We start from the raw sequence: 71,442 nt of genomic DNA, 5'->3' as shown, positions 1-71,442 counted from the left end.
TGTCCCTCTCTCCTTTTTTCCCTCTCTTTCCTCTCCTCTCTCTCTTCTTCCCTCTCCTCTCTCCGGGCAAACCTCTCCCAGCCCTTAAGTAGGCATGGGCTGCCAACCCCGAACTGCCAGGTGGACACTGCCCATAGGTTCTCGCATATGCAGGCAGCTGATAATCATTGCGTGATCATAGCATAGGTCAGGCCTTAGCCATCTCAGGAGTTGATTATACATCTCCATCAGGTGTGACACCACGCAGCTCGCTACAGTCTTTGACTCCCTGGTCCTGAGCCCTTCAAGTCAACACCTAGGAGTAGTACAGCTGGGTCACATGGTAGATTTTTTTTCAGGGGGGGGTCCTCTACATTGATTTCCACAGTGGAAGGGCTAATTTACATCTATGAAGGGGATCTAAGGGTTCCCTTTTCTTTGCATGCTGGTCAGTTTAGTGATTGCTATTTAAGCCCCCTTTTCAGACTTAATCTGCAGTGGGTCTTCTAGGACAGCGTCAGGGCTCTATGGGAATTTCTGTTCTCCTGATACAGAGATGGTGTCTGTGCTACTGTTAAGGTTAGAAAAGGCAAATTGAGAGGAATATTAGTCATGGTTTGTAGGAAGCCTGTCTGAGCCAAAAATGGACCCTGTAGCAAGAAAGTTTGTGTGCATCTACCAGTCTGTGTTGGGTCCAGCACTGGACCCCTGGGTGGAAATTTCAAAGATAACTGCTCTGCTGAACAGAATCAAGCACTCGCTCGTTAATCGCAAGCTAATTCTGAGTAGAGCAATTAGGGGAAGGAGCCAGGCTTTAGCGGCAGAGTGAGAGAGAAGTTCTGAGGGATGTGAAAGAAACATACAGTGCCTGCCACGAATATTTAACGCTTATGGAAGTAAGTGTTAATAGGGATTGAAGATGGGCCCCTGTGAACTTTAATTACCATTGCCAGAGGGCACCAAAGGAAGCTATTCCTCTGTGCTGACTTTTCAGGTCATTTTACCCAGGTGTAAAGCTATCAAGAAAAATTTAAAAGTGGCATCTTTAGCTTCCTGCAGAGAAGAGAAATCCGAAGAAAATCTCCTTGGCCTTTATGGAAGAAGCCTTTTCCTAAGGCACCGAGGCTGGGGTGCGGGGGGGGGGGGGGGGGGGCGGGGGGAAGGGAAGGATACTGCAGAGACGGCAGCTGGCTGCTGCACAGGAAGACCACGAATGAAAGGAAGGGAACCACGAGAAAGTGACCCCAGTCACGCCCAGCTCTCCCCTAGGTCAGAGCTCGCTAATGAGTGCTGCCAGTATCGCACCAGCTGTAGCGCACACACATCTCTGGCTCCGGTTCTAAAGGCAGAGCAGATATGGCTTCTCAGTTGCTCTGGCAGGTGGGGCAGCAGCTGGCCTGTTCCCTCATGACACACACACACACACACACACCTCTCTCTCTTTGTTCCATTTAATTTTCAACTTAGCGTTCATTAGTAAAACGTTTACCTGGTTGATTATTTATTATTTTTAATTTCTTTATGATGATGGACCCCAGGGTATTGCATACTTTAGGCAAATACTGTACCACTAAGTTACCCCCCTCCCCCCAGCTCTGGCTGGGTCTTCTACACAGAAGTCATGGAATAGCGTGTGACTGATGACCGCGAGCAGTGCAATGAAGTCTTTCATTCAGCACGCAGAAGAACGCTGCCACTCTGTTTCCCATGTTGGTCCTGGAGGCTTTTTGAATCTGCTTTACCTGATAGGGATGATGGGAAGTTTCAGGGGACCAACAGCATCATGTTTTCCTGTATCTTTCTCATTCTGACAAAACAAACAACCCAATGTGGACTGTCATGCTTGACAAGGTGACTGGACCGCACGCTGGTGGTCTGGTGGTGTGAATACCGTCTCAGTGTCACCGGCATGGAGTCCTTGTCAGTCTCACGTCCCGGGGTGGATGTACTGACAGATGGATTCGGGAAGAGGGGACCAAGGCACTTGGTTGCTGCTTGACTGGGGTGACAGTTTCCACTACCAGGCTCCTCTGGGGAGGACCAGGTCAGTTTCTGTTTCTGAAGGATTTGCATATGTAAGCCTGGCGTTACCGCTGTGGCTACTGAGTACTAAAACGAGAAGTCGGAATCATGGATCATTCCCTGTGAAGAGCTCTGTAGCTTCAAGACAACAAAAGACTACAAGATGCCCAACTTCAGTAGCTCAGACTCCCAGCGTCCCTGGCTTGTGAGCTTACACCAGGCTTCATCCCTCTGCCCATCACTTTGAGATGTCAAGGGCTTTTGGATGCTGTGCTCCTCTGTCTGCCTTCCTTCTTCCCCATGTACCGTTCCTCCCTTGGCTGTTGGGATCAGACTCACCCAATCTGCTATTCATTATTTACTTTTGTTGTAGGTTTAAAATCAGGATATTAGCACAGAGATTCAGAGCCTGGGAACTAATTTGTCAATTCAAAGTTATTTCCTATCTGTATAGAGCAGGCTACCACTCCTCCTTATGCAGCAGGTGATTTTAGCCTCACTAGCGGGAGCACCTCACTGTCGGCGTCTCCTGATGTGGTATGGTATAAAGCTTAATATATTTTCTGGTGTATTCTAGCAGATAAATATGATAATTTAATACTTTGGTGCAGTTTCCAGTTTGCAGGTAATATGATAATGGGAGACTAAGCTTGATGAAAGAGCCCAGGGAAGCAAAGAGGCAAAGAAATGCCAAGGGTAGATCTTCAGCTAAACTACTGACATATTCTTCTAAGGTCTGCTGATGTGTGACAAAGCACAAATATCACAAATACATATAAATGTACATACACAGCAATAACAATTGGGGGAAGGATACGCTATCGATTTGAGAGTGGGGGATATGGAATGAGCTGGAGAGAGGAGGCTTGGAAGGGGCTGCAGGGAAGGAATGGAAGCGGTATAATTATATGTTAATTAATATGCATAACAATAAAGTAATGACAATAGAGTAATGTTCTAGACGAAGGGTAATTAAGGAACTAACAATTTTATTTAATGCATTGTCCTGGATTTAATGCTGGATTAGCTAAATTTGAAATAGGGGCAATGAGGGATGTTTGATAAAAGATATTTGAAGAAAGCGAGCTGACATGGAAATATAATTTCTCCTCCATACAGTTATGCGACTGTGTGTAATCGATCTATATGTATAGACTGTACGAGGAAAGCTGTGGAACATTCTCTGCACAGGCATAATAGGGGTCAAAGCATCCTAATTTTTCTGTCTTCTTTATTTTATTTTTTTTCCAAGACAGGGTTTCTCTGTGTAGCTCTGGCTGTCCTGGAACTCACTCTGTAGACCAGGCTGACCTTCAACTCACAGAGCTCCGCCTGTCTCTGCCTCCAGAGTGCAGGGATTAAAGATGGCGTGCCATTACTGCTAGGATTCTAACTTTTTAATATTGAAAAGGTCCTCGTTTTTTCATTACAAAAGGTCAGTTTTTCAGAAAGCACTAAAACCATCACAGGGCACTGATAACAAAAGAAACCTTGAAGCCAGATCAGCCCTGTGCTTCCTCACACAGGATTTGTGAAGACTCAGCACGCATCTCAGGAGGACCCCAGCGGAGACTGTAGTTCTTCGGCTGGGTAGCCTCACTTTTCCAGTCTGAGTCCAGAGGAGTAGTTTCGTATTTTTTCAGCAGAAATGAATGAGCACAGTGACTTCCTACTGGTGACACAGAGGCTGAAAAGGAATGAGGAAGGGGGTGGGGCCTGCTGGAGGGAGGCCTGGATTTTCTGTTCAGGACAAGCTGAGTTCTCTGGGGGAAACACTGAACAGAGTGAGCCACCTCTCCAATACAGGGCTTTGGTAGTGCTGCTGTTATCTGTTAAGTTCTTTGGGCTATGATTATGGAATAAGGGTAAACAGCACACCTTTTTCCTGGACACACCTAAACATTAAATGGTCTTTGTACCTTGAAATAATTGCTGGAAAGTTTTGTGCTGTAATGACTCAAGTATGGAACGTGCACACCTGTACACACGCACTCATGTGCATACGTGCACACAAGCACACATGCGCGCACACACAGGCACACGTGTGCACACACAGACACGCACGCACACGCACTCATACACAATTCTGAAGAGAGACACGTTTGTCTCTTGTAAGGCTGGCTGGCATCACGTGCTCTGGTATTTGACATTGCTCGTCTTGGTTGGTGACGTCACCATCCACCAAGATGTTAAATGTGGGAGACAAAACCATAGCGTTTTTGTTTCTCTAATAAGGTGGAATGCCATCAATTTCATAGGATTTGGTCTGAGAAGTGCTTTTCTTTAGATAAACTTAGACAAGAGCTGGGAAACCAAAGAGTCTTTTGTCTGGATGTGTAAAGTGATTAAAAACAACAGCTAGAGAGGTTTGAAGTCGTCAACAATGAAACATTGTTTCTGTCAACAATGAAAACATTGTTTAAAGAAAACATTTCTTCCGGCTGACTCCATAAGAGCGGATCTTTTCCACCAGATGGTGGGGTTGGATGTTTAAGCCACATGGGAATCAATCCACCAATTCACTTTTATGCCCGTTAAAATAACAGCCATAATAACAGGGACACGTTCAGGAAACGCACTGCACAGAGAACTCACACAGATCTCAGTGTTTCCTCTTGACACAGTCCGATACAGTCAACCCGACACAGAGGGTCTGGTTGCTGTCAACTATGGCGTGACACCTTTATATTGATCTGATTTTTAATCGTGTGTACGTGACATAAGTATAGATAGCCACAATTGTGAGCCTCCTACTGTGGGTACTGGGGCTTGAACTCAGGTTCCCTGGAAAAGCAACATGTGCTCTTAACCGCTGAGCCATCTCTCCAGCCCCTACTGCCCCCCTTTTTACAATGAGGTATTATTCTCTTTTGATAGCAGAGAGCGTACTCCAAACCCGCCGCTGTTTGCCGTCACTATGAAGTGCTGTCCATTGGGCATCGTTATGCTGCTATATTTTATGTGACTTTGGCAGTGCCTCAAGTGTGGGGTGATGTCAGGATGGCCGTAGTGTCTGGGCGAGGGGAGCTTTGCTGCTGCGTTCTCGTCTAAGGGTTCACAGCTTCCCGCCGTGACAGCACACGAGTCTCACCAAAGCTTGGCTCTGGGGTTTCCAGAAATCATTCTACCCTCGTACAGCGAAACTCATGCCTGTGGCAGGGCACAAACTGAGGCAGTGAAGACAATCCCCGAAGAACCACGCCTCTCTGGCGGCTGCAGCGTCTCTCTATACAAGTGACAGCTTCCCAAGGCTCTTACCCAGGAGGCCATGGGCTCACTCAGACGTGTTGGGGCTGGTGTGTTTCTTCGGAACCAGCGGCCTCACTTGTTTCTTAGAGTCACCCCCTGGAGGGAGGATCTCAGGGTGCCCAGGGTCTCTCATTTTCCAGTTGCAGCTTACTGCTGGATCACTGGGGCTTTATTCTACGGTTCCACTTTTCCTTCTGCTCTGGCCATGATGCTCCTTGCACAGTGGTGTCCCCAACACCGCGTTTCGCGGAGGCAGCTGCTTGCCACATAGCACAAGCTGGCCCTGACTTTTTCCTCTCTCTGTTCCTCGTTTTCTGGTGGCTCTGGTAGAGAATTGTGACTTTCTGGACACAGTTAAGCAAAAGACTGAAATTAGTAACACTTCCAACGAGATGACAAAGTCTGAGATTCAGTCCTGAACTAATTTGCTGTGTCATTTTAGGCAAGTTTCTCAGCCCTCTTGGGACAGTTTATTCTAAAAAAAAAAAAAAAAAAAAAAAAAAAAAAAGGACATTGAAATAGACAAGGTTGCAATGTGACTGTACAATAGCACACACCTCTATAAGACCTTGTAGAAAAAGCTAGGGTGTTGTTTAAATCCTTTTGTATTTAAATATTACTGTTGCAGAGAAGGAACAGGAGGAGGCAACTTCGAAACGAGGGGCTGGAAGAAGTGGGATGTATTTAAGACATTTCCTTCTTCCTAAGGATACCAGAGGGCGGCTTTCGCCTTTCGAAGTTTCTTGATCCCTTTACACATTTGAAAACTGGAGATCATGCAGTTAGTCTCAGGTGTTGGAATGAGACCATAGCTGTATGTGACGGTCGATAGTGTGTGTTCCACTGTCTTGAATACAAGCCATCAATTAGACAAAGGAATAGCATTTACAGGATTTTGGCATTAACTTTGTTTTGGGCTGATGTTGGTTGAAGTATTAGTTTGTCATTTGTGTATCAGATGTCAATCAGGATCAAGATAGAAATAAAGGGATGCTCTGCAGTGATGTTAGATAAGACCGCCCTCGCTGGGGACAGTCTGCCACCTTGTGGCCAGCTGTGGGCCTCAGCACTGCACGCTGTTGTCATTATGCAGGCTGCCTGTGGCTGAGCCCACTACCCACAAGCAGCGTGTGCCGGGCATTTCCAGGTTTGAGGACGGCAGCATTTGTGACGGACTCTGCTTTGATCAGAGTATCATACTGACTGGCCAGGGCTGGCACTGCGCCTGATCCAAGGAGCTCACTGGGTTTGGGGATGGCGGGAGCTGAAGCTAAATATGGGAAGTGTTTGTGTTCCTTGGCTTAGTCTTGTTTCAGGTAGATCCGGAGCTGGGGACACTGCTCTTTCCTGGCTCTTCAGCTTAACTTGACCTTTGGGAAGACCACCAAACCTCTGTCAGTCACAAATCATGTCTTACCATGGTTCTTGGCATCTGCCTATGGCAGATGATTAAGACTTGGTGCATTAAGTAGTTTGTACAAGGCCACTTCGGTGACAGACAGTGGAGCTCGGGTATGAACCTTGGCAAGCGGACTCCTAGTAAACTCCTCGTGAGTGAGATGATGCAAGGACACTTACTCCCAGCTCATAGGAGGCAGCAGCCGACTCAGGATGATGACATAAAAGCAACAATTAAAAAAATCAGTCTTCCAAAAATTGTAGACACCGTGTCTCTCCCCTCCCTGCAAAGCTCCTGACTCGGGGATAGCTTGGGGACATTTTGACAATCACTGAACTAGCAGATGCTAATTGCCCAAAGTGTCATATTTCAAAACGGAGTAAGCTTGGGGATGGTGCAGAAGCAGGCATTTAAAAAGAGAGAGTTTTCTCTAAATACTTTATTTCCTAGGTTGCAGTGGAGTTCAGCACCCTTTTTTCTTCCTCACCAAGTCCTGATGTAGTGATTTGATGAGGTGCTTTGAGCATTGCAGCAGATCTGGCCTCCTGACATCCCAAGAACAATGGGCATGGAGAAAACATCCCTTCTCACCATGGCAACTGGTGAAAACTAGTCCTTATCTATATGTTTCCAGGCTAGGGACTCTGTACAGAGCCTACCTGTATCCTAGCAACGGGAGGATGCTACAGTTGACTTTGGTTTTTCAAATGCCCTGGAATGCTTTTCCCTCCCACCCACCCCAGCAAACTCCTTTCTTTCTGATGCTTCTCAGGTGCAAAGCTGTTGAAGTCGGGGTCTGAAAGAAGCAAGGTGGGAAGAGAGAACACAGGATGTTAGGAATGTTGGGGATAGGTGTGTGCAAGTTGGGCCAGCAGGAAGTGTGAAGAGTGAATCTTAGGGAAGGGAGCGAATCATATTCATATTCACAGAGGCAGCTTGGGAAATAGGTCGGGGTGAATTACAAGTTCTTCACTCTATAGAATAACAAGATGTAAGGAAATTAAGCATGCCTTGTCTTTGAATATAGAAGATAAGAGTTGGTGTTGCAACTCTGTACCATGGAGCTGATCCCCTGAAGTTCAATGAATGCGTCTGGGAGCCCAACATTCTGAATTCATTTAGTCCCTAAGATCAATTCTGTAAGAGAGAGAGATGAAAGACAGACAGACAGATGGTAGATAAATGATAGACAGACAGATAGTAGATAGAGAGATGACAGATAGTTATATGGTAGATAAATGTCAGACAAGTAGATAGATTAATGATGGATAAAATGCATCCAATTCTAATTAGAATGGATTAGAACAGTGGAATAGAACACAAGAGCCCACAAAACTTCAACATGCGAAGCTTTGTCATATGCTAAATGGCATGTCTATCTAATAGAGGTATTGGTGAGGGATAGAGGGAATGTTCTAGAAGGTGAGCTACCGATGGCTCGCACACACACACAAGAAGACTTATAACCTCACTTAACTAAAGGAAAGTAAATTTAAGCTGCAATACCCTTCTTTGGCATTTGGTAAAAATCTTTAACGCTCACTACAAGACAGCACTGTTGATGGCTGGCGGGGATGCTACTTGATTACATCTCCATGGAGGGCAGCATCTTTGGAAACCATGAGCTATTGTGCTCTACGTTTCAAGAGCTCCATTTGCCACAGCATCTCCAGGAGGTGTACTCTGGAGACGGGAGGATGCTTACAGTTCTCTAGACATCAGTAGAGAGGAATATGTGTGTGTATCCAAGGGGAAACTTTGGGGACAGACATAAAGTTCTTCCTTTGCCATTTGCTGGTGAAATTACTAGCTTTCCTTGGACTAGATAAGTAGACACCCGATAACCAAGGACTTAGCTGCACACTGCCCACCGCTGGGATCTCTGAGAACTAGGACTCCTTCATACGGCACCGACTCTAAAGACTATAGCCCTTGAAGGTCTTTGTTTTATCATTGCATTCATGTTGGCATTATAAGCACTGACTGAAGGCGCAAAGAAACCCTGTTGGGTTCCAGTTCTAAAAAACGCTTCAGTCAGGTGCTTGATACTCTAACAATGCATCCTGGTCTTTTTCCAAATGAAAGATAATTTTCAATATCTCTCAATAATGAAAAATGGCCTTTTTTGTCATCTCCCCAGTGGGTTCTTACAAGTGGGTGAGTGGAGGAGATCCCTCATGATGGGCTGGTGAGATGGCTCAGTTGGTCGCAGAGCTTGTTCTGAGAGACCAGTGATCTAAGATCGGTTTCTGGAACCCATAGTGGAGAATTCCGCAAAGTTGCAGTCCCCCCTCTGCATACAGGCAGTGGCCACACACCAATCCATACATGCCATACACATCCACACACCCTCTCCCCCAACACAGATGCGTGCGCGCGCGCACACACACACACACACACACACACACACACACACACATTAGATAAAGTTGATTGGAGGAGCGGGTAGAGACTGGGTTTCTCTACACAGCCCTCGCTGTCTGGAACTCACTTTGTAGACCAGGCTGGCCTTTGAACTCACTGAGATCCTCCTGCCTCTCCCTCCCGAGCTCAGATAAAAGGCATGCACCAACTCTGCCTGACTTGTTAATGTTTTTTTTTAAATATTTATTTTTGTGTGTATGAATGTTTGCCCGCATTTATGCATGTGTACCAGTCAGTGCCTGAGGAGGCCAGAAGAGGGTGTTGGACCCCTTGGTTGTGAGCCTTGATGTGGATGCTGGAAATCGAACCTGGGTTCTTTGCAAGAGCAGCCAATGCTCTTGACTGCTGAGCCGCCATCTCTCCAGCCCCAGGGTTATTAATATTTTCCAGTAACAAAGCTGAGTACTTCATAGGAGCATCTTATGGAGATGTTATGAACACAGTGAAGTGTCTCTGCCAGTGTGGCTGTAGTGGCAGAACACAGGGTGGGAAGTCTCCTCGGAGAAGCTCTGCCGGCCTCTCACAGACCCACTCCCAGGTTTCTGTGAAGTAGCCCTTACTGCTGATGTCTGGGTGGTGTCTGCCCTACACACTGAACAGAAGCATTTGCATAAACCTGAAACCTAATGAAAATGGCCTTCTGGTTTATTCCTTGTGTTATTGGTAAGAAGGTATTTAAGAAATTCTTTTCCTGCTGGGTGGTGGTGGCACATACCTTTAGTCTCAGTACTTGGGAGGCAGAGGCAGGTGGATCTCTATGAATTCAAGGCCAGACTGGTCTGATAGAAAGTTCCAGGACAGCTGGAACTCCATAGTGAGACCCTGTCTTGAAAAAGAAAAAAAAAAAAGAAAGAAAAGCAGGAAGGAAGAAGGAAGGAAGGAAGGAAGGAAGCTCACAACTATTTCCAGCTGGGTATGGGGGCACATGCCTTGGATCACAGCATTCGGGAAGCAGAAGCAAGTGGATCACTGTGAGTTCCAGGCCAGCCAGGGCTATGTGGAGAGAGAGAGAGAGAGAGAGAGAGAGAGAGAGAGAGAGAGAGAGAGAGAGACTCTTTATAAAAATGAATTTAGGGGCTGGGGAGATGACTCAGTACTTAAGAGTATTGGCTCCTCTTCCAAAGAAATAGGATTCACTTCCTAGCAACCCTTTGTAACTCTAGTCCCAGGGGATCTGACGTCTTCTTCTACCTCTGTGCGTACCATATGCACATGGTGTCCAGACACACAGATTCAGGAAGAACACATAACAATTTAGGAACATAAGAAAAAAATAAATTTCATTTTCATGTTATCTAGAGGCTCAGAAAAGAGCCGAGCATCCTCCATTCACTGCCCGCTTTAAATAGAATTCTGATTGGATTCTTTCTGAATACTTGAGTAGCATCTGAGCAAACAAAAACCCTGAGTATCCAGCTGCAGCCTCCCTGAGCACATCGCATTCTGCACTTGTCTCTAGCGGGAGGAGGACTCCTTGGTCTGTTACTATGGAAACAGTAGTCAAGTCACTCTGCAACAAAAGGACCTCTCCTGGGTCCCAGCATATTGTTTCCTTCTGTTTGGTTAGGTAGCCATGGAAACACGCACCTTCTGGACAATTTGCTCTCCAAGGCTGACTCTGATGAAGGGATGGAAGGAGATCAAGAGGTTCTCTACTCTTAGCGGCTCCTGCCAGGTGGGCCACAGGCTCTTATCTTCCCCCTCCTTCCTCTTTCCATCTCTCTCTTCCTTTCTTTCTCATTCTTTCTGTTTCTGTCTCCCTTCTCTTTTCGTGGAGTCTCACTGTGTAGCCCAGGCTGGCTTCCACCTCTTGATCCTCCTGCCGCAGGCTCTCAGTGTTGGGGTCCCTGGATTGTAGGTTGTGTTTGGCCATATAATTCGCACGAGACAGACACGCGTGTGATAGAACTGGCCCATCTTCTAGATAGGCAGGGGTAATTTTTTAAATAACAACCGAATAGCACGATTTTCAGCTGGCGGTGCTCTGTGTCACAGGCTGCTGGGGGTGTGCTCTGTTGTGCAAGGTTCAGGATGTGTGCACAGCGGCTTTTCTCTAGCACTTCCGAACACCCCCTTTTCACATTTCCTCTCCACCTCCACTACTGTTCTTACACTATATCCACATGAAGTGAAAAGCCAAATGATTTTTCTCAAACTTGTGGGAGACAGGTCCCACATCCCCTTCAGCATGAAGGGACTCTGTGGCATTCTGCCTTGCTCCTTTGGGAAGCTAGGCAATGCTGGTTGTCTCAGATAAAACACAGCCAGGAGGAAGGGTTTAATTTCACCTTACAGAGAGACCACAATCCATCACAGAAGGAAGCAAGGGCCAGGAGCCCAAGGCAGGAGCATGGAAGCAGGAGCTGATGCAGAGGCCATGGAGGAATGCTGCTTGCTGGCTCATTCTCCATGGCTCGTGGAGTTTGCTTTCTTCTGCAGCCCAGAGCCACCAACGTAAGGGTGGCACTGCCCTCAGGGGACAGTCACATTCACACCAATCATTAGTCAAGACAATGCCCTGCAACATTGACTTACAGGTCAAGCTGATGGGAGCATTTTCTCAATAGAGGCTCCCTCTTTCCAGGTGGTTCTGGTTTGTGTCAAGTGGATGAAAATGAATCAGCACACTGGCCTTCTTGATCGCCCCCTGAATCCAGGAATCTTTGAAATCTCTCAAAGAAACCAGTAGGTTCCGAGGGTCTTCAAGTTTCTAACACCGGTTTTTGCCTACTTGCTGTCACTCTGCTGACTGTGAAGGTCATGGACTCCCCTCCCCTCCCCCCTCTCCACCTGAGCTTATTTCCCTATCACAGTTCATCATCAAATGCCCTTAGGGCAGGAACTCAAATAGAACAGGAACCTGGAGGCAGGAACTGGTGCAGAGATCACAGAGAGGTGCTGCTTACCAGCTTTTTCCCCCTGACTAGCTCAGTCTGCTTTCTTATAGAACCCAGGACCACCAGCCTAGGGGTGGCCCCTCCCACAATGGGCGGGGCCCTTCCACATCAATCACTAATTACAAAAGTGCTACATAGGCTTGACCACAGCCTGAGCTAATATTGCTGTTGCTTTTTTGAGACAGGGTTTCACTGTGTAGCCCTGGCTATGCTGGAACTCACTCTGTAGACCAGGCTGGCCTCAAACTCAAAGAGATCTGCCTGCCTTTGCCTCCTGAGGGCTGGGATTAAAAGTATGCGCCACCATGCACGGCTCACAGCTTTCTCGTGTGGAGGCGTTTTCTCAGTTGAGGCCCCTCCTCTCAGACTATTGTAGTTTGTGTCAGGTTGACATAAACCAGCCAGCACAAGAGCTGCCCTTCCATTTTTGCAAAATGCATGGTAGTTTGGAAGGGCTGACTTGATGGGAATTGATTTACTTCTCAGCGCTTCCTGAAACACAGCATTGTCTACGACCAGGGTCAGAAGGACTCACGGCAGATGGCCTGTAGTGATGTGGCCAGTGGGATGTTCAGGATAATATCCTTTCATCAGAGGCTCGCATGGTCTTTAGAGCAGGGAATAGAATGAATGAATGTATTCATTTGCTTGGGGTTAAACAAAATTAGTAGCAGCCTATGAAAAATAGCCTCTCGGAGGCCGAGAGGCAGACGATTCAATGGTTAAAAGCGCTTGCTGTTCTTCCCGAGACCTGGGTTCAGTTCCTGGCACCCACAGTGACTTACAGCTTCCTCTAAGACAGTTCCAGGAGACTCAGTGCTCTCCTCTATGGGCATCGAATATGCTTGTGGTACCCATACATACATGTAGGCAGATGCTCGTACAACACGAAAAAATAATCCAAATAAATCTTTAAGAAACACAGAAAATGACCTCTCTCGGGACCCACTGGCTCATTAGAACACAAGGCTGAGGAGAACCAGATTACCCCTCCTTAGTCCCCAGGCCCTGCCTAGTAGGCAGTAGTCTTTCCTGGTGGCCTGGGTCTTTGTTGGCTTCCAATCCCTTCTTCATACTCATGCCCGACAGAATCATTTGGGAATTGGGGCTCAGCCCCCTGGGCAGGGCACGTCACTGCTGTTTAGAGTTCCCTGGCAGCCTAATTAAACTACAGAAATCTGATAGCAGTTAGGTGGGGATATTTGCAAAATGAATGCAGATTAGAGCTCTGCCTAGCTCCAGGGACCCTGTCACTCAGGTGTGCGGATATGCTGATTTTACCAATGGGGGAGGGGAGAACAAAGAAAATGATGTGTATCTCACGACTCTAGTCTACTCTTGGCTGAGATGCTAAGGTCTCCCCAGGGACAGAGGGCTCATTTATAAAATTGGGAATCTCACATTTGGGACCATAATGCCAAGTATGAAAAGGCACTTTCATACAATGTAAAGAGAAGGTTGGGGATTTAAAAAAAACACATTTTTGTTAATTCTCTGAAAAATATGGTCTAGAGAATTGGCTCAGTGGTTAAGAGCATTGCCTGCTCTTCCAAACGTCCTGAGTTCAATTCCTGGCAACCACATGGTGGCTCACAACCATCTGTAATGAGGTCTGGTGCCCTCTTCTGGCCTGCAGACATACACAAAGACAGAATATTGTATACTAAATAAATAAATATTTTTTAAAAAAATCATGCATGTGCCCAACGTATTTTCATTTTACCTCCTTTTTATGATCCCCTCTATTCTGGGTTCTTCGCTATTGAGACTGCACCTTCGCCACTGGCCTCTCTCTGTGGTGCTCCCTGAGCAGTGGGAAAGGGTAGATATAAATTCCTCATCTAAGGCTGAGCGCTCTACAGACATTGATTTTCTGCACCCTGATTAGTTGAGTTTCTGCATTAGCCACTGTCCAATGCCAGAGGAAGTTCTCTGATGAGGTCTGAGGGCTACACTAATCTGTGGGCAGAGAAATATGTACTTAGAAAATAGTAGGAGTAGATTCGCTCTTGGGGTCTAGGAATCCCAAGCCATGGACAATAGGTAGGTGGGATTTTGGGGGCAGAGAAAACACTGGGAAGAAGATAGTGGAGTCCCCAGCTGGACATGGGCAGTGTACAATAAAGGTAATAAAGCCACAAGGCAGAAAGCAAATTAATAGACATTAAATTATAAGAGCTAGTTAGAGACAAGCTTAAGCTATCGGCTGAGCTCTCGTAATTAATAAGTCTCCGTGTCATTATCGGGGTGCCAGTGGTCCGACTACAGGCAGGTATCCCACACCCGATGTTGGAATCTTTATTTGATATCCTGTGGCTTTTGGCAACTTTTAGGTTGCAGAATTCTCCAAAGTGAATGTCCCGTTGTGGGCCAGCTGAGGCCTGGAACACCTGGGGGCACAGAACGGTGAGCAGCTGGGGAGAGAATGAGCTGTGAGAACGGTAGCCACTGCTTCTGTGCCTATGGAAGCCAGAGAAAATCAAATGGCCCCAAACACCTCCCTTAGCAGTCTCTCGAGGAGGCAGCAGTGAGCTGATATTTAAAAGCCATTAATTTCTATTATCTGGAGACTCAGCATGCTTAGGAGAACCTGGGTATGTGAATTTACTTTTTAATTTTAAATTTTATGCAATCTAAATACAGATAAAGCATTTCTGGTAAAATTTCAATACCTCGTTTGAGGTAGGCACACTGGATTCTAAAGTCTTCATTTGATAAGGGAATATAAAACATCTCCTTGAAATGATACTTTAAAATTGATCTTATGCTTTACTGTTTTTTTTTTTTTAAAAACATGATGGCTATGTGGTAATCTTAACTTACACATTGTTTGATTGTATCCCACTCTCTTTTAGGGAGCATCTTACTGGTCTACATAGTGACTTCCAGGCCATGAAGGGTTGCATAGTGACAGTGGCCACTTTACCAGGTGATCTAACTTGGTTCTATTTACACGGCCTGGGGACAGCGAATAGAGCGTCCACCACCTTCAGCAGTGTCACAGGCTGCGAACCAAGCCTTCAACCCACAGACCTTTGGGAAATACTCAAAATCTGAACTCTGGGGAATGTCTAACTCCATCCCCTCCTTGGCATTATGTTACCTCACTTAAAAAAGGCGAGAAGGAAGAGCTAAAGCCAGAACTCTAAACAGAAAGGTGTAGGAGTATTCCAGGTATTTCACCAGCTGTAAAGAGGAAGTGGGATGTAGCCTGCAAATGCTTGGTCTTCATAGTCACACACTCCCTTCATGCTCCTGTATGTTGTATTAACGAGAAGCAAGGTGCGTATACCAGTCCATTACCAGTGACCTCTTTGACTCTGCTGGCCAGAGTGGAGAGAAAGAAGCTTAGTTACGTTTATATAAAACTATTACATATGTTAGGTTTTTCTCTTCCAGTTTTCAACACAATCATTGCTTTCATCACAAATGTCCATTTTTACAAACTCAGGAGGAAAACCTGTTGACAAACACAGTGGCAACTGATTTCCCTGAAGCAAGCCAGTAAACTCAGAGAAGAGTTAAACATTCAAGGAAACATAATGACAAAAACCAAAAAAAACCCAAAAAAACAAAAACAAAAACAAAACTAGCTTGACAGACAGGCACACTAAAAGCAGCCAAGAGGTTCTCTTGGTGGTTCTCAGGAAGAAAAACATACTAGAGAAAAAAAAAATCAGTGCGTTAGCAAGCATCAGAAAGAAGACAATAGCTACAGCAGACAAAAAACAGGCAACGCGGGAATAATTGCCACTCGTGATGTCGTACCGTCGGCTGCAATGAAACCTTAAGGCTTACAAAGACATGCGAATGGATTTTCCTAAAGTCTAAAGATTGGGACTGATGTAAATAATAAAAAAACTAGACTATCTTGACCTTTTCACTTCAGGTATAAAACATCCTTTGGATAAGCAACTCCTCCTTCCATTCCACCAAACCTAGAGCAAAAACCACAAATAATTCCGACTATTTACATGTAGATTATTTTAAAAATTGCTCCTGTGTATGCTCAGAAGGGAGACAGAATAAACCATTCAAGGCGCTGCATCACCCTTTCCCCGGCGAGGCTCTCCCTTTGGAGTCCCCGTGAGACTCAGAGGTGTTGAGGTTTTCCTCGGCCTGGTGTCTGCACTGCTCCGCTGACATCTTCCAAACCCAGAGTTCAGTAAGCACGTGTGATGTCTTGCTGGTTGATGGGAGAATCGATGAAAGGCATTCCCGTCTCGGTCAGCATTGATTTCCCTTCGTGGTTGGTCCTTACAGGTCTTTCTGACTGAGGAGTAATGTTTTACAATCTTGTCATCAAGAACATAACAAAATTGCACATTAATAATAATTCACAGGCCTGTAAATACAGTCTACCCAAGGACAGAGACATGGATATCAGGCACCTTGGTAGCCTACTGTATTATTTCTTTAAAGTGGTCACTGTTCTCTTCTTGTGACAGGACAATTCATTTGTGGCCACAGATACCATGAGTGCCACAGGTCTTTCTTTGGCTCATAGCATATTGTGGAAAGGAAGGGTGTTATGACCTTGCAGAAGTCTGTTGTTGTTGCTTGGAGACACCGTCTTGCTAGGTGCCCTATGCTGGTTTGGAACTCATAATCTTCCTGTCTCCGTTCCCAAGTGCTGGGATTACAGGAGTGGGCCAAATCTGGCTCCCAGAAGAAGTTTTAGGAGGTGTCATGTTGTTTCTACATGTTTCCCTAAGGTCTGCGAGCCCCCTATAGGGGCTGCTTCTTTGGCCTAGATACTAGAAATGGACACATAGATTAAGTCCAAATTCAGCAATGCAGAGACTCCTAATTGATAAATGTGCTGAGAATTAGTGACTACTGAGTGCTCATCCAAAAGCCAGGCATTTCTACAAACTCCCTCAAGACACAGGGGTAACACACAGGGGTGGGGAGTCTGTGAGAGCCAGGCAATAGGAAGATCACAGTGAAATACTGTCTTCTGGACATGCCTCGGGCCTGCCTTCCCGAGCTTAATATAGATATGGTTACTTGCAGAAGATCAAGTCCCCCAGCAGGCAGTGAGAGACTCAGTGAGTTACAAAGCAAAGAGATGGGGCATGGTGAGCCATGTCTGAGAGGAGAGGGAAGGGAGACTGGGAGCTGGGGCTAGGCATGATCAAGATACATTATATGCACGTGTAAAACTGTCAAAGAACAGGTAAAAGATATTCTTAAGAAAATATATTAATTTAAAGAAGATGTGGCCTGAATGCTTACAAATTCCTGAAGTTCACGAGACTTCAGTCCTGAAACTGAGCATTTTACATATAGGAGAAAAAGATTTGTGAGACGTTAAAGTTTCGGGGAGGAACTGCAGCCAAAGTTTCTGTAAACTGATTGCTTAGAATTCTCTGAAGTTTGCGGACTTAGATTGGGTTCCACATGGCCTCTGTGATTTGCTGAAGGACTCTTGATTTAAGGAGAGGGTAACCTATGAGTAGGTCATTGCAGATTAGCCCTTCTTCCCATGAGAGTCAAACTGAAGGTATTTCAGACAGCCTTGAGAGAAGGTAGGATGGCCTTCCTTGAGATGTGTTTAAATCCCATCTCTCTGAAATACTTAGAGCACTGAAAGAGGGTATGGCCGAGTCATAGTCCAGTTGTTGATAGCTACCACATAGATGCTCACACACACATATTTTCTCATGAAATCCTTGAAAATAGAACATTATTTGGACTGGAGATCACACACCATGGTTTGGGACGTCATCATAGGAGCTCTCCATGGGAAGAGGTGGGCTGAGAAGGGAGGAAGCAGGACACACTGTCGCAGGAAGGATGCACTCCAGACTTTCTTCCTTCTTTGCCATTAAAGCTGAGTCCATGCTGGAGTCATCAACCTGGAGCAATGCTTGCTATCCCTTCCAGAGCAGAAAGCCTAGCATCTGCATTCAGAATCCCGTCGGATGCAGGGCTGAGCTCATGGTGTAGCAGGAGGGACCCAGCTGCAGTTCAGAGTCGATGGCTTCAGCAGCTCGCAGCAGCTCTTCACAGCGTAGAGGCTGAAGTTTCCTCCTGGGATGACTTCATCTGGTCCCTTGATGATGGTGCTGGGGAAGCAGAATGAAACCGTTAGCTGGGTCTCAGGACACTGGAGGGGAGTAGACAGTGATGCATTGAAAATGGTAAGGGCAGGAAGCCGATTTCCTCGTTCCCACGCTGGATAGGATGCGTTAAGGCAGAGATTCCTGAGGGTTGGTTACTTTTGGTTCTCAAACTCTGGGTGGCCTTGAGGACTCCCCGTATTTATCTCAGAATAGCAATGACAGGATAGCATCAATTCGTATTAAAACAAACAAACAAACAAACACTTGCAGAGGCCTGGAGAGATGAGTAAGAAGTTAACACTGGCTGTTCCTCTGAAAGACTCTGGTTCAGTTCCCACACATCAGCTCACAGCTAACTCCAGCCCTGGGGGAATCTAATGCCCTCTTCTGGCCTCCATGGGCACTGCATACGCACAGTGAAAAGACACACATGCAGCTGCTTATATACATCAAACCAAAACCTCAAAAAAATTTAAGACTGCTGTACATTAATAAGAACATGCGCAAACACCGGTTTTGCAAATCAAAACTGCAGAGGGTGGAGGTGGATGGCGTGGGTCTCTGGGAGCCTAGCCTCTCATTCACCAGTGCGCGTTAGCAAGCTGTCAGGACCACCTGGATGCATTTGAAAATGAGGCAATAAAAGGAAAAAAAAAAACCCAGTAGGTAGATAGTTAGAAAATAGCAATCTTGAGGTCACCTAGACCTGATTCCATCCCAAAGAATCAGCTCTGCCCTAAGTCCCATGCCCCTGGTAATTGTGCTAGTGAGAATTAGTGACAGGCAAAGGAATGGTGACGGATCACAGCTGCACCGCCTTGAACTTTAAAATGCTGTGTGAGAGGAGAGACACAGAAGGTCTGCAGGCTGAGGCAGCGGACTCTGTGGCGCAGGCTGAGGAAGCAGGGCTCTATGGCGCAGGCTGAGGCAGCGGGCTCTGTTGCATAGGCTGAGGCAGCAGGCTCTGTGGCGCAGGCTGAGGCAGCAGGCTCTGTTGCATAGGCTGAGGCAGCAGGCTCTGTTGCATAGGCTGAGGCAGCAGGCTCTGTGGCGCAGGCTGAGGCAGCGGGCTCTGTTGCTATCTGCCCAAGAAAGGCAATTCCTGGCGAAGCATGGCTGAGTTTACAGATTTCTTTCTCTAGTTCTTCTCATCTGCTCCGCCACACATTCTCTGTGGTCCTGAGAGTGAGGTCTGGTGCGATCTCTGCCCCCGGGTGGAGACAGGACCTTTATAAACTGCCTAGAAGATCCTGACATCTCTATCTAGTTAGAAGGTTTCTGTAGAGAAGAAATTATGTCCCTCCCCTTTAAGAACTAACCTAAACAGGGCTGCCAATCACCCAGACAAGAAAACACTCCTCAGGAAAGGACTTTAAACAGTAACATAAATACAAAACTTATCAAAAAATGTGGGTTGGCCATTGTCCACTCTTACCCCTTGAGGCTGCTCCACGTCACTCTGGAATAAATATTACACTCTTGGTATCTCATCCAAGTTCAACTGAGATCTCTAGGACTGGGGACCTGAGGTGAGGCCAGAGTGAGATCCTAGCAGCAGGAATCAAGGACATTGGCTTTGGGGACAGGCCGGAAGTTCCTGTCTTGATAATGCTGGGACTAATATTGCTTGACTAGACACAGCCTCCCTGAAGCTTCAAATGCAAAGGAAAAGTGTGGTTGTGCCGAACTTACATGGTGATTGCAGGGTTCAAGTGAGTTTGTTCACACAAAGAGCACCGTGCACAGGGGTACACACTACACACTTGTGTGCAGCCTAGAAGTGTTTTACTTTCTAGCTTTCTAGTTTTCTCTGAAAAAACAAGATCCAAGGTTGTCCGAAATACCGTGAGTTTTCTCACGCGACAGTTGAAATGTATGGATATGGTCTTTATGCTGGGACTACAGTAGGGCTGTTTGCTCCAAAAACAACGTGATCACACTATCTGCCTCTCTGCCCATTGTCATGGAGCTTGGCCCAGTAGTCATGGCAACCAAATAAGTGCAGTAATACCATGATAGCTAAGTCTATGGTACTAGTCAGAGAGCGGTTAGCATTCCCTCTAAGAAGATGGGTAAGGAAGGCCAAGAGGTCACCTGGAATTCATCTACGACTTCCCACCTCTCAACTGCATGCGACCTTGGGGGGTGCTGGACTCTGCAGCTCATGGAAGGTCAATGAAGGCGGGGACTCCGGGGACTCCACGACAGCTTCAGTAAGTCATCACCAATAATGGTGTGAGAGTTCGCATTGATACTACCATTTTGGGTCCACCCACACTTCTATAAGGAAACCTAATAGACTCACTGGTTCACTAAGCAGGGCCTCGAGGAACTGTCTACTTTTGTCTGTTGTCGAGCCCTATCTGGGGTGAACAGATATTTGTCCACACCTCCCTCAGGAAAGGGCACACGAAAGATGGATTTGATTATTACTTAGAGATTGTAGGAATAATAAAAAAGTACCTGCTCAACAGACTTTGGCAACAAGATAGCACTTGGGTTGTGTTGCTGAGTAAGTTGGTGTTCCCCAGAATGTGATGGCAGTCGATATCTGAGGGGGTGCTAGAGAGTATGCCTGGAAAGGAACAGAGTGCCATTTATTGTCGCAATTTAGCAAAATCCCAGAACCCTCCTTCTGTTCTCGGCTTCTTCACTCCACCCCACGCATTTCACTTTACAGTGTGCGTAGCCCAGCTCCAATTCTCAGCTTCCTGGGGCAGCATATGCTGTGTGTGCAGCCTGGAAGCCTGCCTCCCTATGGGCATCCAGGACACGAAGGATCAGTGCCATACCTGCGATGCAGGCTGTCATAAAGCAGGCAGTGGTCCCTGCGATCAAGGCTCTCACTGCTCCAGAGGCAATGTCGCGCTTTCTGCTCGGAGCTATGGATGCTGGAAGAGAAAGAGACTTAATTGGAGATTAAGTCAATTTAGAAACCCAAGTTTTTAGTCCATTCTTTAGAGACTGGACTCAGGTCAACCAAAAAGAAACAAGTCATGAAATTATCCAGAGGGCCCACAGAACACTGAGAACAAGGCAATGCCAATGTTACCAGGAAGAAACTGTCAACAAGATGATGTCTAGTTGCTGTCACCGTCTATGTCAATGCCCATGGCAGACATCAAATGCCGTGGGCCCCCAAGAACCCTTCAGATGGCTGTTATAACTCTATGAGCCCTGATAAACAAGTGACTGATTGTATTGGCTTGAGAGAAGCATCTGTATGCCTGAACATATTTATCTTGAATACTAGAGTGTGCATAGGAAAACTAGTCCAGAGCAGAGATAAACACAGGCCCCAGGGGACTTCACAGCTGAAGAGCCATTTTTCTGACAGAACACTAGAGGACAGACTTGTGAAGTCCACAGCTGTGGTGGAAGAATATTCTTTTCACTTACTAAGTCCGCCGATCACTATTCCCAGGGAACCAAAATTGGCAAAACCACAGAGGGCGTAAGTCGCAATGGTCTCAGAACGAATCTGTAAACAAGCATAAACACTGATGTGTACGTGATCTGACCACCCCTTCAGAAATCTGACACCCCAACTGGGCCTCATTGGCTATAGGATTAATGCTGATAACCACACACACTGCTGACTGTCAGATAACCATTGATGGTTTCCTTGTGCTCCTCACCTTTGAGGGAGAGTGGAAAGAATGGTGTAGGCTCAAGGACCACTGCCAACAGGCTGGGGATTAGAGAGGCCTTGAGGTCTAGAAAAGCTACTTCCTGCTCATTAAATAACTTCTAATGTTCCATCTGACTTGGCTACCTGCCCCATTGTAGAAGGCACAGTACTAGCTGGTGGAGATGAGAAGCTGGTCTCAGAAAATATTTATACTATATATGTGCAGACAAAGGACTTGCTTGGAATATATGAAGAGCTGCTATAGTTCAACAAGAAGACTACTGTCCAAGCTTTGGAAGCATTGCTACAGGATATGCAAATTGGCAATAAGCATATGGAGCGATGGGGAGGTGCCAACCACTGCACGGAGAGCCAAAATAAATCCTCTTTAAGTGGATTTATTTTAGGTATTTTGTCAGTTACTGAAAGAACTAAATTTAAAAAGCAGCGACTGCCTATCCTAAGTTTGTCAGGATGTAAAGCGTCTGGGCTGCTTATGCATTGCATTAGGAGAGTCACACAATGAGTTTGCTCTCGTGGTGAACCAGTGGCGTCTCACCGAGGTGACACATGCTGCCTGAATAGCCCTGGAGAAGAACACAGCCACAGCAGTGGCTACAAGGAAGAGCCCATCAACGAGACAGTGCCACACTCAACCATCACCGTCTGTTTCTACTCCCGTGGGAGAAAAAAAAATGCAGGCCACAGGAAGACTGCTTAGGAATGTGAGTGTGAATACAGGATGACTATACTCAGTGCACACTCAAAACAACACTCTTTGTCTACCTGGCACCATCAATGAGACCAGACTGATAAGTCACTTACCCTAAAAGTAAAAACGGTGTCACCTATACACTTGTCAGAGCAAGTATGGAAAATGGACGCATCAGCTTCACACTAGGATCCAGGCCTGAGAGGCCCCTGGACAGCAGATTGAGAAAAGGTGTAGCACCCTGCCCCAGACCCCATAGGAGACATTTCACACTTCAGCAGCCGGAGCCCACTAGCCTCTTTCTGGCAGGAACCTGGCAGAGGTGTGTGCAGACGAGGCCGTGTAGGGTTTTACCAGTAGAAACGGAGGCTGGGCCGATGCCACTTTCTTTTGCCCCCAAACGTAAATGATTATACAATGGAACGAGATGGGCCATACTAAGAAGGTAATGGTCTCCTGTGTGTGAGCCAAGATGCTCAGAAATTTGGGGTAACTGCTTTTCCCACTGCAACCCGACAATAGCAGAGACCGCCGAGCTGTTTTCACATGTACCCCATATGCCTGCCTTTGGCTGGGCTCACTCCAAATGGAATCATTTCTACAGTTGGGGCTCCGCCTTTCCAACAAGCTTTTCAGAGACGCCATTAGTACTGCCAGAACTGGCAGCTTGCTTTGCTCATTAACAAAAGCGCTTTCTCCTGACAACAGGGAAGTAGCAAACATGTCGGTTAATTTAGCCCATTGTTTACTCTGGGCAGGGAAACAAACTGCTTCAGATGGCAGCCAAACAATGAAGATGGCTGTCCACATCCCGCTCTTGGCTTACCACAAAAATGAACTGTGAGGACAGAAGACCCAGGAACCCCACTCCTATCTCATTTGGGGGCACAGAGCCCCTGACCACAAAGTCATTCTCATGAGGATGCCTTTGGGAGGTAACTCCACTTATATAATCCTTATGTTTGGTTTCTGGGAGTCCAGGGAGGAAGTGGAGGTCTCTGGGTGAGCATCTCAGTACTGGGGCTATAGGTTTAATGCTGGGGACGTTCACTCCACATGTTTTGTTCCAGAGACAGACTGCATAGTTAGAAATGTTCATTTCTCCGGGTTTTTTTTTTTTTTTGAGGTGATGACTCTGATCTTTGGAAGGAAATAAATTGGACACTCAGTTGCAAAGACATCTTCATTCAAGTTAAGTTCCACACTCCATCAAAGCCCAAGAAGGTGAGAGCCTCTTTGCATGATTATGGGGTGACTGACCCACAGTTTTCACTCACAGACAGAAATATTTTATCTTCCCCTTCTCCCTTTCATACCAGCAATTGCACCTCATTATCTTTTGAGGTTGATGAGGTACAGGGTGTGTAGTCAGTTTCTTCGAAACCACAGTGTTGAAGAGGCCTTCACAGTCAGCCACCAGCTCCAAGAAATCAGTCCTGCTCCCAAAGACCTCGGTGCTGAAGGCGGGAGGTTAGAATCTTCAGGGAGGGACCCTCAACTGGAGAACTGCCTCTATCGGCTGACCTTCAGCATGTTTGTGGGTGTTTTCTTCATTGCTGATTGAGGTAGGAAGGCTTGGCCCCCCTGTGGGCAGTACCATCCCTAGGCAAGTGGGCCTGGGCTATGTAAGAAGGTGCTGAATGCGAGCCTGGGAGTAGCCAGGAATCAGTGCTCCTCTGTGGGCTCTGCCTCCAGGTTCCTGTCCTTGGCTTCTCTCAGTGATGAACTTTCTGGAAGTGCAACCCTCTCCTTTCCCAAGTTGCTTTGGGCCATAGCATTTATCACAGCAAGAGAAGAGCAGATGAGGACAGGAAGTCAGGCCCAGTAAAGGGAGTTAGGTGGCCAGACCACACCCTTGGAGGGGATATTGAGACTCTGTCCCTTCCCCCCTTCTTTATCTCCCAGTTACTTTGTGGTGAGCAGTCCCCCTGCTCTATGCTACCATGCTGATGAGCTACTTTGTACAGAAGAGCAACAAGGTCAGAGGATCATGAGCTGAAACCTCGGAAACTGTGAGCCCAGAGGAGCCTGCCTCATCATAAGCTGCCGACCTTGGATGTTAAGTTACTGGAGCACAAGGGTGGCTAGCAGAGGCCTGTGGTGTCCTCGGTGCTCTTGCCTTAGTGCACTAATACCTGTCCCAGCTCATAGGACCCTAGGACTGCTTTTGAAAAAAATAAAATTTATGCCCTGGCATAAGCTGTAGCATGCATGGGCAGCCCTTATATGGCGATTCTGTTGAACTTGTCCATATTCATGTTGGATTTCATGGTCTAAGTTGGTGAGGATGACTGACCAGGATTCTTCCTCAAGAGGGCACCAGATCTCATTACAGGTGTGCTTATAGTCTTTAAATTCCCTCCCCCTCTCTCCTTCCCTTTCTTTCTTTCGTCACACACATATCACATGGTCAAGATAACCTGACTGAAAATTATGCTGTGCTCATTGTGAGTGCTATGAGACCAAGTTCTTGGATTGTTCCACTCTGCTGTCCGTCCTGTTCCCGACAGACAGAGCTACAGTCACCATGTATTTATGTGATAAAATTCATACATACCGACATATATTGCTGTACGCCATTCACAAATTTGGGTCCGGCTGCTTTTCTCAAACTGATCAATTTTGAGAGGTGGTCATAAGCCACAAATTCATTGAAGAATGTCTTGTAACCTATGAGCTTGGCAACCATAAAGCTGTCTTGCCAGTCGACTCCCATCATGAAGGAAAAGGGCATGAAGATGTAGGAACAGAGGAGCTGCAAGAGACAGGTGTTGGCACTAAGTGGTTTGCCTCTAACTCTGCCACCCCGTCCCCTGCAGTGACTGGACTGTTCCTGCCTCTTCTGGGCACAAAGAACCCCTTACACTGAGCTGCCCTTCTTTATGTATCAGGAGCATATGCTTGATCCTCAAAAAACTGGTGTCAAGGCTTGATTCCCGTGTAGTGGTGTTAATGGATGCACAGCCCTTAAAATCACTGAGTATCTTTCTTAGATATTGCATTAGCTCTCTGTGGAATGCATTATTTGAGAGAACATTTGTTTGAAGACGGTCAGCTCCTTGGTCCCCCCTTTTCATTTTCTCTGTCATGTGTGGGTCTTACCAGATATGACCCTCACACCGATGGTGGATTTTCAGCCTTCAGAATGGCAAGATAAACAATTCTTTTTTCCTGATAGGCTTCTCAGTCAAGTGTTCTGTTACAGCACAGAAAGCATACTGAAGCAAGAACTGGGTCATTGGGAGCAGCACGCATTCTGGGGAGGTCAGCAGAGAATGACTGCTCTGGGGAAAGAGGATGACAGAAGACAGCACAGGGCGAGATGACGCGTGTGTGTGTGTGTGTGTGTGTGTGTGTGTGTGTGTGTGTGGGGTGTGTGTGTGTGTGTGGTGTGTGTGTGTGTGGTGTGTGTGTGTGCGGTGTGTGTGTGGGGTGTGTGTGTGTGTGTGGTGTGTGTGTGTGTGTGTGGTGTGTGTGTGGTGTGGGGTGTGTGTGTGGTGTGTGTGTGGGGTGTGTGTGTGTGTGTGTGTGGGGTGTGTGTGGGGTGTGTGTGTGTGGGGGGGGTGTGTGGTGTGTGTGTGTGGGGTGTGTGTGTGTGTGTATGGGGGGTGTGTGGTGTGTGTGTGGGGGGTGTGTGTGTGATGGGTGTGTCCAGAGTGTATGAGAGAGCATGACGTAGTTGGTTAGGAAAGGCGGCTGCACTTTCATGACTTGTTTTCTGGGACCAGGGCTCCCTCTGTAGCCCACACTGGCCTTGAACTCATGGCCTCCTAAGTGACAGAATGAAAGACGAGCCACTGTACCCGGCTTCTAAACTTCAAGATATTCAGAAACAAAACATGACAGAGTCATACCTCAAAACTCAACTGTGGGTAGTCGAACATGTTTCCAAACCAGGATAGGGCCGAGTTCACAAAAGACAGCAAGGCCAGGAAGGCAATCAGATTCACGGCGATGTTTGCCACCAGGGGGATGGACGAGGATGCGCCCTGTGTTGCCGCCTCCAGGAAATTTCTTGAATCGCTTTGTTGAAAAGTGGGAATTCCAGAATTACCATGGAGTATCTCTGAATGGATGCTCCAGCACAGCCATGGCCCAATCACAGTTGCCGGGCATGAGGTGAACCCTTAGGCGCAGACCTTGGTCAAAGTCCTCAGGCTCTTACAGCCTCAGAATCACCACGGGGCTCAGGATTGTTACCCCCAGTGGGGATGTGGACGCCACTGCTGCATCAGCCTTGGAGATTGAATCCTGGGCTCCATGCATGCTAAGTATCAAACCCATTACCACCTCTAATCCAATAGTGCTTTTATTTTATTTTTAAAGATTTATTTATTATGTATACAATATTCTGCCTGCATATATCCTTACAGGTCAGAAGAGGGCACCACATCTCATTATAGATGGTTGTGAACCACCATGTAGTTGCTGGGAATTGAACTCAGGACCTTTGGAAGAGCAGCCAGTGCTCTTTAACCTCTGAGCAATCTTTCCATCCCCCAATAGTGCTTTTTTAACCTGGGGATATTTATAATAAAAAACCCAGAGGTGACAAAATTGTATAAATTTAAAAACTATTTATCAAAAGTCATTACCAGGGAGTATTTATAGAATCTCCTGGCTCTAAAAACTAACAGTTGAAACAAAGCCTGTATCACTCCACTTCCTTTAAGACTGAGTCACTTTAATCCCAGCACTTGGGAGACAGAGGCAGGCAGATCTCTCTGAGTTTGAGGCCAGCATGGTCTACAGAGTGAGTTCCAGGACAGACAAGGAAAGAAACCCTGTCTTGAAACCCTCGCACCAACAGATTGACTCCTATTGTGGGCTCTTCTTTGATCTCCCATTAACCCTTGTAATGTCAGAAGTCTACCCTTAAATCTACCCACCTCCCCCACTATACTGATCACCTACGTGGCTGCCTCCTTACACAGCATGCCTTATGTAATATACCATGCAAATCTTCATGGTTCTGACTCTAAATGGAGCCTTCAGGGTGCTATCTCTTATCCCCATTATTTAGGCCAAAAGTATTTCATATTTTGGTGTTTGGGATAGTTGCATTATCCATAACAAGGGCTCTTGTGGGACGAGGGTAAGGCTTAAAATATAACTTTATTAACTGATATTTTTTTTTTTTTTTTTTGGTTTTTCGAGACAGGGTTTCTCTGTGGCTTTGGAGCCTGTCCTGGAACTAGCTCTGTAGACCAGGCTGGTCTCGAACTCACAGAGATCTGCCTGCCTCTGCCTCCCAAGTGCTGGGATTAAAGGCATGCGCCACCACCAGGAGGCTATTAACTGATATTTTATATGTACCTAATATACATGACTTGAGAGTAATTAGATATTTATTATTTTCTATTACTTCTCATATGAGCATGATGAATGTGCCAAGCTCATAGGACACATACATAGGACACATATGTCATGGAGTTACTTTTGTCCTCCTGCCTTTCAGTGCCCTCGGAAATCACAGGTCTTCAAGCCTGGATGGTGAGTGGCTTTACCTGCTGAACTCTCCCGCAAGCCCTATGCAATATTTTAAATAACCTGTGCATAAAACAAAGCCGAGTGGCATGAATTTTCCACTTTTGGCATTGTGTGATGTAATGGGATACTTATCAACATCTTAGCTCCTGGAGCCCCTTTGCCGGTTTATTTCTTTTTTGTAGAACAGAGGAGAATGAAGCAGCTTTTTGGTTTCACAAGTGACCTGGGAAGCAGCCATTTTGTGACTTCCCAACAGTGTTAAAGCAGGGCTCAGCGAACACTGGTGTATTTACACAGAAGCGCCTTCATAACGGACGCTTCAGAAGCAGGTGTGTAGGAAGACTTTCCTGAGCATTAAAAGAGAGGTTGTTTTGTTTCTTAAACTCTAAGGAGTCACTGGGAAATTGAATGTCATATCATTCTAAAGCCAAGATCGTCTGTGCTTCCTTCTCCAGCCTGTACGATTATAAATTCAGTAATCTGTCGACTTACCCATTTTCAATTTTCATGGCATTCTTGAGGGTCACTTTGGGTTTCTCTGTTTCTGGCCAGAAGAGTTTGGCTACAGCAAGGGACGCAGGTGCAGACATGACTGAGGCGGTTAGCAAGTGTGTGGAGGACACCTGTGGAAAAGAAGAGGCCCGTTCTATCCCGTGCCAGAGAACAGGGTCTCCTGGGAGGTCTTGTAGAATAGCCTCTCCCAGTATGCCCAGTCCTGCCGCCTCGGGAGTCAGAGGTCAAGACAGGAATTCATGTCAATTGACACCTCCGTGGAAAAAGCACAACACCCAAATCTGGCCATTTGGGTTGAGAATTAATCCTGCGTTGTAAGAATTTTCAAAGATTTCTTAGCCTCTCTGTTGTCTCTCTGAACATTCTGTTGTGTAGTGACATTTTATTTGTATTTTAATAAATAAAGCTTGCCTGAAGATCAGAGAGTAAAACAGCCACACTGGTCAGCCTTACAGACCAGACCGCAATAACACACACCTTTAATCCCAGTAGATAAGGAAATTGCAATAGAAACCAGGTGGTACATGCCTTTAATCTCAGTGGTGCACACATTTAAACCCAGCCCCAGAGAGGATTATAAAACGGGAGGAGACAGCGCTCAGTCTCAGTCTCGTTCTGAGATCCTGGAGGCAGGGTCGCCATTTCAGACTGAGGTTCAGGTAAGAGCCAGTGGCTGACTGCTTTGCTTTTCTGATCTCCAGGTTGAACCCCAGTTTCCCTCTCTGAGTTTTTATTAATCCTGCTTCACCGCTGTCCCCTGTAGCCTGCATCTTGTCACATCCTCAGTTCAGATGCTGGAGTCTGAGGTGGAAGGAAGATGGAGAAAGGGCCTCCGGGTCATGCGCAGAGATGGATGGTCCCTCCCCCTGCCTCTTCTCTCTCGAAACCCTATCTGTCTTCACACATCATTAACACACCTCTCTCCTTCGTGTTGTAAACTATTTCTTCTTCCTCATTGCTGGTCTACTCCCTTCTAGCCTGTCCAACCCTGGAACTATTCTGGATTTTTCTTCCAAGACTGGGAGGTTTAATCTTGTCAACTTGACTGCATGTGGTGATTTGAAAGAAAATGGCCCCCAAAGGGACTAGCACTATTAGGAGGTGTGGCCTTGTTGGAGGAAGTGTGTCACTGTGGAGGTGGGTTTGAGGTGTCATATGTGCTCAGGATACTGCCCAATGTCTCAGTCCACTTCCTGTTGCCTACAAGATGCCGGACTCTCAGTTACTTCTCTAGCATCCTGTCTGCCTGTATCCCACCATGATGATAGTGGACCAAATCTCTGAAAATGTGAGCCACCTCAATTAAACATCGTTTCTTTATAAGAGCTATCATGGTCATGGTGTCTCTTCACAGCAATGGAAACCCTGACTAAGACACTGCATCTAGCCTCAGGCACTTCTGTGAGCAATTTTCTTGATCAGGTTATTTGAAACAAAATGATTCACACTAACTGTGGACCTCACTTTATGGTTGCAGCCCAGATAAAAGGACATAGAAGCATACTTGACTTTTTGCCTGTTTGCTCTCTCTCTCTAAGACAAGTCCATCCATCCATCCGCTGTGGCACTCCTCCACTGGTATTACAACCTACTTCATGTTATGAATTGTAATGAAAATATCTGTGTTTTCCAATGGTCTTAGGTGATCTCTATGAAAAGATCATCCAACCCCAAGGGATCACGACCACATGTTGAGAACCACTGGTTTAGACTGTTTTGGCTGATGTCAGTAATGGGTTTTGTGTTTCCCCCAAATTGAAATTTTTAGGCAAAATAACCTTGTCGTATAATTTCACTTTGTAGTGGTTGATATAGTTACAGGAAGGTGGCAGCAATATGGAAGCGAAGACCTCAGTCTCCTTGGGGTCGCTATGTCCAAACACCAAAGCAACAGTGGCTACTTTTGTCACGCTAACAAGGGGGAAACTTTCTTGTCATTTTCCATCAACAACAGGAAAGGAAAAGAAACAATAAAGAAGTAGGAGATCAGACTTACTTAATTATATCCCAAACATTCTTACCCCGAAAGAGATGTAGGCACCCAATACGCTTCCAGCGATCGTAGCGAAGCCAGCTGTCATAATGGCGTGGAGTTCTGACCTGGTGACGTGTGGTAAATATGGTTGGACCAGCAGTGGAGACTCGGTCTGGAGACAAAAGCTAAGTGTTACCTTTCAGGTGCTTGACACTGTATTCCCTATTGCAGTCTTAGAGAGACTCAGACCTTCTCCAGAGGTCACCAGGAACTCTGGAAATGCAAATTCTCCACCTGGAACCAGAAACTCTGAGAGTGCCCCTGCCCCCACAGTCTGTGCTTTCCAGGTGATTCTGGTACCCAACTCCTTGGGGCTCCTGGCTTCAAATGCCAAAGTAACCGGGAGCAACTTTTGTTCATATTTTCACAAGGAGCAGTTTCACAAGGTCTCTTCAACGATGATGAGAAATAAGAACGGTAACAACAGAAAAGAAGAGACCGAACGTTGTGTAAGTTAATTAGACTCCGAAGATTCTCACCGCAGAGAATCCATGCGCCCAAGGTGCTTCAGCTTTTGCAGCACGTCCAGAACCATTGCTGTCCTGGTCATTTGAACTCTAGATCAGTGTGCATGTGTAGTCCTGGGTAAATCTTGTAATATGTGGGGCTATTTAAACAGAGTCCTCCACCCTACTTTGGGCTGGATGCTATGAGGACTTGGGATATTTTCCTGAAGATTGGCCAAGTATCTCCACCTAGTATTCCGGCCTTATAGACTGGAGATTTCCAAACCACTATAACTTTCTGTCTTCAAGATGATCTTGACAGACTCATGCATGTTTTGTGGAAATAGAGACCATTATAGATAAAAGAATAGGAGCAGGTATCTATGGGCCCTTTCATGACTGAGACTCTGACAGGCCAGGGTATGGTGGAATAGGCTTGAATCTCATTACAAAGGGCAGGCAGCCTGCAATGTGGGCTCTCCATCAATAACAGCAGCACTTTGGGCATATTAACTGTCAAATTGAGCGCCACAGACGCATGCGTGCAATTTTACAATTTTCTGCTCATTATGTCTAATTGTTCTGTGAGATTGAATGTGCTGAGTCTCAATTTATAGACTAAATAGGAGCCCAGTATGCAAGACCTTTTACCCCACAGGTACCAGCAATCATCTCAAGATGGTGCCTTAATTAGTCCTGAGAGAGTTTATGACTGTAATTATTATAATTTCAGCTCCTAGGGAAGGAAGCATTACCACCACACACACTAAAGACTGCTTCAGGCTACTGAGCCAGCCTTACCAAGAAGGCTCAGCCTGCCTTGAGCACTGTAAACCTGGGACTTGGAGCCATGCATTTTTCTGTGGTATGGTTTTTGCCTCAAGTCCACTTTATTTGGGCAGTTGCTGGCAGGATTCCCATGTCCTCATTGGGGGATTCCATGATTCCATTTTCTCCGAAGCTATGTATCCTGAGTGATGCAGCTCGTTGCCATTCCTAACCTGTCCGTGGCTTAGGTTTGCTTCAATGTTGAGGGATTCAGTTCTTTGTTTAAACGGCCCTCAGACAAAGGGGTGTTTATTCATCTGATGGGTTAGAGAAGTGAGGATGGTAGACTAAAAGCTTGTCTTTGAGGAGAAGAAACAAATCTGAGGCATTTTCTGCAGGCTCAGTGAAGGTGGATGGCTAAACACATCAGGGATGAGGTTTGAGTGTGTGCCTGTAGGACGGTTGGTGGGTAGCTTTGTCTTCTTCATCATCACAGGCATTGCAGTGGAGAGCGAGAGGGTCCCTACTCACTATCTGTAGCTCAGACATCTGAGGTGAACAATCACGAGCCTCTGCAGAGCTGGCCAAAGGCCCCAGGAATGGATAAAGGTTTGTGGAGAATGTGTATACAAGAAGCCCTATGATTTGATAAAAATAATGGTGTTCTCTCTCTGAGCTTTCAGTAGCTCAATTCCATGCTAACATAACCTCCCTCCTTTCCCTTTCTATACATACAAACATGCATACACACATGTGTGTGTGTGTGCATGGTGCTAGAGATTTCTTATTTCATGCTCTTCACTCCACCCCGAAGAGACGATGCATCCATGAACTCGTCTTCATCTGTTTTGGAAAGAGAACAATCCCATCAGCAGCTGCTCTGCTTTGCTTCGTTTCTGTGATCACAACTTACTTGCCCAACAAATATGTTGCCGGCAGCAACGACAGACTCAATGGGGGATGACCCCATAGTGACAAGCATCAACCATCCAACCTAAAAGAAAGAAAAGGACCAAGTCAGCAAAGAATTGTTTATATAGCAAAGACTTAACAGTCGAGTGAACATCTCACTGTGTTAAGACACTGAGGTCTTTAACGGTTGATGGCAGATTGGTGATTGGCGATGGGCTGAACATGCCTGAGACTCCTCCAGACCGGGTCAATCAACCCAAGTCTTCCTACTCGAGTCTAAGTCTGCACCATTGTATCATTTTGAGCACTATAGAAATGGGTTTCTGCAGATTAAATAAAAGTAATGAATAAATCATTACTACCACTGACAGAAAGCTTTTCTGTGTCTGAGAAGGACTGTAAGCAACAGACCTGAGTGATCCATCTATTCTTGGCTCTTTGGAACAGATGCTATTGTTCTCCGTATTGCAAAAGAGGAGACTAAGGCACAGAGCGGTTATTCAAGGCTAGCCCACAGGAAGTACTAAGATGGACGTGACTGAAAGGATTTTCCCTATTTAATTCAAATGAGCATGTTTTTGGGGGTTCACTTTTGTATGGCTTTGTGGCATAGTTAGAATAGAGAGACCCCCCAGATATCTACATATTAAAGGTCTGGTCCTCAGCCACAGTGTTATTAGGAAGAGGAGGCATTTAAGGGGTGGAGCCTAAGGCGAGGCCGGAAGTTGTTGGAAGCCATCCTTGAAGAGATCCTGGGGCTCAGTTGGTTTCCCTCTGTTCTGATTTCTAGGCATGAAGCCAGTGTTTTGTTCTGCCTGACACTCATTTTTTGCTTTTTATTTATGCATGTGTATATTTGTACACGTGGCTGTGGCCACGTGTGTACAAGTGCTGACAGAGGCCAAAAGATGTCAGTGGAGCTGACCGTGAGCCCCTGGTTTTGAGTGATGGGAGCTGAACTCAGTTCGAGCAGAAAATGTTCTTAACAACTGAGCCATCTCTCTAGCCCCGTGTGTCCTGACAAAGATGAGAAGTCAATTGTTGGGGCAGCAAGAGTGTGACTTACTTGCTTAAAAAAATTCTATGCTTATAAAAATCTCAAGAGCAAAAGCAACATCTTTTTGTTTCTGTTTCTGCACTACCTGCAAGGCCTGGAGGACCTTGTGAGAAGCCAAGGCTATGGACCTATGTAGAAACCACAAGGAAACAGCAATGCTGCTTCCCTGGGCAGGCATTTGACCTCTGTTCCCTCTCTGCAGAAGTAACGTCTGTGGTTTCATGGACATGCCCAGTGGGTTGCAAGTCAGTCCCTTTGAAGGGCACTGAGGCAAAATTCTTTTTTTTTTTTTAATGGAACGCTTAATGGATTTGCGTGCCATCCTTGCACAGGGGCCATGCTAATACTCTCTGTATTGTTCCAATTTTAGTATATGAGCTGTCGAAGTGAGCATGGTAACATTCTTGATATGGATGCATGAAGGATTATGGGTAGGATTCTAAGAACTTAGATGGTGGTAGAGGAGAGTCTAGAAAGATCTGATGTATTCTCAGTGCCTGAGTAACGGACTTTGAATCTGAACTAACTCTCCATCAGTACATCCCAGAGAAGTAGAGTCTGATTTCAAGAGAGAGAGGAGAGAGGCCGTTCTAAAGCGCCTCTCATCCCAGTACCTTTCTGACGACCCACTGCATCAATCCCACGTAGTAGAGCACGGACATCACAGTGCTGAAGAAGACCACGATGGGCAGGACCTGTGGGTGGGGTGGGGGTGAAAACGTGGTCACTGGTGGATGCAAAAAGTACCATGCATTCCCTACTAAGCTTCCCCTCTGCCTCCCTTTCGACCCTGGATGTGCCGTAACAGAAGCAAAGTCCCTCTGAGCTACAGATGTCTCCATCCAGAAGTTGTCCTCTGGACAGCATCCGACTCTTTAAGTTCTTTATGGGGTTGGTTTGAATGTGTCCCCTAAGGTTCACATGGTAGACATTTAATAAGCATCTGGGATGGAGTCTTTGGGAAGTAATTAAGATTAGAGGAAGTCAGGGGCTGGAGGGATGGCTCAGTGGTTAGGAGCACTTGCTGCTCTTGCAGAAGACAGTTTCAGCTCCCAGCACCCACATGACAACTCACAACTGCCTGTGACTCCAATCCCATACGGTTTTTTAAATAAAATGAACCAAGAAAAAAGATTAGACGAAGTCATGAAAATGGAATGGCCATAACAAAAATAATGGCTCTCCTTGGAGTCTGCTCCTGCAATACCTCACCCTTCCCTGCTAGTCCACAGCAAGACACCAACCAGGGAAATTTGTGCAGGATCTGATTTGTAAAAAATCTATTAAAATATCCCTAAAAACACATTGTGTCTACAGCGTTAGCGTTCCTTTAATTTTAACAGGCAGGCAGAGAAAAGATACCTGGAGTTACCTTAAATGCGAAGAAGTGATCTGTATACTTCTCCCCGAAGACAAACATAGCTCCGGCATCAGTGTACCCCAGAAAAGTCTGAGAGAGAGAGAGAGAGAGAGAGAGAGAGAGAGAGAGAGAGAGAGGTGTCATTACAAACCATGAGTCACAAGCCACAGATGAGCCTGAGGCCCTGCAGGGATGGATGAGGGCCAGCAAAGCCATCAGGCAGATTTGGGAAGTTCATGTTCTCAGCATTGCTCCTCCAGCGAACGCTATGAAGCCTCCTTTTAAAGCATCCCAACATCTAGACTTTCTGCCACTTCTAACACTTAGTCTGCCTTGCTCTGACTGTGGTCATCGGCTCCCATAAGTCATAGGTGCTACATGAGGATGGCCCTAGTTACCACCAGACACAGAAGAAGGCCTGTTCTCTATTTGGGGGAACTATCTCAGAAGTGTGCCACCCCTTGGGCAGGGTGATGGGACGGCAGGGAAAGGGGCGTGGCCAATGGGTGCCACAGGTAGGGACAGCAGCCGGCTTAATCAGCTACGTAGATGAATGTATTCGAGACAAGCAGCAAATCTAATTTGTGCTATGGAATTAAAATTAGGGTACAATATTACAGATAAATTACCTACTTAAAAAAAATGTCCTGAGGGTTACACCCAAATGTTAAAAGTACAAGAACACAAAGAAATCTTTTTTGGATAAGCTCTCTTGAAGCTCAGGTTGGCTTTTCACTTGCTTTATAGCCAAGGCTGGCTTTGCATTTCTGACCACCTGTTCTGGATCACCCAATTTTCTTTTGAACTGCTCACCTGAACTTGTTTCCCCAGCCAATCAAAAGCAATAAATCCAGGCTTAGTTCTAAGAATTAAGAGCCCAAGAAGAAACTGTAATCCGATTCCCCAAAAGACAGGCCTCCAGTAAACCTGCGGAGAAAGATGGAGACCATTAAATATTGCGCTAACTTCATTCACAAAATCATTCACTATTGTAACGAGACTTAAAGAAACAACAAAACATTGGTCATGCAGAGACAGCTTTCGGAAGTGGCAACAGACCCCTTTTGGTTGTAGTTTCCTTATTAGGAAGTTAAGGGTGACCTCAACATAGATGTTCAAGGGGCCACTGTCCCCTTCGGAGCATTCTCACATGTGGTTGGGGAGGCCAGGAGCAGAGAATGTTTTTCCAATTGATTAAATGTGTTCTTTGACAACTTCATACATGTACATAATCACGTTGATCACCCTCACTCCCTAGCCTTGCCTATCTCCCTCCCACCCTGTCTATCCCGCTTATCCTTACAAATCTTTCTCACATTCCTGTCTGTTTGCTTGGTTTCATAACTCACTGAGTTTAAACAGGGCTGTCTGTGTGACCGTGGATTGGAGCTATCCACTGAGTCTGGTGGGTTCAGCAGTGGGCACACAACTGAAGACAATGACCATGCCTTTCCCAGAATTTATCAATAGCCTGAAACAATTCAGGAACCCACGAATTTGATGCACATACAACTATCTGGGAAGAGCTCAATAAAGGATCAGGTTGACCTGTGGCTGTATTTGTTAGGAATTATCTCTATTACATTAATTGAAGTGGGAAGATTTGCCTACTGTGGGTGGCTCCATTCCCTACACAGGCTCTCCTGAACTGTGTAAGGGTGGGGAAGGGAGCTGAGCTCAAGCATGAATGCACTGATTTATTGCTTTCCGCTCTTGACTGTGTATAATATGACTAGCGGCTTCATGTTCTTGCCACTTTACTTATCCGACAATGGTGGGCTATAACCTGGAATTGTGAACAAAATAAACCCTTTCTTTCTAAGTTGATTTTGTCAAAGCAACAAGAAGCGAAACTAAGACAGACCCCATACAAGTAAACTCAATGCAAAGGTTGTGTAGTGCCTTGGATGGCATTTCGGAGCCCTACTCCCTGTCTCTGGATCCTCTGTTTGTCTTGAACCCTCTTCCACAGTGTTCTCTGAGCCTCAGAGGGGATGTTAGAAATGTCCTTCTAGAGCGGGCCCTCAGCAGTCACCCATTCTCAGCAGTATGGGTAGCAGCAAGTCTGCATTCTCCCACCGCTCACTACAAAGAGACTTCAGAGAACCATTCTGTAATACATGCATATATCAGGGCTGCATCCACTCTGTATAAACCTTGGTGCAAAATCTGAGAACTTATGTAACTGTGAAGTCCTGAGAAATACCTTGGACACAAAGAATTGTCTCTGAGACACCCGGTCAAATTGTAAAAGTTGCATGTACAATTATTTCTTCACTTGGAAAATGGAAAGGTAGAAATTGATTTTTCTGTGTTCAAAGGTTGTTTATCTGACAATTTATAACTGAATTAGATGAAATTCAGCTCAGTTGAGAGACTCTTGTTCCCCAATAAAGGGAGCAAAGACCTCTATTGCAGACCTAGGATGACAGAAGAAACGGACTGCCGTCTACACTTCTCTCAGAGCAGAAATGAGTGACCTAAAATCTTGGGATTGATGGCACAGAGAATGGAGATGTTCCTCTGAGCAGGGCAAATACTTTTCGTTGTATTAGGTCAACACGGTCTCTGATTAACGTTTCTTCTGTGGGTCATCCTTTCAGCCAAAAAGAACTTAGGACTTCTGCAGCCTGCCATTGTGATTTGTAGGTAAAAGCTTTTAGTCTTAGAATTCAAACTCATCTCATGGGCTGTAGACTGATTACAAAAAAAGGAGAAAAAGGGGGGGTTGAAAATTGGATGCAACAAGGGAGGAGTGTATAAGGACAAATTTTGAGAATAAAAAAGCCCAAATCATAAACAGCATTTCCATAAAACACAGGATTGAAGACTGGTAGACGGCTTAGTTAGCATGTGCAAAGCCTAGCATTCAGGTCCTCAGTTCTCTTATAAATTGGGTATTGCTGCACCTGTTTTGATTTCCAGCAGGAGGATCAGAAGTTCAAGGTCATCCTTGAAAGAATTTAAGGCTAGCCTGTGATATATAAGTTCCCATCTCAAAACTCAGAAGTACAGGGTGGAGTAGAATATGTGTCAAAGGGAATGACTTTCCCTGAGTAGGCATGAGGGATGTTTTACTTGTGTAACTGAAAATTGCTAGAAATAAAATAATTCAGACAAGCACCTTCATTTTCTCGCCACCTTAAGGACTTGCAGGGGGTGGGGCGGTGGGGAGAAAAATTTGCCTAGTTAGATTCTTTCTCAGCCACTATTTTAGAGTCTTATGCTCTCCTCGTCCCGGGACCGGTCTGTACTTACTCTGGTTGGATGTTTGGAAAAGAGAAATAACAGGATAATGTACATCACGAGACCGCCAAAGGACACCAGCTGCTGATTGCCCAATTTGGCAGTGTCAAGGATCAACCAGAAAATGACGGCCAGGACTAATGAGCTCCACATCACCCTGTGAGAACAAAAGTAACAGGATGAGGCCAATGCTAACAAGTGAAGACTGTAGTGAGACACCGTGCCCCAGAACCGGAAGCTCTGCTTCAGCCAGTTGGCTACAGCGACATCCGTCCCTCCATGAGCATCCCAGAGGAGAGTGGGTGCTTGTACAGAAGTGTCTGGTCTCTGTCTGTAGGGTCTTTGAGAGACACATTCACCTTTTTCTGTCAGTTTTGGGATGGGTGTTGACTCCTTCCCTTCACGAGAGAACATGTTTTCTGTATTTAGGAGCTGAGTCAGACTTTGGGTCCTATCTTCCTTCATGAGAGTCTGGTAGACATGATAGGTGATTCATGGCTCCTGGACGAAGAGGCCATTGTGTGGGGATGATGAGCTGATTACCTAGACTGAAGATGGGGGAAGTGTCCAGGGTAGCCCACATGGTTCTCAATGGAGAGAACCAGTCCTGTGAACACCCGACAGGGCCATCTCCAAGGAGAGGAGATCCTGTGGTGAGAATCCAAAGAAAAGCCCTGGGAATCGTTGTGGGTTCTTTTAAGGGGGAGTCAGGTCCCCAGGAGCCAGCCCCATTCCTAGAGCAGGAAGCCCCTCCCCAAGTCAGAGATATCAATGTCCTCATCTTGGTACTGGCTTTGAGTCAAGCCTAGAATAAGGAATTGGGAGAAAGAAAAGACAAGGCGTTAGGTTGAGTCTTCTTCAGACAGAGATGGAAGGAACACCTCAAACTGCAACTAGACCTGTAGTCATTGGGTCATTAGCTAAGCAAAGGGGTCCTAAGGCTTTTACATTTTTGTACAAATGGAGATAGATATTTCCCACTAAATAAAATGTGCCAAGGGGAAAAAATGTCATAATTTTAGTCCAAGGCTTACACAAAACCTTGTGTGCTAAATCTTTTTAAAGATATAAGCTTTTTTTTTTTTTTTTTTTTTTTTTGAGACAGGGTTTTTCTATGTAGACCTGACTGTCCTGGAATTCACTTTGTAGATCAGGCTGGTCTTGAACTCAGAGAACTGCTTGCCTCTGCCTCCCAAGTGCTGGGATTAATGGTGAGAGCCAGCACTGCCCAGTAAGATTTAGTTTTTAAGGAGCAAAAGACATAGAAAGAAATGAGAGGAATTGAGACCCTAATCTAAAAATTATTGAATTCAATATTCAATAAATAAGTGCAAATAATGGGTATCAGTTGGTCCAACTTTTAAATATATATTTTTATATAGATAGACAGATATACATATACATAATATTTATGTTCATTGTGCATTGGAAACACACACAAACACACGCATGCACACATGCACACACACACACACAAAGCCCCAAACAAAATGTTGAGTTATTATGTCATCTTGATCTTCCTTTCCTGTTTGAAAACTATAGAAATAAATAAATAATGAATAATATATAATATAATAATAAGTATTAAGTGAAACAAAACATTCAAGATCGAATGTAATCCATGATTTCTATTTATTAAAAGAATTTAATGAGATCATACATAACTATATATGAAAGTGCGAGCTCACATAGTCATCAGGTCTTTACTGTGTTGGACTTATAAGCCAATTTTTAAGCCAGCACTGAAACCAGACGGCATCGTGCAGCTGTTCTCTGACCTGGGTCAAGACAGACACTACTGATTGATCATGATCTCATTCTACGGACAAGGTTGAAAATGCTAACGCATCCCTGTATGTCCAAAATGTTGCTTTGTCCTATATTCTTGGCTAATTCTTAATGTGTAGATATCTAGGCATCTCTCTAATACAAACATGAAGATAAGCAGTTTGTCTCTGGACATTTACCATCGAACCAAGGGGCTTGCTGGTACACCTGAATAGCTTCCATATGATCCCTTATCTCACCCTGCATTTCTTGTTTGCCAAATGGAGGCATGATAGAAGATTGCTCGAGGTTATTTCTAGCATCAACATCTCGTAAATGAGGATGGAATTTTAGAACACATTTTTGGAACGGTGTTGGAGAGAGCCAGCATGCCTCCACTGCAGTAGGAGAGAAAGATGTATTTACCATTTCAGCCAGAACCAATGCTTGTCGAGAAGCCTTCTGCCTGGAGACAGGAACTCATCAATTTGCTGCTCATATTTGGCCATCAAGTGATCCCAGATAACAAAGAAGATGGTAACCACGGTGATCACAAAAAGAGGCAGGGCTCTGTGGAAGTTTAGTACACAGGCTGCAATCACCAGAGCCAGGAAAACTGTCCAGGAGGCAAATTAAGACGGTTAATATTACCACACCAGGGGTCATGGGCTTCCAGCCTGGGTCTGATTTAGGCAAGGGGTGGCTTAAATAGGCACCCATGGAATGCAGGGCTGCTTTGGTGGAGGCTGCTTTTGGTTTTTCTGAGACAGGGTTTCTCTGTGGCTTTGGAGCCTGTCCTGGAACTAGCTCTGTAGACCAGGCTGGTCTCGAACTCACAGAGATCCGCCTGCCTCTGCCTCCCAAGTGCTGGGATTAAAGGTGTGCGCCACCACCGCCCAGTAGGCACAGACTTCTTGAACTGAGCCTTTTGCTTTCCTTTCAAGTAAGTCCCTCAGATTTCACCATGATGGAGTTCTTGAATCCTGACACTTGGTCACTATTGCCGCATTTAAAGAACAGATTCCAGAATAAAAATACCAGATGTGGTAGTGTACATCTTTAATCTCAATACCTGCGAGACAGAGATAGTTGGATCTCTGTGAGTTCAAGACCAGCATGGTCTACATAATGAGTTCCAGGACTCCAAGGATTATACAGTGAGAGCCTGCCTCAAAAAAATAAAAGTTTCTTTTTCTAAAAAGTCAGCAAACAATGGCCCACAGGTTCAGTCTGACTTGCTGCGAGGGAAGTGGCATTTGCTGTGCGTACTTGCATCCTTTAATCAAGCATTACCGCAATGCAGCCAGGTCTTTCCACTTACACAGTATCTGTGGTTATATTTTTGTTATAACGGCAAGGTTGAAGGTCCAGTATGGCCAGACCTAAAAGACTCTCTGGCCTGTTGGAGGGACGCTGGCCCACCCTTGCTGTAGCTGCCCCAGCTGTTTGGAAATCATCACACTCTTGGCTTTGACGGTGTAACATTCTACAGATGCCTATGGGCTTAGTGGGAAGGTTCACATCTTTTAAACCACGTTTTTGCTTTGGAGGCTGAAGTGTGGGCCCAAAGGTCCCGGGTCTGACTCTGCCTTCACTCCTACATTTATTTTTGTTCTTGTTTAACCTGTGTTCACTGCAAAGTCTGCCAGTTGTCCAAGTATTCTGCATTTGCATTAGCCAACGTGCTTCCTTGAAAACATGTCACAATAACAAGGGCTCTATGAGCCCCAAGAGTAAGGTAGTGCCATGGTTTGACTGTATCCCCCTGTAGTTTGTATGTTAGAAATTTAATTCCCACATTCAAATAGTGATAGTAGCAGAGGCGGGGCCTTCGGGGAAGTAATTGGAATTAGATGAGGTCCTAAGGCTGGAGCCACCATGGTGTTATTAGTGGCTTCATAAAAACAGACATGGGTCAGTGTGTGTTATCTCATGTCACAAAACAGACATGGGTCAGCGTGTGTTATCTCATGCCACAAAATACCTCTGTCACCAATACTTGATCCTGGACTCTGTTCCAGGACCCAAAAAATATCTATGATTGAGCCTACAGTATTCGGTTATAGCAACAGAAAATGGACTAAGATAGTAGGTGCATCAAAACCAAAAATTTCTGATTGGCTTCATAAGAAAGGCAGGCGAGCAGTCTGTGTAGACTTTCCCTTCTGGGGTTTGTTGATTGACTTCACCATTTCTCTGGGTGAGTCTGTGAGGTCCAGGGGAAGGGCAGATTTCTTTCTTTACCCAGAAAGCTAACACTTAAAAGATCCCAAGAAACGACAGCAGCATTCCCACAGCCCTTTGGTATTTACCTGTCAATAGAATGCCCCCTATGGTTTGCCGAATAATGATTCTGTGCTTTCTATAAAACTCACAAATCAGATCATACTTCCTTTCCAAACACCTGCAACACAAAAGTCAAAGACCCACAGAGTAAGCACCCAAACATGAGATATTGGCGTGCGCAGCCTGGGTTAGAGGCTTCACAAACAACACAAACAGGTTTCTGAAGCCGTGTCTCCAAGCAGAAGTGGAACAGTCATCTTTGGTGGACACTGGCCATAATGTGGATTAACTACTGAAGAGTGTGCCACGCTCTGAGGGAGGGAACCCGAATGGTGATGGAAGCCATTAGTTAGTAATTTATACCTTTAATGAGAAGACTGTTCTGAGAAAATATAAAAATAAAGACTGGGTTCCCAGAGCCACATCTTTTTGAACTGATTGCGTCCATCACCCCAAAAGTCATGAATTTTATCCAAGTGGTGTTGGGTGAGGTGCTGACAATTTCTAATGAAGCATAGTAAAATTTAATTTAGAAGAGAATAAAAAGACAAACACGGAATAAACACACAGGGAGTAGATGCGGCTGTGTCCTTGGCTTAAGAACTGTACCCTTTTTGACGTTCATCTTGGTCATCATCCTCCATGTCTTCTTTGTTTCCTAGAGACTCCTGCTCAATCGTGATCTGCCTGTCACCCTGGAGATCAAACGTAGAGCAGAGAGGATAATGAGAATCCCGGCACATGGACCCTGGACTCCTTTGCTCAGCATTCAGGCAAAGAATGTCCAACAGTCCTTTTAAAATTATTATTCAAGAAATGGCTCCCCTCATCTACTTCTCAGGCACCCTTTCCCCTTTATAATCATAAGAAATTAGGGATCATACTTACGTTCTTCCCTCCCAGAGGAGCCTCTGGTACTCCACCCCTATCACCACCATTTTTTTTTTTTTTGAAAAGGGAACATGTTTGTAGTTCTGATTTTGTTCCCGTTTCTGCTGTAATCATTCAACCCCAGACACCAGCTCTGGTTGTAGGAAAGGCTAAATGAAGTTAACCACAAAGGCTGTGCAATTCTCCCTTTATGTTGAACCGTCTCATTTCCAGAGTCCTGAAACTAAACCAAGGCTTTGCTTGCAGATACAAGCACCTGCCTCATCCTTCAAGAGCTGACAGACTCCCCTTGGGACTCACAGGAGTGTTGCCTTCCCCTAACAATTTAAGGGTAACGTGCACCCAAGCCACGTTTCATGGACAGTTTTTCCAGGAACAGTATAAACTTTCTCCCAAATACCCATGGTTTATTCTGTTCCCAGAGTAGCTCCTTCTCTCCATCCCACAATAATTCTTCAGCTGGTAAAGCTGATTACTGTATGTAGCTGGGAAACATTCAGGTGGACTAGCTCTATTACAGCCTGTAAGCCACTCTAATAAATCCTATCTTCTATCTATCTATCTATCTATCTATCTATCTATCTATCTATCTATCTATCATCTATCTATCTATCAATCTATTATCTATCTATCTATCATCTATCTATGTATGTATGTATCTATCTATCTATCAATCAATCTATTATCTATCTATCTATCTATCTATCTATCTATCTACCTATCTATCATCTATTCATCTATCTATCTATCATCTATCTATCTTCTATCTATCATCTATTCATCTATCTATCTATCTATCTATCTATCTATCTATCTATCTATCTATCTTCTATCTATCATCTATTCATCTATCTATCTATCTATCCATCCATCCATCTATCTATCATCTATTCATCTATCTATCATCTATCTATCTATCTATCTATCTTCTATCTATCATCTATTCATCTATCTATCTATCTATCTATCTATCTATCTATCTATCTATCTTTTATCTATCATCTATTCATCTATCTATCATCTATCTATCTATCTATCCATCCATCCATCTATCTATCATCTATTCATCTATCTATCTATCTATCTATCATCTATTTATCTATCTATCTATCTATCTATCTATCTATCTATCTACACACTCATTTTGTGAGTTTTATTTCTATAGAGAACCCAGGATTATACATGAGTCATTTTCTGAAGCGCTCAATCTATGTTTGGATAAGATCTTCACTGCTGTAGGATTGTATAGAACAGTTTCAGTGCCCTAAAACTCCTGTTGCTCACCCCCACTTTCTCCCTAAGCACCGGAAACCACTATCTCTTCACTCCTTCATGGCTTTGCCTCATCCAGGATGCTGCTGCTGGGGGTGGTGTGGTGTCCCCATCTTAAAGTGACTTCTCTCATTCCGTAGTAAGCACTAACAGCTCCACTAGTTCTCCCCATCACCCCATCATTTGTTTCAGTACTGAAAATCATCGCATCATCCATTTTACTGATGGGCGTCTGGGCTGCTCCCACGGTTTGCCCATTATGAACTTTTGACACGTGGACTTGTTTGCTTGCTGGAGGACAGAGTGGTACAAACACGGCACAGCAGTGAGATATTATTAACTGAGATAAGCAGTAACGAAGATGGGCAGTGTGATCCCCATGGCGACGCGCACAGAAGTGCGTTTGCATAAACACAGGCTATGCGCCAGTTCCTTCCCCGTGGATGGGAAAAACAGCTTTCCCCATCCAGTTGTCTGCGATCTCTCCCCGAGTTTCAGGGACTCAGGACTACTTTTCAACGGGTGTTTTATATGAGCAATTGCTTTTGTTTCAGCAACGGAAGACATTCTACCTAAAGAGGTCCTTGCCAGATGCGGTACCCATGCCTGCCACCCCCCTACCTGGGATGCTGAAGTAAGAAGGTCAGGGGTTCAAGGTTATCCTCTGCTGCATATTGAGTTTGAAGGCGGCGTTGGTCACTTGAACATGAGACCCATCCCACCCCAAACAAACAACAATAAAATAAAAACAATAAATCTCAATCTAAAACAGAGACACATACAAACTAAAGTCCTTAAGAGTCTCTTGGGCTCCATGGAACCAAGGGAGGGCATCTCACGGGCCTCCTTCACCTTAACGTTCAGGTGCTTGCTTTTTCTGCCGGGAGGTCTCATGCCAGGCTGGCCCTGCTCCTGCCTCTGCCCCCTGAGTAGCTGGGGCTACAAGGATGACCTCAGATGCTGGCCTGAGACTGGGCTTTGTGCCTCGGGCTGGTTTTCCTTTCAGGGAACTCTGAGGCCGTCTGTAAAAGTGAAGCCTTGCTTTACAGTATGTGTGCTTTCTGGATGACTGCCTTAGACACACTAACCACTCTTCATTCACAGGTGGTGGAGTATCACCATGGCAACAATTCCTCAACCATCCTCCACACCTGCCTTACCTGCTTGGCATCTCCTTGTTCCCTGCTCTGTACGGATCTGCTCCTGACTGCGCTGTTTCCTGGGGTGTTCTGCTCTTCAAAGTCTTCATCCTAAGAAAAATGCAGAGTGAAAAAAAAAAACCCAGAGTCAGAGCCCAAATACAATTGTCCTTCCGTGACCATTCCAGGAAGGGTTGTGAAAAGTGGCAGGAGGCGGGCTTCGGTGTTCTTGTGAGGTACCTGATTCAAGGAACCATGAGCTCATAAGGAAATGAATGAAGTTTTTAATTTTATTCTGATGGGAAAGATCCCCGTGTATTGAGGAAGTTACAGCAGCTTCCCACCCTTGGCCCTGACTGCAGAGCCAGTATCAGGGGACCTGGGTGGGGACCTAACACTTCAGCAGGGAAAGTCATCGCCTAGCTGAGGGACCACCCTCAGGAAGGCAGACCCACCTTTAAACCATGCTCAGGAGATAGGAGAAATGATTATCCCTTGAATAAGATGAGGTACTTTTCCTTCCCCGAGTTCCCACACGTGAACCCCAGCTCACAGCTTCTGCATGTCGGAATAATTCTGATTAGCGAACGCTGTCCTCTCCTTTCCATGTCTCTAACTCACCTGGCTTCTCTCTAAAGCTTCCTTCTTGCAGCGTGGCTGTTTGCCCACATGTTGTTCACCTTCATGCCCGTTTAACTCAACTGGTATGGCTTCTCTCTTTCTCTCTCTCTCTGTCTCTCTCTTCTGAGTAGAAGCGGAGATTTACAGCTCAATGCCCTGGTGCTTCAATTTTAAACTTCAATTTTAAAGTTTTAAAAATAAAACTGTTCTTGTGGGTCTGTTCTTAAGTAATCTCTCCCTCCTTCCCTTTCTTCTTCCTCCTCCTCCTTTGTTTTTTGCAATCTGTTCTCACTGTGTGGCCCCAGCTAACCTGGAACTAGCTAAGTAGACCAAGTTGACCTTGAACTCACAGAGACCCTCCTGCTGTCTCTTGAGTGCTGGGATCAAAGGCGTGCAACACCACTGCTCCCATCTTTAAATTCTTATAAAGAGACTAAGACCCCAAGACCTCTGTGGCACCTCTAGTGGCCCTCAGGAATTCCTGGCATGGTATAGAAGGAAATGGGGCCGTTGTATACAAAGCACGGGAAGGGGGCCGTTGCACTGAGAGTCCTCTGGGGACTCTTTATTGTTCTGCAGTCAGGTTCCAGGATCCGGAATTACATGCGTGCATAAAATCAGGGTCCCTAATTTAAAGGTGCAATACATGGGGGACGGAGGGGAAGACTTCAACATGGGCCTGACTCCTGACCCTAAGACCAGGGGAGAGCATTCCCTCAATACACTAACTTTCTCTGGACCTTGGGGTTCTGTCTGCTTGGAGTTTTGTTGCCATTGTTCCTTTTTATTTTCAACTTTGTGTGATATTCCGTGGATCGTATGGTTCTAAACGCCAATTTCTGGTTCTTTCCAGAACCCAGAGATTTTTCTCCCCGGAGGAGCTTCTTTTCTTTTAAAGCTTCAGCCTTTGGATGCTGGCCGCTCCTGCCACCTGCTGGCAGCATCGGGAATCTTTGCTGGGTCCTCGTATCTGGTGTGTGTGTGTGTGTGTGTGTGTGTGTGTGTGTGTGTGTGTGTGTGTATGTGTGCTGTTGCATGCTGATTTGCACGCTCACAGAGAGAACCCTGATGGGGTTTTCCCTCGTGTGCTGGGATTGTCCTGTCCAATGGACTCACGCCTCGGTCTTCAAATTTCCAGGAAGAAAATCTCCTCCCACTTGAGGTTAAACCCTCGAGAAATAAGGGGTCACTGTGGGTGTAGGTGGGTGAGTGGAGAATGACCAGCTTTTCTCTTCCTCTTCAAGTTGGAACTGTGGGCCTGTAATGCAGGCTTCTAGTCACTTTTAGCTACCATTTCTTTCTGTCTAATAAGTGGGACTATTGACACCTTTGTTCTTCATACCTGTGAGCACGCCTGTTCTCAGGGAACACAGTGTCTTCCAGGACACTAACTGGGGGAAGCTGTGGGAATCACATGCATGGCTCAGAGAAATGAAGTGGGTGCTGAAAACACTCATACGTATAAATTAAACTTTAAAATGTATTTAAGATGTCAAGATATTGATGATTTACTATCACTAAACATATTTAATGATATATTAAAACATATTTATGATAGAGCATATATACATCTCTATTAACAGTTGTACTGTCTGGTTTTGTGTATCAACTTGGCACAAGCTAGAATCACTAGACAAAGAAGCCTCATTGAGGAAATGCCTCCATGAGATCCAGCTGTAAGGCATTTTCTCAATTAGTGATCAATGGGGGAGGGCCCAGCTCATGATGGGTGATGCCATCCCTGGGCAGGTGGTCCTGGGTTCTATAAGAAAGCATGTTGAGCAAGCCATGAGGAGCAAGCCAGTAAGCAGCACCATCTGTGGCTTCTGCATCAGCTCCTGCCTCCAGGATTCTGCCCTGACCCTGTCCTGACTTCCTTCAGTGATGTGGAAGTGTAATAAACTCTTTTCTCTCCAAGTTGCCTTTTGGTCATGGTGTTTCACTTCAGCAATAAAAACCCTAAGAGAAGAGTGAGAAATAAAAAAGGAACAATGACAACAAAACCCCAAGGTCCAGGGGAAAGTTAGTGCATTGAGGGGATGCTCTCCCCTGGTCCTAGGGAACATGCTGTGATTCCCTCTGGTCCATGTTGACGTCTTCCTCTCCTATCCCCCACTTATTGCGTCTTTACATTAAGAAACATTTACTTAAAATGTTTTCTGGGCAAGTGGCACACACCTTTAATCCCAGCAGGATGATAGAGACAGCCTGCTGTACATAGTGAGTTCCAGGAAAGCCAGGGCTACATAGTTAGATCCTAGTTCAAAAACTTACTGATTATCCTTATGAATGCTTTGCTTCATGTATGTGTGTGCATCGTGTGTGTATGCAGTGCTCACGGCAGCCAGAAGAGGGCCTCAGATCCACAGAACTGGAGGTGCAGGGAACCCAGTGGTCCCTCTGCAAGAGGAGCCGGGGCTCTTAACCTCCGAGTTATGTCCACAACCCCTAAGAAACAATCGTAAGTGGACACAGCTGTGCACAAAGGAACCCTTTTATTTTATTTTTACATAGCGGGGCATCTTGGTTTTGTCTCTGGAGCTATCCACACCACAGTCTGGAAAGTACATTGCAAGTGTGTAAATGTGTCCGGGAGCAGAGCTTTCAGCCCTGGGGTCATTTGCACTGTGATCACTTAGATTCTGAAACAGCAAGGGACCAGTTTGAACATTCTTCTGAGTTTTTAAAATCCTATTGCATAATTCCTCCGACAGGATTGCTTTTACCCACTGGCATTCACAAGTCCTAGTTATGTTTATATGAACGGCATGGCTTCCGGCACCAGCGTGTTGCTGTGCAGTGTCCACTTGGGGGCTCCACTCACAGAGCTGTGGGGACAGTGGCTCCTAAGCTCCACTTTAGCAGGCTCCACCAGTAGGACCGGCTTAGGAATCAACACGCTGAAGTGCTGGGCAGACAGGCAGGCATCCATAGTCTCTGTCCTCACCAGCGGCTTTGGGCTCCGCCTCCCAGACACAATACGAGAAGATGGAGTTTTCAGGAGAAGCTCCCGGTTTCTGGTCCAAAGAGTAGAATCCGGGGCCAGAGAGATAACTCAGTACTTAAGAACACTGGCTGCTTTCGCAGAGGACCTGGGTTCAGCTCCCAGCATCCTCACCATGCCTCACAACCATCTATAGCTCTAGTTCCAAGGACTCGGACACCCTCTTCTGGCCTTCATTAGCACCAGGCAGGCGTGTGTGCACAGACATACACTAAGGCAAAAATCCATAAAAATCAAACCAAACCAGGTCAGGAACCAACGTTCTGTTGTCCCCAAATGAACATTCTGCACTGTGGCCCTCTCCCTAAGAGCTAATTCATCTGGATCTGCCAATCGCCTTGTTAGATCACTGCACTGGATCTGCCAATCAATCACCTTGTTAGATCACCCCCACTGGATTTGCCAATCGCCTTGTTTGTTAGATCACCCCACTGAATCTGCCAATCGCCTTGTTAGATCACCCCATTGGATCTACCAATTAATCACTTGTTTAGATCACCCCACTGGATCTACCAATTAATTGCCTTGTTAGATGACCCCACTGAAGGATTTGAAAAGCGTGTTGATCTATGACAGTGTTTGCTTTGTGACAGTAAAAACGTCAGTGAAGTTATATAGCGGCACGGAGTTTGGGGGTAACCTTACCCCATGTTCCTAGGCTGTTTTTCTACAGAATAAACAACCTCTTCCCCCCTTTTGGTAGGAGTTATTCCCCCCCCCCCCCGCCTTTCCTCAAGTCCAAATACCACTGCCATGAAGAACAAAGCCAAGCAAGTACTGGAGAATGTGCTAACTGCAGGAAACCAAAGAAACACAACCAAGCCACTAGTGATGGGACCTGGTGTCACCTAGGAGACGAGTTTCCAGGGACCCCTGTGAGGGACGGTGTGGAACAAGTTAACTGAGGGGGGACGACCCACGCTGCCAGAGGGTAGCACCATGCCCTGGGCTTGGCTCCTGGATTGCAGGAGACACTGTGAGCCAAGCGCCAGCGTTGGAGCTCCTGATGGTGGGTATCATGTGACCGTCGGCTTCAAGCACCTGCTGTCTTTATGGCCCTGCCACATGGATAGTAAACTGTGAGCCAGGGTAGCCCTTTCCTTCCCTAAGCTGCTTTCTGTGATAGTTGTTTTTGAGACAGGGTCTCTGTGTATCTCTGGCTGTCCTAGAACCCACTGTGTAGATCAGTCTGACCTTGTATGCACCTCTGCTTCACGCAGAGATTAAAGGCGTGTTCCAGCAATGGGCCTGCTTGTGTCAGGCTATTTTACCAGAGTACAAGGAAAAGGAATCAGTGTAAAATCTATCCAGGGACACCTGAGAAACAGCGCCACAAAAACCCCGCGGGGTGTCATTGAATTGGCTATTGCTCTTGACTCAACCTTCCTGTGAACCCAAAAGGAACTCCAGAGTGGCCAGCGATGGCAAAGTTGGATGTAATGGCCGTGGGCATGCATGTGTGTGGGCAGCAGTGTGGTTTCAGTCATGTGGAAGTGGCTAATGATAAAAAAAGGTCCATGCCCTTAAACCTCAGACCTTTCTCTTGGCCAGTGACAAACTGTTTTGCCCATTCTCCCACAGTAAGAGACCTGAGCAACCACTAGCATGGTACTGAAAAGAGGCAGGTAGATTCCCAAGCTCTTGAGAGTGGGGAGAGCTTACCTTCTGTAGTAAGGCCTCCAGAGCCCCCAAAGGCGGAGAGAATACTTCTCGGCCCAGAACTGACTTAAACCCTCTGCGAAGGTTCAGGAAGGCAGCCTTCCAGTCGGCCAGAGGAGGAGCCTGACTTGAGTAAGTGCCGGTTAGCAAATCCTCCCACCCTTTCCTGCTTTTTGCAACTTCCACACCTCTGACTTGGCCTGAACCTCTCTCTCCCTGTTTCCTCATTCTTCCTCAGAAGGCTAACTCACCTGACAGAAACAGAAAGCTCAAGCCAGCTCACAGAGTGAAGTCAGCTCACTGATTTTTACTGATACCAGTGTCTTGCTTTGTTCTTTGGGGGCAAAATACCCAAAGCTCCGAATTCAGTCTTTCCATCTAACTGATCTTAGATGTCGCTCAGATGCAGCTGGAGGCAGAATCTCCCATCCACTTATTGCCCACACCACTGACTTGTCTTACATCCCCACCCATAGGACGACAGCTGAGATTCAGACAGTACAGCAGGTGGAAATTAAGAGCTCATTCCACTTCAAAAAGGAAAAGCCAAGCACAGGAAGCTGATCTCTAATGCTGCTTTAGAACTGACGGAGGCAAATGTCTATTACTCATAATGATTTGGGAGCAAAAACAGTTTTAATTTTCATAAATAATAGATCTGTACAACAAGTCCCACCACTGGCTGTGCTGTTGCCTGTAACACCCAAAACATGACTATAATCTGAAACCCAAATAAATATTCAACACACAAAACTCAGACAAGAGAGACCTTGTCTCAAAAAGACTAAATAAACAAAAAAATCCCAAACCAAAACCAACCAAAGAAAAACAAAACAAAAACTTAGATACAAGGGGCTGCAGAGAGGATCAGTGGTTAGATCACTTGCTGCTCTTCCAAAGGACCCAACCCTTTTAATCCAAGAATTCAGTGGTCCACAACTACCTGTAATTCAAGCTCTAGGGGGACCTGGCGCCCTCTTCTGGCCTCCGTGGGAACCTGCACTCATGTGGCATATACTCACACAAGCACACATTAACACACATGAATAAACGTTTATAAAATAGCTAATTGTGGCAGCACACGTTTTTAAACCCAGCATCCAGGAGGCAGAGACAGGTGACTTTTAGGCCGTCTAGGTTTACATAATGAGCTCCAGGCCAGTCAGGGCTACATGATGAGACTCCATCTTGAAAAATAAAAAAATAAGAACAAAAGAACCTTTGTTTACCCTAGCAGGTGCCCTAGTGAGGATTACTATGTCTGTGATGAAATGCCGTGACCAAAAACGACGCAGGGAGGAAAGGGATGATTCAGCTCAAACTTCCACATCATAGTCCATATTTCAAGGAAGTCAGGAACGCAAACAGGGCAGGAGCCTGGAGGAGCTGACACAGAGGCCGTGGAGGAGGCTTGCTCAGCCTGCTTTCTGATAGAACCCAGAACCACCAGCCCAGGAGGGGCACCACCCACAGTGCGCTGGGTCCTCTCTCATCAATCACCAATTAAGAAAATGCCCTAAAGCCAGATCTTATGGAGGCATTTTCTCAATTGAGGTTCCCTCCTCTCTGATGACTCCAGCTTGTGTCAAGTTGACATAAAACTAGCCAGGACAGGAGGGTCACCAAGAAAAATAATATTTTTTCTGTTTGTTTTTCAAGACAGGGTTTCTCTGTAGCTTTCGAACCTGTGCTGGAACTAGCTCTTGTAGACAGGCTGGCCTCTAACTCACAAAGATCCGCCTGCCTCTGCCTTCTGAGTGTTGGAATTAAAAGTGAGCATCACCACGGCCCAGCTAAGAAAAATGATCTTATGTAGCAAAGAGATGCCATTACATCTTACTTTGTAAATTCACTATTATTTTGTAAAGTCTGATGTCACAGAGAGACACAAATATGTTAGTCTGTTTCTGCCATAGTAGCTCATGACAGCAATCCCCCTGCCTCTACCTCCCAAGTGCTGAGACTACAGTATGCATTGTTGTGCCTGGCTCTCCTATTATTTTTAAAGGCTGGTTGACTGTTTTGCCTATCTTTTGTACTGGATTGTACGTATGATGATTTCTGCCTGGTTCTAATTTCCGACACTGTTTCTTGCCTTTCTCTGATGTAGCTTTGCCTATCTGATGTAAGGAAGATATTTGGTGAGAACTTCTAAAATGCATTCTGAAGGGAGAGGGCCAGAGAAGGCTAGAAACACAAAGCCACTGACTGCCAGAGCAGCTGTGTGACCGTGCTTCTATTTCTCTGCGCCAGCTGCAGTAGGACGTGTATCTCCACATGGCATTGCTGAACCTCTTTGCTGTAGTCTGAACGTGTGCCCTGGCTTTCCTGCAGTCTGACTGTGTGCTACAGAGTTCCCGTGCAAAGAGTCGAGAGCTGGGACCTTCAGGAGCTGATCGGTGCACCAATGGCAAATGGGTTATGTCCTTATTGCCAGAGTGGGTTCTTTCCCAAGGCAGTGACTTGCTCATTATTCTTGTTTGCTTTCTGTTCTGAGATAAAACATGGAAAGCAACTTGAGGAGGGAAGAGTTTGTTTGGCCTGCAGGATCACAGTCCACCGTGGAGGGAAGCTAAAGCCGAAACGCAAGGCAGGAACTGATGCAGAGAGACCAGAGAAGATTGGTGTTTGCACTCCTTGACTTGGTGTGGCACTACCTGCAGTGGGTTGGGCCCTTCCACATCAATCATCAATCAAGAAGAATGTCCCATAGACTTGTGTGCAGGGCAGTCTAATTCCTCAGTTAAGAATCCCTCTTCCAGCTGGGTGGTGGTGGCTCACGCCTTTAATCCCAGCACTCGGGAGGCAGAGGCAGGCGGATCTCTGGGAGTTGGAGGCCAGCCTGGTCTACAAGAGCTAGTTCTGGCACAAGCACCAAAGCTACAGAGAAACCCTGTCTTGAAAAACCCAAAAACAAAAAAACAAAAAAACCCTCTTCCCAGGTGACTCTAGTTTGTGTCACAGTGACAGAAACTGACAAACAAGATCATAACTCTGGGTGGCCTCTTGCTCTCTCCCTCCCTCCCTTGCCAGATGCTGGTGTCTTGACATCAGGCTTTCCAGACTCTAGAACTCTGAGCAATTTATTTATTTCCTTTTTAATGACACCCATTCTCTGTTATTCTGGTATAGCAGAAAATGAATTCACAGTCTCTGTCCCATGCATCTTCAGTGTTTGTATTGTTATTAATTCTTTTTATCCCCGAAGCCAAGAATTTGTAGGCAGGCATCTTCCCTCACTCACGAAGCCAATCTTTCTTCTGATCCCACTGCTCCACTTCTGCTTTGTCTTCGATTTACTCCTAACACTCCTAAGTTTCAATGTTCTCTGTGCTCCTAAGTCCAGTTTTCATCATACAAGGTCCAATTTCTCTTTAAAATGCCCTCATCCAGTCCCACTTCCTCTTGAGGACTATCACAGTTTGACTATATCCTCCTGGATCCTGACTGCCCTCTTCCCCTTCCTGTATTATCATGGTCTCTTTCTGCTCAGGCCTGAATGTCACCAAGGTGTCCTGAGTTCCTTCTTAAGCTTTCTCACTCATTCCTCCAACAAATAATGACTGTGCCCCTACTATAGGACAGGCGCTGTGCAGGGGATGGAAGAAAATCTGTCACTGTAAATTATAAATTTGATTGCTTAATTATAGTGTGACAATGGCTATCAAGATGGCCAAGGTGCTTGTTCACTCTTTCCCCTCCCTCTTCCCCTTCCTCATAGCATTGGGGATCAAACCCAGGGCGCTGAACATGTGAGGTGGGTGCCCCACCACTGAGCTGAACCCCTAGCCCCTCAAGATGCCACGTCACAGGCTAGTTGGGATGAACTTGGCTGTGTCTGTAATTCCAAAAACATATCCTGTTTATCATGTGAAATGGGAACTATTCTCAACAGCGAATCCCCAGATGTGAGAGAGAAAAGAGCGAGGACTTCGAAGTGATTGCAGATGGGTTTTCTCATTTGCAAGCGTCTTTTCGATCTACCCACACCTGGACAGTGGCAAGAAGGCCTTTTCCCTTTAAGGCTCCTGATGAAGTTTGAGACTACGGATGCTTCTATGTTGTCTGATACCTACAACCAAAGAACCACAGACACCGACAACGCTTGGCTGAGACACAGTTTGGTCAGATTCGTTTCAAAAACAGAGCAGAAAATATGGCTTCAGTTTCTCTCTCCTCTCTCTCTCTCTCTCTCTCTCTCTCTCTCCCTCCCTCCCTCCCTCCCAAAACAGAGTCTTATACCACAGCCCAGGGTTTTTACCTTCCTGGCAGGAGAGCAGGAGAGATTACACGCAGTTCTGATAGTGGATCAGCATTGTGCTTGACCAAGTTACATCTGGAACACAGTTCTTTGGTGGAGATTTCTAAGTTAACTTGGCCACCAAGTACTTACATCAGAGGGTTGCTGATTAAACAGACATAGACTAAACAGAAACACACAGCGTGCATTCATATACCATAAAGATTTTAGGAAAAACATTTGCGTAGATAGGAGGAAGGAAGAAATGAGCAGGGCACAGTTGGCTTCAGCTGTCAAGTTGGCACACCTGAGAAGAGTGAGCCTCCAATCCAGAAGTGCTTCACACGAATGGCCACAAAGTAGTCTGAGGGAGGCAAACTTCGCACTAAGGCTCCTTCTCCTTAAATGCATCAAGTCAGCCGCTGAAGCTAACTAACGTATTCCAGGCCTCTGAAGAGAGACTTCATAGTTCTCCGAGACACATCTGGGAGCCAAGCTCTCCCAGTTTGGCCCAGACTAAAGGCGCAGAAGCTTCACATTGTACAGATGATTTAATTCAGTGCTGGGTATGGACACAGGGAGGTGGCACAGACCTATAATCCCAGCTACTCAGGAGGCTGGGGAAGGAGGGTTGTAAATTCAAGGCCTGCATTGCTAACTCATTGAGACGTGGGTTCAGATAAAAAGCGATGGGGTAGGGAGGAGGCAGGGACAAAACTCATGGTAGAGCGCGCGGAAGAACTGTGACCAAACCTCGGTGCTGTAGGGAGTCTGGTCGGGGAAGCATCGTGTGGCATCTTCACAGGGCCACACCAACGGGCTCCAGTGTTTGTTACAGGAAGAGACTGACTTCATACATTTCTGGCTTGCTTTGTTATGTACCTGAATATCGGCCTCCCCCCCCCCCCCAGCTAAGTGGTGTGAAATCATTGCTGATATTCTAGCATTTGCTGAGGCTACGACTTTGCCCTCATTGCGCAAAAGTCCTGTGGTGAGGGCGGGGTCTCCATTTCCCCTGGGACTTGTGGTTTGGGGCTTTTATTTCTCTACAGGATTGTGATGAGGGCACCCATTCACCTTTTTTTTTTAACTTTTAAAATTATTTTATTTATTAATTTTATTTTGTGTATGAGTACTTTGTCTGCATGTATGTCCCTGGTGTCTGTGGGGTCAGAAGAGGGCGCCATATACCCAGGAAATGGGGTAACGGTGGCCCTGAACCACCGCATGGGTGCTAGAAACTGAACACACATCCTCAGCAAGAGCAGCAAGCATGCTTACACACTGAGCCGTCCCTCCAGCCTTTTACCTAAAGTGTTAAGAATTTGTTTTCAATTATGTGTATGTGTGTGGGTCTGCCTGTAGGGGTGTGCATGTCCATATAGGTGCCCATAGAGGCCATGGGTCTGCCTGTAGGGGTGTGCATGTCCATATAGGTGCCCATAGAGGCCAGGGCATTAGCTACCCTGTCTGAAGAAATTCCTGTACTTAAGGACTGAGACAGCTTGAGGATGAGAAAGAAATAGAAAAGTGAGAAAACTTGCCTGAGTGGTATGTGTGTGTATGTGTGTATGTGTGTGCATGTGTGTATGTATGTTCATGCTTGTGTGTGCATGTGTGTATGTATGTGTATTGTGTGTATATATGTATGTGCGTGCATGCATGTGGGTGTATGTGTGTATATGTAAGCTGCAGATCCAGACAGCCTGACTCAACTCTGCCTACACAACCTTTGCTTTTCCTGCCTCAGAGTGTGTGACTTTTCTCTTTCCCACCTGTGGTGCCTCCTGTTTCAGAAGCTTATCACTGTCTTCCTGTTGGCAAGAGGCCACTTGTCATATCCAACCAAGGTCTCTGCCACACTGAGTACAGCCAGTACCGGGAGCACTGAAAGTGGCCTTTCCTGCTCCCTGGGCTGCTCCTGGGCTGCCTTGGCTCACCTTCCCAGACCACTCTTCCTTTTCTCCGACCTGAAGGAGGATGAGGAAGTAGCATGTGGGCCAAGAGGAAGCCTGGGGTTTGGTGGTTCCTGAGATGTGGGTGTTGCTTGTCTCTCAGTCTCCCATGCTGAATCTGTTACCATTCACCAAGCGTCTGCTGCTTTATCCCCTTTGTTTACCTGTGCGTGCTGGGGTCTCAGGGAAACACGTTTTCCTTTCGAAGCTTCCTGGCCCTACACACTAGGCCAAGGTCCTCTAACTTCTTCTGTGTGAGTATTCCTGACACAATATGATCCGTTGAAAACTCTGAATTCAGTTCCTTCAATCAGAAATTTTTAAGATGGGTGTGGTGGTGCTGTCTTTAATCCCAGCACAGGAAGGCATAGGGGGTGCAGCAAGGAGACTGGGTGGGGGTCACTCGAGAGGCAGAGGCAGAGGCAGAGGCAGAGGCAGGCAGATCTCTGAGTTTGAGGCCAGCCTGGTCTATGAAGCTAGTTCTTGGACCATCAGGGCTACACAGAGAAACCCTGTAAATGTTGTAAAGCTAACCTAACCTTAAAGCTGTGATACTGAAGGGAGGTACCCCGAAGGAAAGCGGGGGCTCTCAGGTGACAACCGCACAACTTCACAGCTCCTGCTGCTTTGGTACCCTCCCAAAGACGGTCAGGGGGTGAGGTAAACGTGCGACTTAGGGCTCATAATGTCTGTCACAGATTTGCGCATCTTGGTCCCTTTCCCACCGTGGCTGACCCTTCACCATGGCAGACAGAGCCTCACCTTGCATTAGCGAACTGCTCTCTGACCCTTTTCATGAGAAGTCACATGGTGCCTTCAGTTCTAACTCTTTATCGTTCGCTTGCTAGTTTATCCTAAAATGCTCTTGAGTATGTAGCAGACATAAATTCAGTTTTAAGGCGGTTAATGATTTTAGACCCTTCGGGCCAGGAGTTTGTACTCAGCAAGGCGCTTTGAGGGTAGCTGGAGGATGTGGGTTGCATTGCTCTCTGCCTCCCTTTTCCACCATGTCCATTTCCAGGACCAAGCTTTTCCCACCTTCCCATTCCAAAGCTGATTCTTCCTTGTAAAATATAACATAGAAAACAGCTCAGGCCATAGCATCCTAGCCAGAGTTCTCCTTCTGGCTAGGACTAGCAGCCTCTTAGAATATTTGATTAAATGAAAGAATGAAATCATAGATAAAATGTTCATTTGGCATAAGTAGAAACAGTGACTCCCTGATTCCCAGACAAAGTGAAGGTCCCACCTATGCTGGGAACAGAATCGTGTGTGTGTGTGTGTGTGTGTGTGTGTGTATGCGCACGCGTGCGCACACACATACATACAGTGGTACTAGTTTGTCACTGGCGATAACCAAACAGTGACTTTCTGTTTGAGGTTCCTAGTATAATGCCTAGCACAGTGTCAGGGCTCAATAAACTCCTATTGAATTTGTAGGTCACACTTTAAGTCAAACAGTTTTGGCTCTCAGAAGCAAAACAAAAACAAAGGTTTGAGGGCTGGAGAGATGGCTCAGCTGAGAGGACGCACAGTTTTTACAGCCGCCTGGAGTTCGGCTCCTAGTGTCTACGTGATGGACCAGCCTGACTCCATCTCGAGTTAAAAGCCATTTTGTTATAAGGTCTGAGTAATGTCATTTCTATTTGCTGCAAATTTCAAGTTGACGGTGCTTTTAGCTGTTTCTGGAATCTGACATGCTCCCTACCCTATGGAGTTTGACTCGTACTTCCACCTACCCTATCCTGATAAGGCTTTCTGCCAAGGAATCTTAAAATATCTTGAGCTGTTCTGCCAGGATGATCTGCCAAATAAGTCTGCTGTCTGCTTCTGTAAAATTTGCTTGCCAAGTCCTATGTCACCAAATTCCTCTGAAAATCCCCAGTTTGTACTCTTTTTTTTTCCCTACAAAAGAGGCCTGAAAAGTGACCGCACACCACTCTCTCTAATCCCGCTTTGAGAAGCAGTCCTAGCTGTCGGGAGTAAAGCTGGCTTGGCCGACTTTAAACTGGGTGGCGGTTTTCATTCTCGCTCAGTGGGATCAGCACCTGCAGCATGGCTCACAACTGCCTGGAAGTCCAGCCCAGGGGGATCTGATGCTGCTGACCTCTGTGGACACTTACATGTTCATACCCATGCACAGACATGTACATACTTCAAAGACAAAGGCCCGCATCACAGAAGCCAAAGACTGGAGGGCAGACTGTGAAGTCTGCAGGTCCTGCCTCAGTCATTCCCGGAAGTCACGGACGCTGTTCTGGGACAAGGTCACAAAGGCTCTATTTCAGTTACCGCCAAAGGACGCAGGGCTGCATATGATCATTCTCGGTCCCTTCCCAGAGTACGAGCATCAGTCATAGCGAGGCCCTAAGCTGCTTCTGTGTGTCAGCCACCTCATTCAGGAAAGGGGTGGAATTGAAGTCACCAAAGACTGAGATCCTGGCTTTGAGTGACAGCTACTGCTATCTGCCATCTCTGATCTGAGTTTCAGGTGTGGGGACCTAAAGTCCCTGCTCACAAAGAACTTTTATATAGAAAATTCCAGATATGCACACCAATCCTCCCCCAACCCAATCTGACAACTCTTGTCAGATTAGATTTCAGATCCCAGACTCCTCCTTCACCAAGGGTGTCTGGATGAGACTGGTTGGCAGGGACCCTGGAGTGGAGTTTCTGTGCGCTGCGAGGGAAAGCTAAAACCGGAACTCCTCTGGGTCCTGCCTGTCTTCTCTAGCGTTCTACAGCCCACCCTGATGGCTGTGGACGCGTGGTTCTGAAGCGCTCTACAGCCCACCCTGATGGTTGTGGACGTGTGGCCGTCTGAGTCAGTCACAGCTGCTGGCCCTGAGGCTGACTAGGGATTGTCTTGATACTTGTATGTCAGTCCAGCTAAATTCATGGATGGGTGACAAACTGGGGCCTGTGCCGTGTAATCCAAATGTAGATACCGCAGCCCCAAGAAGTCCCCTGGGCTCAGGAGGGCACCTCTCTCACCCAGCCTCCCCCTTTCCTTTGCCTGTGACCACTAGATGGCTAAAGTCTCTCTCTCTTCAGTAAGAAGTGGCAGAGATGACCCTGAACCTCAGCCCCACCCCCACCCTCCTGACCAGTACCCATGTGTTCCCACCTATAAACATGTTCAGTACCCCTCTGCACTCCGGGCAAACTATAAATATTACTCTTTCAGAAAAAATATATAAGTTTTTGAGGCCTAAAGGGCATTTATCAAGTAAGACAGTGCAACCAGCTCTGAGGTACCTTATATCCCCCTCCCACCCCCTCCTTCTAGTCTCTCTTCAAGACACAGGGCAGTCTTGTGAAAACACACCTGCAGCCACCAAGAAAGCTGGCAACTGAGCAGTCATGGAGGGCTAAATTACATTAAATCTCCCCCAGAAGACTGCTAGTATTTAACCTGTCTTTAAATTCCTTAATAGATCCAGAGTTGTCCAAAAAGGGCTTTGGAAGGTGTGTGTGTGTGTGTGTGTGTGTGTGTAGCTGAAACCCACTTCCCTCCCTACTGTAAATTGAAACCAGGGCCTTTCCAGAGCTAGGCAAGTGCTCATCCCAGCCCACAGGCTTAGAGAAGCTGCAGAAATCCTGGAACTGTCACATAGAGCACGTGACCCAGAAGACTAATTACAAAAAAGTTACTCAAGTCACCAGACAACCGAGAACAACAGCCAAACGGCAAAACCGATGAACTGCTCAGGAGTCAGAATGGAGTTCACCGCAAGTTCAAGGCTAGCCAGGTCAGTTAGGGCTACAAAGGAAGCCCCTGTGTCAAAAACACAAATAAGCTGGGCAGTGGTGGCACACGCCTTTAATCTGAGGATCTCTATGAGTTCAAGGCCAGCCTGGTTTACGCCGTGGGGTGAGTTCCACAAAGCGACGCGTTGAAACCTGTCTCAAAAACACAAACCAAAACAACAAACAGACGAAACTCTAGCGATGAGTGGGTAATCTGTTTCCTAAAACTGCCACACTAGATTTTTAAAGTTCAATTTTAATAAAAAAAAATGATGAGCCACATGAATAGATGAGATGCGTCATACTGAAGATGCAGGACTTACAAACACGTTTTGGTATCTGTTCTCAGTGTGTTTGGAAAGCTAAAGGAAATTAAGCTTAAAAGAAGCCTCGAGTCTGTACTAGAAGAATATCCCAACCAGAGAATATCAGTAGAGAGACTCAGAGGGCTGGGCACGCAGCTCCACCAGCGGAGTGTTTTCTTAGCACACTTGGATGTCCTGGGTTCCAGCTAGGAACTCCAGGGCAGGTGACAGGGTCAGAAGTTCAAGGTCATCTTTAACTGCATAGCAAGTTCAAAGCCAGCTTGGGCTACCTTGTCTCAAAAAAGGGACTGTCTAAAAATCTGTGACTGGCCATGATTACACAGGCCTTTAATTGCAGCATTTGGAGGTGTAGGAAGGTAGATTTCTATGAGTTTAAAGCCAGCCTGGGCTACATAACGAGTTCCAGACCAGCCAGGGCTGCATAGTGACACCCCGTCTAGGCTGGCTGGATTTATGTTGACTTGACATAAGCTAGAGTCACAGTTAAGTCACAATTTGATCCTCAATTAAGAAGATGCCTTCATAAAATCAGGCTGCAGACAAGCCTCTGGGACATTTTCTTAGTGATTGATGTGGGAGGGCCCAGACCATTGTGGGTGGGGCCACCCCAGGGCTGGTGGTCCTGGGTTCTATAAGAAAGCAGGCTGAGCAAGTCAGTAAGCAGCACCCTCCATGGCCTCTGCATCAGCTCCTGCCTCCAGCTCCTCCTGTTCGAGTTCCTACCCTGACTTCCTTCGGTTATGAACAGTGACGAAGTGTAAGCCAAGGAAACCCTTTCCTCCCTGGTCACGATGTCATCATAGTAATAGTAACCCTAACTAAGAGACTGTCTCAAAATAACCAAAGACAAAGACACAAAACTTTTGAGATAAAGTAGGAGCTAGAGGGAAATTCGGAACTTGTAATGGCTTGCATTACAAAGAAGATCTTAAATCGTGAGCTAGAGAGATGGCTCAGCAGTTAAGAGCACTGGCTGCTCTTCCAGAGGACCCAGGTTTGACTCCCAGCAACCACATGGCAGCTCACAACTGTCTAGCTTCAGCTGAGGGGGAATGGCACCCCTTTCTGGCCTCTGAGGCAAGGATGCACATGGCGCACGGACTACATGCAAACACACACAAAATAAAAGTCAATCATAAAAAAGATCTTTAACCAATAATCTAACCATTCACAGAAAGAAACTAGAAAAAGAACAGCACACTGAATGGAAGGAAGAAGGAAAATGAGGGCTGAGGTCTGACTGTGACGGAATGCTTGCCTGACATGCAGAAGGACCTGGGCGCAAGAAGCAAAGCAAATGGAAGAAAATCAGATGAGAATAAAGATAGTGAGAATAAAGAAACTAGAAAAATAGAGTAAGTAATAAAATCCAAAGTTGGTATTTTAAAAAGAACAAAATTGACAATTGTTCAGTAGGCTGACAAAAATAGAAACAAAATAGAAACACCTAGAGTCGGGGATGCAAGTGAGGGCACCGTATGACAGAAATACAGAGCTAAAGGAAACCGTGAGCAATGGTGTCGGATAGAACAGCTTGCCTATGTTCTCTGCCCAGGTCTTCGTCACCGGGAGCAAGAGTGCCTCTCTTAAGGAACTGTTTGGAAGTGTTTGAGCCTAGAAGGGCTGATCCCAAATGCTTTTCCTGAGGCCGTCATGGAAGGGATTTTGGTTTCGGTCTCTTGGGCTCTTTCTCCCTAGATGAAAGTTAGCATAGACACACTCATGCCTATTTTAGGAAACAGTAGAGTAGATATTTTAAAAACTTTCTTTACTATTATAAATAAATAAATAGATAAAATGAACACGAAGATGAGCGGGGACATGTTGACATGTTATGGCAAAGGGGAGGAGGTAGAGAAGGGAGGTCAAGAGAATTATGTGTGTGTGTGAAACTGCCAAAGATTAAACAAAAAGTATTAAGAAAACTCCCTTTACCAGAAGTTACTGGTCAGGAGCCAGAGGATCTTAAGTTTAAGGCCAGCCTGGTCTACAGAGTAAGTTCCAGGACAGCCAGGGCTACACAGAGAAACCCTGTCTCCAAAACAAACAAACAAAGATAGAAACAAGAAAAGCAAATCATTCTTCCACATTTTATGCATTTTAATTCAAGTGTGGAGTCAAGCTTGTCCTGAGCCCCAACACAAACCCCCGAGTACCTGCACACGACCCGTTAGGATAGGGTGCACCCCTCCTCTCTGCTGTGTGATTCCACCCAGCGTGAACTCATCTGCACCTGCTCCCCAGCTGCTCTCCTCCCAGCAGAACTCACTCTCCAGCCATCTCTGCCTTTGGGACTCTGCTGAGCAGGCTTCCCAAACCTGCCTGGCTGGGTCCATGGCTCATTCACTGAGTCATTCAGGCCCTGCTCGGTGTTTGGATTTCCCGACTCTGGTCCAGCCCCAAGCCTTGCCTAAGCGGGTCCCACCCAGCGGACTTTTGCTTGTGTTTTGTTGCTGTTTGTGAGGCTGGGCACGGAACTCAGGCCTTGTGTGTGTCAGGCAAGCCTTCAACCACGAACCACAGGTCCATCCACGTAGCTCAGGCTGACCCCAGCATCTAAGTGTGGGGACTGAGGACTCGCACAACCACACCTGGCTCAGAGGACTTCAGAGCAAGCGTTGGGTGCATAGGGTCTGAGGTCGGCTGTGGCAAGGCTGATGCTCCCGCACAGGAGGAAGGAAGCTGAATTAGGCTGCTAAGGGACTCCTTTTAATAAACTTGATCTGTCAAAACTTTGCCTAGAATGTCACCTTTGGAAATTGAGCCCTGTGTGGCTTCCCTGTGTCAACCTCGCTCGTCTTCTCCTGATTGTCTCTCATTTCCTCTGAATTTGGAGAAATCTTTCTGTTTTCCTATTCCAGAAACTGTACCAGGTATGGACACTTGACAGACATGTTTATGGAGTGGGGGAAAGATGGCCTTTAAAGAAAGAGAGGGTCGGAAACAACTTCCTGTTTGCAGTGTTCCTGGGGAACTAGAGACCTCAGTGAGATGGAACCCGGACCCTGTGCAGGCTAAGTAAGCATTAAACCACTGATCTATAGAAGAGCCCACGGTCTGCCTCTCTTCCCTCCCTCCCTCCCTCCCTCCCTCCCTCCCTCCCTCCCTCCTTTCTTTCTGAAACAATTTTTAGATAGGATTATACCATATTGTCTAGGTTGACCTCAAATTCATCATAATCCTCCCGCTCCCAAATACCGGGATTTGTCTGTGGCGCCACGCCCATTTAAACTACATGTCTACTTTTGAGAGTCATTCACTCGAAAGGTCCCCCTGTGTGACACAGGCTGGTCTGGAACTTGCTCTTAACTCAGGATAGTCTTTACACGTGTGATTTTCCATCCTGGTCTCCCAAGTATAGCCTTGGGTCACCACATACATAAAAAATAACTCTATTTATTTACTTGTGTGTGTGTGTGTGTGTGTGTGTGTGTGTGTGTGTGTGTGTAGGTCAGAGGACAACTTGCTTGTGTCACTTTTCTCCTACCATGGATGGAACTTAGTCACCAGGGATGGCAGCAGTCCCCTTTTACTGCTGAGCCGTCTCTCTGGTCCCTCCAGTGCACATCGCTCTGTTAGAGTGTGGTTAAACCTACAGAGGGAGGCTCTTTACCCCGGCAAGGGCTCGTCACTTCCTGCTCACCTCATCTCACCTGGGTGAGCCCGGAGACTGGCCTATACTGTCTAGCTTTGTGTAAAGAGGGTATTTGTACAACAACAAAATTGCCTGATGATGCATTTCTCAGTGTGCTGTGTTAATTGATAATTGTATAATTGTATCGCTACACACCCACCAGAGTGGCCGAACTTACACAGGCAACTGAAAACCGGTGAAGCCATGGAGGAGAAGCAAGAACACACACCCTTCTGATGGCTCTAAATTGGTGCAATCACGTAGGAAGCCAGTTTGGCCTTATTAGTGGAAGTTGAAAGTGTCTGGGCTCAGTTAGAAGACAGCTTGCTCAGCATGCACAAATGTCCTCCCTCCACAACCTCCATCCCAACCTCAGGAAGTAGAGGTAGGAGGATCATAAATTCAAGGCACACAGAGTTGGAAGCTAGCCTGGGCTACGTGAGACCCTGCTTCAAGACAAAACCAAAACCCAAACCACCAAGGCAGCAACAACAAACAGTACAGATGTATTTCAATGTCGTGAGCTCGCCATTCCACTCCTGAGCACGACCTGGATGTTCCAGGAGGGTGTACAAGTGTGCCCAGTCCTACACTGATTGTAGAAGGGCCAAGAAAATTCCGAGCGTGATAATGCACGTGGCCATTCATAGTAATATTTATGGGATAGAGAACTTATGTCAGTGCGGCCGTGGGGACCGAAGAGCAGTCCACAACACCACAGTGACTCTTAGGAAGCCCCCCAAAGACCGGAACAAAACCTTCACTCTGCCTGATTTTCACATACGTGTGATGACAGCGAAAGATGTGTTTCGCATTTCTGGCTGTAAGGTTTAAAAGCAGCATGGATGCTGTATGGGATCCATAGCTAGAGGTTAAAGGGTCAGTAACAGGGAGGGCTTGGCCTGGATCAGCTCTAGGACTGGCGATCCTGGGGCCTGCTCCTCCCATCTTCTCTGCCTTTCAGCATTCTTTCTACTGACCCTGCAGCTTTCTCGGCTGTCCTCAACCCTGCCTGGGTCTGCTCAGCTGCCCTAGAGGCTCTTCCTGCTTCCTTCTCTGAATCCTCCAGCTTCTCCATTCTTTGAGCCTCAGTGGATTTACACCTTGGTGGAGATCCTTGGAATCTTAACCACAGGCCTCCGATGGAATTCATTCCTTCCTCGAACCAACCTTACTCTGGATGTCCTTGCTAAACGAAAGGAATCTCTGACATCCTGGGCCAGACAGCTTCACTTTCCACTGCCACAACACCAAGTGCCCTTGCTGTTGTTACATTCATGCCATGAGCCAGCCACGTTTTTTCACAAATACGTGTGTGTTACGCGTACTTTTTTATATTTGTGCATTGGACTTTCTCAACAGTCCCGGCACATGTAGCATTCTGATCCCATCTAACAGGAAAACTGGAAGTTCAGCGGGAGAACCCTTCACACCCTGTCCCCACCTTGAGTCTTCACCCTGGAGCGGTTCATTCCTTGTCAGTCCCGGAGACTGCAGTACCCACGCCCTGTGTGTGTGGCCTGGCCTCCTCCCTGGAGCCCCACTCACAAGTCTCCTTCAGTGTGGTCACAAGATGTATCTTTAAATCAATGGAGATTTCCTCTTGAGCACTTTAGCTCATAGAGACCTCATCATCCGGTGTCACTGGCCTCCTCAATGTCCTGTGCTCCTGCCCACCTCCCCTGCCCTCATCATCCGGTGTCACCAGCCTCCTCAATGTCCTGTGCTCCTGCCCACCTCCCCTGCCCTCATCATCCGGTGTCACCAGCCTCCTCAATGTCCTGTGCTCCTGCCCACCTCCCCTGCCCTCATCATCCGGTGTCACCAGCCTCCTCAATGTCCTGAGCTCCTGCCCACCTCCATGGCAGACTTGCAATCCTCATACGCCCCAGACAGCTCTTTGCCTCTGACGCTCCACTGACCCCCTTCCTGCTCCTCAGATGGCCCCACCTGAAGTCCTCACGTCCTCTACCGTGCCCTCGTGGCTCCCAGGAGGTTCAGCTCCAACTTTGCCCTCATTTTCATGTCGTTCTCTTCTGTTGCATCTTTCTGGAGGTACTGCCCAGCTCTGCTTCTTGAGGGCAAAAGCTATGGCCGTCTGCTTGAGCTAGCCTTCCTTCTTAGTGCTGGCCATATTTGGGGGGCGGGGAGCTAATGGTTTTGCCTAGTAAATACAGGTGTACAAAAAGCCCCCAAACCCTGGTAAAACAAACTTGGGAAGGAGTAATTTGAATTCTGTTTGCCAGGGATGGTGTCTGTGCTGTGAGAGAACAGGAAGGATTAAAAAAAAAAATGGAGCCCCCAGTGCACATTCTGTCTCCAGCTGCTGGTGACACAGACCTTCTGCAGAGCCCTTCTGCTTAAATCACTGCTACGTTCACTCTGACTGTATCCTGCACCAACCTTGTTTTCTTCTGAATGGCAGCTCCCATGTTTAAAGCCCCTTCCCTTTGTGCTTATGCCAGTGACGCCTATGAATGTGTCCTACTGAGGGTTCTGAGGGAAGAGCAGACAGTCTCTACATGCGGCCCACGGATTTCCCTCCCACACACACTCAGGGATGAGACCCGAGCCAGTCCACCAGCGGAGAAGTCCGCATAAAGAAACACCAAAACACAACGCTTATCTTCCATTAACTGGCCATCTAGTTCTTGTCGCTGCAATGATCTACCGTCCCTAAAGCCCTGCCCCTAGTCTTTTCTGGTTGCTTCTACGGTACACAGCCACGGGATAAAACGGTACACGGCCCCGGAGTTCGCACACCACTCCTGTAGACGCTTCACCTCTTTTCTTCTGGGACACCGTGCATGTCAAAATTAAAATACTAATACAAGCTATATTCTTTCCCCTCTTCGAACCAACCTGTCTTTTATCAGTTTAATTTGCAGGCCTCCTCCTACCTATAAACCATGGGATGGGCGGCATCGTGACTATTGACAATCAGATCAGGGCTTCCGGAACTTACAGGAACTTGGCGGAGGAAGAGAGCAGGCTCATGCCAACAAGCACGCTTGCTTCCCCCATATTGTGCTAGCTCCAAAAGTGTATTCTGCTCGTGAGGTGACCGTGGAGCCCAAGGATTACTGAGTCCTGCTCAGGTAGGCTTCCTGTCTTTCAAAGCTCTCGGTGCCCAGTGCCAAATAAGGAGGACTCAAGCCCAGGTTCCCAGGAGGCAGAGCATTGAAGCAAGCTCAGGGACTGGCCTCACTCCCTGGCCACCTGTGGCACCCAGCCCCGAGACTAGGAGTATTAATCACTCAGTTCTTGGCTGAGGACACAGATTTGCGTAAGTAGGCTGTTCTGGGCAGGCTCCTGGGCTACATTCCACCCGGGCTCAGGACCCATTCACGTTTCTGCTACCTCCCCTGAGGTCTGAGGCCCCTGCTCTTCCCCTGTCCAGATCTTGGGGGGAGGATCCTAAGGGTAAATCCCGAAGCTTGGTGAGTCCAGGGGCGAAAAGGGAGGAGGGTGGCCCTTGTTTCCCCAGTGACGAGAGCAGTCCAGATCAGCAGGAGACCTTGAGAGAGAGACACTTCAGGTTTACCAACCTAGAGGAGTCCAAGTCGGGGGTGGGGGAAATAAAGGGCTTAAAGCGTACCCATTACAGAATTAACATTCTCGCTGTGGCTCAGGGAGTCCACGGCTCCTGTTACTGAACTTGCCAGACATGAAGACAGCAGGTTCCCTGGTCCCCCTTCAGCCCTGCTCACCTGGAAGGCTGCATTGCTGCGTCCTTGGTTGCCCGGGGCTGTTGGCCTCAGCTCCAAGCTCACTTCGGGGCCACTGGGCTCAGCATTCTTTCCCTGTTCTGACCTGGACATCCTCTGCCTGAGAGTGAACACTGCCTCTGCTATGCCACGGGGCCACCTGCTGCCGCCTCAGTTTGGAAACCCTTCCAGCAACCTTTTAAATGATTTGAACTGGAACCTGGTTGGGGTGGGGCAGGCGGGGCGGGCAGGAGGGCGGGGTGAAGCCTCTCTTTGAGCACGCCCACCCCCTTCCTCTTTCCAGGGATGCCCAGCATTGACTTTCCATCACAAACGGGAACCTCCGTTTACTCTGTAGCCCTTTGCAAAATCGTCTACTTCCTGTGGATGGCGTTGGGGCCTAGGCAGGTGTTGCTGCATCAATGCCAGGCACTCAGGCACGTGATAGGTACACTATCAAGAAAGACAGTAAAAGGATGAGGAGAATCAGGTGCAGGTCTGGCCTGGAAATTTTTTCACTGCCCCCTGCTTCGGAATGAGGATTTCAAAACCCCAAGAACAGAAATGCAGAGGTGTTGCCACCTGTGTGGAAGGGGACTGACTGTTCCCTCCCTGATAATACCCTTCCTGGTGTTTTAAATGAACCACTCACTGTATAGCTTCTTCCTCTTTCTTTTCCCTTTTCCTTTTCTGATTCTTCTCCTCCTCCTCCATTAGTCTTTTTTTTTTTTTGTTTTGTTTTGTTTTTTCTTTCAAGACAGGGTTTCTCTATAGCTTTGGAGTCTGTCCAAGCCTGTCCTGGAACTAGATCTTGTAGACCAGGTTGGCCTTGAACTCACAGAGATCACTGGCCTCTGTCCAGTGCTGGGATTAAAGGCGTGCACCACCACCGCCCAGCTTCCTCCATTACTCTTATCGTGTAGTTTCTCGTGAGTGACCACCGGGCACACACCTTTAATCCCAGCACTTGGGAGGCAGAGGCAGGCGGATCTCTGTGAGTGCAAGGCCAGCCTGGTCTACAGAGCGAGTTCCAGCACAGGCACCAAAGCTATAAAGAGAAACCCTGTCTTGAAAAAGCAAAATAAAAATAAAATTTAATACTGGGAGCCGGGTGGTGGTGGCGCATGCCTTTAATCCCAGCACTTGGGAGGCAGAGGCAAGCGGATCTCTGTGAGTTCGAGACCAGCCTGGTCTACAGAGCTAGTTTCAGGACAGGCTCCAAAGCCGCAGAGAAACCCTGTCTCAAAAAACAAAAAACAAAACAAAACAAAAAAAATTTAATACTGGGAGACAGTGTACATAAGAATTGGAGAGAAACTCTTCCTAGAGGCCGTAAATAGATGGAGTTTTATGAATTGTTGCTAAATTGTCCTTTGCATGTTGCTGGTTTTTCTAAGTGGCTTTTATTTTCACTGATAGACCCTAGATAATGCTTAGGGGATCATCCGAACTTATTGTGTGCTTCAGTTCCTGGCTGCCCCTTTCTCAAGTCACCAAACTGCAGTTTAAGAGCTAAATTTAACTTACTGTCCATTTTCAGATGGTCTAAGAGTTAAGGGTGTGTTTTAATCATTGAATAATTGAAAAATAGTTAAAGGGAAGAATATTTCACTATTTTTATTTTAAATCAATTTTTTAGACTTGAACACCAAGTACTGGGCTTTACCCTTGCACCCTTATATGCATGTGTCCTAGGGTGTCCTGGTTGATTGCTGGCGTGGTTTGAATGTAACTAGCCCCCATAATCTCATAGGGAGTGGCACTATTAGGAGGTGTGGCTTTGTTGGAGTGGGTGTGGCCTTGTTGGAGGAAGTATGTCACTGTGGGGTAGGCTTTGAGGTTTCCTATGCTCAGGATACTGCCCCAGTGTCTCAGTAAACTTCCTAATGCCTACAAGGTGTAGGACTCTCACGATGTTCCTGCAGCACCATGTCTGCCTACACGCCGCCTTGATCCCCACCTTGATGAGAATGGACCAAACCTTTGGAACTGTAAGGGAGCCCCCTCGATTAAATATTTTCTTTAATAAGAGTTGCCATGATCATGGTGTCTCTCATAACAATAAAAACCCTAACTAAGACAGTTACCCTCCCCCCAAGGCCTCATTGCGCCATCCACCCTCCAGCTGACTGCTGTCCTTTCTCCAGTTAGCTTTCTCTTGAATTTTCTATTACATATAGGGAAGAATATTTTATGACACATGAAAGTCATATGAGATTCTAATTTTAAGCTGGGTGTGGCAGCATACTCTTGTAGCCTTGGCGTTGGGAGGCAGAGACAGGGTAGCTGCAAGCTTGTGGCCAACATGGTCTGGACAGCGCATTTCAGCTCAGCCAGAGTCGGTAGTAAAACCATCTTAGGAGAAAAAAAGGAGCAGGAAGATGGGAGAGTTGATCAAAGTACTTTAGGCTAAGTCTAAGGACCCCGCTTAGGTCTTGGGGATGTTGGAAGAAGAGAAACAACCCTTGAAAACTGTCTTCTGACCCATCACCCTGGTTCTCAGACTCCTTCCCCCCTCAATAATGGAGTCTTTTTAAAAACTAAAATTGAAGTGTCCAAAATCGTTCGCCTGGAACCCAAGCATGCCCGTTTGCTGCACTGTTTAGGGTTGCTGTATGACAACAGCAGTCAGGTGACTGATGGCTGACATTCTTGCAACTCTCTGTTAAATGCGACAGTCCTGACGTTAGGTTTGTAACACAGTGGTAGGACTTTTGGACAGTGAGCAAAATGCCCTGGGTTCAATCCCCAGTCGGAGCAGTAGGCCATAATACAGTGTGTTCTCTGCTCATTGGCTAAAGACATGATACATGGATATGTCTGAGCCTATCCTCTGGCAATAGAGAGGAGTGTACAGTTTGATTATAAAATACAGCGCACTGGATATAGTGGGGCACACCAGAGAGATGGTAGAGAGGACTGTGAGTTCACGATCAAATGGGGCTGTGTCCCAAGACCTTATCTCACCCCCTGATACACACAG

At 46.4% G+C, this 71,442-nt stretch overlaps 1 protein-coding gene and 1 non-coding gene across 2 annotated transcripts; both read right to left on the bottom strand.

Moving 5' to 3' along the window:
• Window positions 1-15,298: 15,298 nt before the first annotated feature.
• On the bottom strand, window positions 15,299-68,617 carry LOC121453353 (solute carrier family 28 member 3). Its single transcript, XM_041660072.1, has 18 exons — window positions 68,463-68,617; window positions 45,585-45,674; window positions 42,871-42,956; window positions 42,288-42,379; window positions 40,402-40,591; window positions 38,221-38,365; window positions 35,776-35,889; window positions 34,975-35,052; window positions 34,217-34,297; window positions 32,547-32,627; window positions 30,406-30,531; window positions 28,364-28,494; window positions 26,236-26,404; window positions 24,939-25,136; window positions 21,438-21,519; window positions 20,831-20,929; window positions 20,502-20,613; window positions 15,299-18,041 (listed from the first exon to the last, which is right to left on the bottom strand). Exons 1-18 carry the CDS (start codon window positions 68,571-68,573, stop codon window positions 17,912-17,914), a joined length of 2,115 nt encoding a protein of 704 aa, XP_041516006.1. The 5' UTR covers window positions 68,574-68,617; the 3' UTR covers window positions 15,299-17,911.
• LOC121453727 lies at window positions 33,890-33,996 on the bottom strand. The gene has a single exon (XR_005975048.1). It is a non-coding gene; the product is annotated as a U6 spliceosomal RNA (small nuclear RNA).
• Window positions 68,618-71,442: the final 2,825 nt, after the last annotated feature.

This window comes from Microtus oregoni, unplaced genomic scaffold (assembly GCF_018167655.1).
Source record: "Microtus oregoni isolate MIOR12 unplaced genomic scaffold, Mior012 000011F_ref0000422, whole genome shotgun sequence".
Lineage (NCBI taxonomy): Eukaryota > Metazoa > Chordata > Mammalia > Rodentia > Cricetidae > Microtus > Microtus oregoni.
The sequence above is the reverse complement of the archived record's forward strand: the minus strand, read 5'-3'. Positions and strand labels throughout refer to the sequence as shown.

Excerpts from the sequence above, each read along its gene's own strand:
- LOC121453353 (XM_041660072.1), bottom strand. The coding sequence starts at position 68,573 with ATGTCCAGGTCAGAACAGGGAAAGAATGCTGAGCCCAGTGGCCCCGAA. Across the intron at positions 42,380-42,870 it reads CAAGATGAACGTCAAAAAGG|GTGTTTGGAAAGGAAGTATG; the intron begins GTACAGTTCTTA and ends TTTGTGTTGCAG. Across the intron at positions 25,137-26,235 it reads ACCCACAGTTGAGTTTTGAG|CTCCTCTGTTCCTACATCTT; the intron begins GTATGACTCTGT and ends TGTCTCTTGCAG.